This window comes from Hyla sarda, chromosome 3 (genome assembly GCF_029499605.1).
Source record: "Hyla sarda isolate aHylSar1 chromosome 3, aHylSar1.hap1, whole genome shotgun sequence".
In the NCBI taxonomy this organism is placed as follows: Eukaryota; Metazoa; Chordata; class Amphibia; order Anura; family Hylidae; genus Hyla; species Hyla sarda.
In genome coordinates this window covers 60,567,108-60,639,196 of record NC_079191.1, presented here as the reverse complement: position 1 = coordinate 60,639,196, position 72,089 = coordinate 60,567,108, and positions in this window count along the sequence as shown.

Here is a 72,089-nt window from a genome sequence, read left to right as displayed (position 1 = left end):
AAAGTTACCTGCCCCTTCCTGCCCTTGCCAGATCTTTGTGCCCTAGTGCCTCTGAGAAAGCTTTCCATATTGTGTGTATTGCCTTGCCTGTTGCCGAACCCGTTGCTACCGCCTACTCGCCTTTGAACCCTTGCCGCCTGCCCTGACCTCTGCTTCGTCCGACTACGCTCCTGCTGCCTGCTCCCTGTGTACCATGCCATATCAGCTGCCAGAGAGGTTGAGTTGCTACTGGAGGATACGACCTGGTGGTTACCGCCGCAGCAAGTCCATCCTGCCTTGCGGCGGGCTCTGGTGAAAACCAGTAACCACTTAAAACCGGTCCTCTGGTACAACCCGCGCCTTCCCCTCTCTGGTCAAGAGGATCCACTACCAGTCCTGCCGGTAAGATCCGGCCATGGATCCCGCTGATGTTCCTCTGCCAAACCTAACGGACCTCACCTCCATTGTGGCCCAGCAAGGTCAGCAGCTAGCCCAGCTAACCGCCATGCTGCAGCAGCTCCTGCCGTCTCAGCAACAGCCAGCTCCTCCGCTTGCATCTGCTGTATCTCCTCCGCCCGCAGTTGCCACCGGTTCCAGAGTCCGCCTATCCCTGCTGGACAAGTGTGACGGAGATCCCAAGCAGTGCCGAGGGTTTCTGTCACAGTGCTCTCTCCACCTCGAGATACTGTCTGACCAGTTTCCTTCCGAGTGAGCCAAGGTAGCCTTTATCCTCAGTCTGCTCTCCGGGAAGGCCCTGGCCTGGGCTACACCGCTATGGGACCGCGCTGATCCTGCCACCTCCTCCGTCCAGAGCTTCTACCAAGAGTTCCGGAATGTTTTCGAGGAACCTGCCCGGGTTACCTCCACAGAGACTGCCTTACTAAATTTGTCCCAGGGAGGCTCTACTGTGGGTGACTACGCCATTCAGTTTCGCACCCTAGCCTCAGAACTGAACTGGAACAATGATACCCTTTGTACCACATTTAAGAAGGGACTTAACAGTGAAGTAAAGGACGGCCTGGCTGCACGTGAACTACCTTCCACCCTTAGTGACCTCATCTTGTTGGCCACTAGAATCGACAAGCGTTTCGCCGATAGGAACTCCTTCTTGAAAAAGGAAACGCTCAACCAAGACGCTACCCTCCTCTGACTCCCGTTTTTCAGCGTCTACCTCAACCTCTCTCCGGGCCTCCAGCCGTGGAAGCCATGCAGGTGGATCGTTCACGCATGACTCCGCAAGAACGAAGCCATTGCAGATACGAGAACCTGTGTATGTACTGTGCCAGTACTGAGCACTTCCTGCGAGACTGTCCTCTTCGTCCACCGCGTTCCAGAAAAGCTTGCACCTAATAAACATGGGAGAGGCGTTGCTAGGTGTGGATTCCTCCTCTCCACATCTCATCATATCCGTGCAGTTGTTCCTCTTGGATTCCGGTTCAGCCGGCAACTTCATTCACGCCTCCTTGGTTGACAAGTACCGCATTCCGGTTGTCCGCCTAACTAAGCCTCTTTTTATTTCTACGGTTAACGGTGAGAGACTCTCTGTCACTGTGCAGTTCCGTACCCTGCCACTGCAGATGGATATTGGAATTTTTCATACAGAGACTCTAGAGTTCCTAGTCCTTCCCTTCTGCTCCTACGAACTCCTCCTGGGTCTGCCATGGCTACAACGTCACAGTCTTGTTCTGAACTGGTCATCCGGTGAAACCTGCATTGGGGCCCCTGCTGTTCGGACCGGTGTCTCAAGCCTGCTCCTGTCAAGCGACTTTCGCAAGTTTCTCCGCCTCCAGGACTGCCTAAACCATATCATTGCTTTGCGGATGTCTTCTGCAAAAAACAAGCCGAGGTCCTTCCTCCTCACAGACCCTATGATTGTCATATCGACCTTATGCCTGGTTCTACGCCATCCCGGGGTAGAATTTATCCTCGGTTCCCTCCTCCCTTGCATAGACTACAGAGGACTCAATAAAATCACAATTAAGAACCGTTACCCTCTGCCCCTAATCTCAGAGTTATTTGAGTTCGTATCCGGGAGGGCGACGAGTGGAAGACCGCCTTTAACACAAGAGACGGTCACTTTGAGTACCTGGTGATGCCCTTCGGCCTCTGTAATGCACCAGCCGTCTTCCAGGAATTTGTCAACGATATCTTCAGGGACTTACTCTACTCCTGTGTGGTCGTATACTTGGATGACATCCTTGTCTTCTCCTCCGACCTGGACCAACACCGGGTCCATGTGCGCCAAGTGCTTACCCGCCTGAGGAGAAATCGTCTATACGCCAAGATCGAAAAATGTCTTTTTGAGCAGTCCTCCTTGCCTTTTCTTGGGTTTCATTATTTATACTCAAGGACTTCAAATGGACCCCACCAAGCTCTCGGCGGTTTTGGATTGGCCACGCCCCTCTGGACTCCGAGCCATACAAAGGTTTTTGCGCTTCGCTAATTATTACAGACAATTCATCCCTCACTATTCCACTCTGGTGTCCCCAATTGTGGCCTTGACTAAAAAGGGCGCTAACCCTAAATCCTGGCCTTCCCAAGCTGAAGAAGCCTTCCAGTCCCTGAAGGTCACCTTTGCCTCAGCACCGGTTCTCTCTAGACCTGATTCCACCAAGCCCTTCTCTCCCGAAGTGGATGCCTCCTTGGTGGGAGCCGGAGCCGTGCTCACACAGAAATCTTCAAAGGGCAAGACCTTAACTTGTGGCTTCCTTTCTAAAACATTCTCTCCCGCGGAGAGAAATTATTCCATAGGGGACAGAGAACTGTTGGCTATTAAATTAGCACTGGAGAAATGGAGACATCTTCTTGAGGGAGCCACCCATCCTGTGAATATCTTTACGGACCACAAGAACCTGGCCTATCTTCAGTCTGGTCAAAGACTAAATCCTTGTCAGGCTCGCTGGTCTCTGTTCTTCGCCCGTTTTAATTTTGAGATCCATTTCCGTCCGGCTTCTAAGAACATTAGGGCAGACTCTCTGTCTCGCTCTTCTGATGTGGCGGGCGACGAGTTAACACCTCAACACATTATCCCACCAGAACGCCTGATTGCAGTCGCTCCTGCGGAACTGAGCCATCTTCCTCCTGGCAAATCCTACGTACTTCCACGTCACCGGGTGCAAATTCTCAAGTGGGGCCACGCTTCTTGCTACTGGAGGATACGACCTGGTGGTTACCGCCGCATTAAGTCCATCGCCTCTCTGGTCAAGAGGATCCACTACCAGTCCTGCCGGTACGTGACAACCTCTCATTCTTAACCACTTTTCCCCCAAGGTCACCGCTCCTTCTCCTGTCACTGGGTCCTCTGACGTCTTCTCGGTAAAAGAATGCCTCGCCTCCAAGGTCGTCAGAGGTAAAAAAAAAAAAATTGTTGACTGGGAGAATTGTGGCTCCGAAGAGAGGTCTTGGGAGCCTGATAACAATATCTTCAACAAAATAGGGAGAGACCTAAGGGGGGGGGTACTGTAACACCGAGCGCTCCGGGTCCCGCGGCTTCCCCGGAGCGCTCTCGGTGTTCGGCTTGTAGCAGCGCTCTGGTCACTGTCCCTGACCGGAAGCGCTGTCCCCCTGCCTGCGGCGGGGATGCGATCCGCTTGGTGGGCTGTCCTCGCCCGCAGGTCGCATCCCAAGTGACTTACCAGTCGGGTCCTGCTGTGTCTTCCTCTAATTGTGTCTTCCACTAATTGGTGCCTGGCCCAATTAAGTTAAATGCATAAATACTCACTTCCTTTTCCTCCCCTTCCCGGATCTTGTTACCTTGTGCCAGAGAAAGCGTTTCTTGTGTCCCTTTGCCTGTGTATCCAGACCCTTTGCCGTTGCCCCTGACTACGAAACGTTGCTGCCTGCCTTGACCTTCTGCTACGTCTGACCTCGCCTTGCCTTGTCCCTGTGTACAGCTGTCAGTGAGGTTGAGTCGCTATCGGGTGGAATGACCTGAGGGTTACCTGCCGCAGCGAGTCCATCCCGCTTTGCGGCGGGCTCTGGTGAAAACCAGTAACCTCTTAGATTCCGTTCCCCTGGTATGGCCCACGCCATCGCCTCACTGACACAGGGGATCCACTCCTGAGTCCTTCCTGCATACCAGTCCGGATCCTGACACCTGGCTACCCTGTGGGAAGCCCATAAATTTGTAGTCATTGCATTGCTCTGGGATCCTGCCTCAAGAAGGATGCTTTGGCTCTCTCCCGGGATCTTAAGGCAGAGATTCGTAGATTAGAGGCATTGTTACTGTCCTCGCCCTCCCTTTCAGTCTTGCGGAGGCTAGTGGCTGCCCAGGCTCATCTGTGGGCCTTAGCCCTCCATAAAGTGGAGCGTCTCATACTGAGCATCTTATACTAAGCAGTGGTTTTATGAATGTGGTAATAAGGTCCACAGTATGTTGGCTCGGCACCTCCATTATCGTGCTGCTGCCCAGTCTCCCTCGGCTCTCAGGAACTCTTCTGGCACTCTTCACGATCACCCGGATGATGTCTTCCTTCTCTCTATTCCCTCCCCTCTCAACTCCAGTCTGACCTGGTGCAGTGTGATCTCTCCTTTCTGTGGGCCTGTGACCTGCCATTCCTGTCAGCTACTGATGGAGCCTCCTTAAATGCTCCAATCACCTTGCAGGAGCTTCAGGAGGTGGTTCAGTCCCTTCCTTCAGGGCGCTCTCCTGGGCCAGACGGGTTCACTTATCTCTACTATCGGACGTTTGCTTCTCAACTTCTTCCTTGATGGGTGAGAGGTCCTGCAGTCGCTTTTATATTCCCTGATCACTCTCATTCCTAAACTGGACAAGGATTGTTCAAGCTATCGGACTATCGCTCTCCTTAATGCTGATTTAAAGGTGTTTGCCAAGGTTTTTGCTAACTGTCTGTGCTGTTTTCTTCCCTCCCTTATCCATAAGTAGTGTTGCTCGCGAATATTCGCAATTCGAATATTATTCACGAATATCGCATATTTGCGAATTCGCGAATTTCGCGAATATAGCGCTATATATTCGTAATTACGAATATTCGTTTATTTTTTTTTTTTCCTTCACAGTACACATCACAGTGATCATCCCTCTCTGCTTCCAGCTTGTGTGGTGTAAAGAAGGCTGTAATACTACTGTGTGAGACTAGCGTGCAAAAATTCGCATATGCGAAAATTAGCATATGTTAATATTCGCATATGCGAATATTAACATGCGCTAATCTTCGCATATGCGAATTTCGTATTTGCTAATTTTGTATATGCTAATATTCACATATGTTAATTTTTATGCATATGCGAAAATAAAACGAGGGTATACCGAATATGCGAATATTCGCGAATATATGACGAATATTCGTCCATATATTCGCGAATATTCGCGAATTCGAATATGGCCTATGCCGCTCAACACTATCCATAAGCACCAGGTGGGTTTCATCCCCAGTCGTCAGGGTGCGGACAACACTAGGAGAGTGGTGGGTCTAATAGACTTGGTCAATCGGCGCTCGGAGCAGGCTTTGGTGCGGAAAAGGCCTTAAATAGGCTAGGTTGCGCTGAGGGGCCTCTACTCCTGCCCTACTGCCACTATCAAACTTCCTCATGTCACTTCCTCTAGCTTTCCTCTTTATAATGGCACTCGACAGGGGTGTCCGCTGTCTCCCCTGATTTTTGCTCTTTGTATTGAGCTTCTGGCTGCTCTAATCCAGGAGACCTGGATATCTCGGATTTGTAGCTGCATGATTTCAAAAGCTCTCTTTTTGTGGATGATGCTCTTCTTACTCTGACCCATCCCCTGACATCCCTTCCTAATCTCTACAGGGTCCTGCAGTCCTATGGGGTGGTCTCGGGCTATAAGGTGAACCTATCTAAGACATGGGCGATGCCCTTTAATCTCAAGGTGTTTCTCTCCACTCTTCTACGGGCTGATTACTTCTTTAAGTGGTCTCCCTTTGCTGTTAAAGGGGTACTCCTGCTCAGTGTTTGGAACAAACTGTTCCAAACGCTGGAGCCGGTGTAGGGAGCTTGTGATGTCATAGCCCCACCCCTCATGACATCACGCTCCACCCCCTCAATCCAAGTCTATGGGAGGGGGTGTGACAGCCGTCTTGCCCCCTCCCATAGACTTGCATTGAGGGGGCGGGTCAAACGCTGAGCAGCGGAGGACCCAGCCAATTTTCACTGTAGGACCCGGCCACTTTATGAACATCTGATCACTTTCAATTTAACCATTAATAACTCTGGGATGCTTGTACCTTTCATTCTGATTCCGAGACAGTTTTTTCGTGACATATTCTACTTTATGTTAGTGGCAAAATTTTGTCGATGCTTGCATCGTTTCTTGGTGAAAAATTCAAAAATTTGTTTTTAACTTTGAAGCTGGACAGTCAGTGGCTGTCCAGAAATGCTGGGAGTTGTTGTTTTGCAACAGCTGGAGGCTCCATTTTGGAAACACTGATGTACAATAAGTTTTTCATTTTTATTGGGGGGGGGGGCAGTGTAAGGGGGTGTATATGTAGTGTTTTCCCTTTATTATGTGTTAGTGTATTGTAGTGTTTTTAGGGTATGTTCGCACTGGCAAAGGTTTACATTGAGCTTCCCGGGGACCGAAATTCCCATGGGCGTACGGGTACGCCCTGGGTCCTTAAGACCCAGGTACAGAAGGTGTATCCATACACCCTGGGTCCTGTACAGGTTAAGTATCTAAGTGTCCTCCTTACCCCTTGATAGTCTTCCTTTTATTCCACTAACTTCCCTCCTTTGTTCAGTGCCCTTAGGACGTTAATTATTTCGTTAATTAGGACGTTATATTTCATTTTTTGTCCGTATTGCAGCTGTTAAAATGATGGTCCTTCCCATGCTACTTTACATTTTTGAGACTTTATCGGTCTGGGTCCCGCTTGCTGCTCTCCGCTCGCTGTACTCAACCATTTTTAATATTATTTGGGATGTCAAGCGGGACCGTTTGCTTATGTCCTAGTTGTTTGCCAAGTTTTTGTTACAGTGGGTCGTAAAAAAAAAAAAATGTAATTCTGTTGTAACCCCTGATTTTTTATTTTTACAAGGGGTTAATGCAGAAAAAGCTCCATAAAATTTGCTACCTAATTTCTCTTGATTCTGGAAATACCCATATCTGGATGTAAGTCGCCTTTACACAGCCCCCATGGTGCCAGAACAGTGGAAACTCCCCACAAGTCACCCCAGTTTGGAAACTGCACCCCTGCAGTGAGCATTTACACTCCACTTGCATTTGACAGATTTTTGGAAGATTGCTTTGCGTCCACATATGGGGTATATCTGTACTTGGAAAAAGACTCCCAAAATTTGTAACACAATTTCTCTCAAGTACTGATATACCCCATATGTGGACGCAAAGCGTTCTGCGGGCACACAACAGGGCTCAGGAGTGAGAGAGCACCATGTTCATTTGAGGCCTAAATTAGTGATTTCCACATGGATCCTTGCAGAGGTTCTAAAATAAACGCAATAGAATAAACAACCACATGTGACCCCATTTTGGAAACCACACCCCTCAAGAAATGTAACAAGGGGTGCAGTGAGCATTTACACCACACTGGTGTTCAACAGATTTTTTGGAACAGTAGGCTGTGCATATGTAAATTACATTTTTGATACTACAGACCACTGTTCCAAAAATCTTTCAGACATCTGTGGGGTGTAAATGCTCACTTCACTCCTTGTAACATTCCATGAAGGGTTTAGTTTCCAAAATGGGGTCACATATGCTTTTTTTTTTATTTATTTATTTATTTTTTTTTTTTTTGCGCTTATGTCAGAAGCCACCCCTGAGCAAATCACCAATTTAGGCCTCAAATGTACATTTGCTGTCTCCTGAGCCATGTTGTGCACCCACACAGGGACGTGCACAGACATTTTGAAGGGCAGGGGCTCAAGTAAAAAAAAGAGGGCACTTTTCATAAATTAAAAAACGTCTGCCAGACTTAATGGGCAAACGTACTGCGGCCCAGGGACACAGTGGACTCCCGCCGGGCCTCCTCGACATTCCTATGCCCATAAAAGTTGGTGTTTTTGTAAAATCGAGTCAAGAACAGTTTCTATGAAGGTATGCCATGTGTATATACACTTTGGCTGTGCTGTCAGTCTTATTTACAGAAAACATGTGACAGCTGCCCTATAATATACTGTATTATAGAGGAGATTTATACAAAACCTGTGCAGAGAAAGAGCGGTGCAGTCGCCCATAGCAACCAATCAGATCGTTTTGCAGAGGGCTTTTCCTCTGCAAAGGTTTTAATAAATCTCCCCCTATATGCCCCCACCTGAGCTCTATATGACAGAACCCATCACCAATAACCCAGCACCCATCACCAATCACCCAGCACCAATCACTCAGCACCCATCACCCATCCCCAATCACTCAGCACCCATCAACCATCACCCAGCACCCATCACCAATCACCCAGCACCCATCACCCAGCACCAATCACCCAGCACCAATCATCCAGCACCCATCACCAATCACCCAGCACCCATCACCAATCACCCATCACCAATCACCCAGCACCCATCACCAATCACCCAGCACCAATCACCCAGCACCTATCACCAATCATCCAGCACCAATCACCCAGCACCCATCACCAATCACCCAGCACGCAGCACCAATCACCCAGCACCAATCACCCAGCACCCAGCACCAATCACCCAGCATCAATAACCCAGCACCAATCACCCAGCACCAATCACCCAGCACCCATCACCCAGCACCAATCACCCAGCACCAATCACCCAGCACCCATCACCCAGCACCCATCCCCAATCACCCAGCACCCATCTTATGCAGGAATCTTCTCACAGCCCTGGTTCTTACACTGAAGAGATGGACACCACACTAATATATACGTACAGTCTACAATATACTAGAGTTGGCAAAAAAAGAATTATAAATATACAAAGACGTCCATGCATAGCACAGCATACAGGATGGAGGCAGGAAACTCCGCCTCCATTGCGCACAAGACTGACTTCGCATACTAGCAATGTGGGGCAATACCTAGAAAATGGAAAGACCAATTTTTGTATACTGCACTGTAACCTAGTGCATTGGGTTTAGTGCGAATAAACAGCCTGTCAGTTTCCCTTTAATTATATACCTTACCCCCCTTAATGATCTATATACTGTGCCACCATTCATCTATTGATTCCCTATATACTGTGCCACCATTAATGAACTATATACTGTGCCACCATTAATGAACTATATACTGTGCCACCATTAATGAACTATATACTGTGCCACCATTCATCTATTGAATCCCTATATACTGTGCCACCATTAATGAACTATATACTGTGTCAGCATTAATGAACTATATATTGTGCCACCATTAATGAATTATATACTGTGCCACCATTCATCTATTAATTCCCTACATACTGTGCCACCATTAATGAACTATATACTGTGCCACCATTAATGAATTATATACTGTGCCACCATTCATCTATTAATTCCCTATATACTGTGCCACCATTAATTAACTATATACTGTGCCACGATTAATGAATTATATACTGTGCCACCATTCATCTATTAATTCCCTATATACTGTGCCACCATTAATGAACTATATACTGTGCCACCATTAATGAACTATATACTGTGCCAGCATTAATGAACTATATACTGTGCCACCATTAATTAACTATATACTGTGCCACCATTAATGAACTATATACTGTGCCACCATTAATGAACTATATACTGTGCCAGCATTAATGAACTATATACTGTGCCACCATTAATGAACTATATACTGTGCCACCATTAATGAACTATATACTGTGCCACCATTAATGAACTATATACTGTGCCACCATTAATGAACTATATACTGTGCCACCATTAATGAACTATATACTGTGCCACTATTATTTAACTATACTGTGCCACCACTAAGGGTGCGTTCACACGTGCATATTTTCTGCTGCAGATCTGCTGCAGATTTGCTTTAGCAGAATTCTCTACCCATTGTCAATGGGAAGCAAAATCTGCAGCAGATCTGCAGCAAAAATAGGCACGTTTGAACGCACCCTAAGGATCTATACACAGTGCCAGCATACACAAAAAATATAATGTTCCAATATAATGAAATATATACTGTGCTTCCATAAATTCCCTATATACTGTGCTTACATTCCTCCAATAATTCCTTAATAATGTGCTTCATACAATAAATACAAGCACATAACATAAAGGCACATACATTACATAGGTCATATACACACATACAGTACATAGGTAATATACACACATACAGTACATAGGTAATATACACACATACAGTACATAGGTAATATACACACATACAAAGAGACACTGACACATACATACAGGTACAAATATACATTAAGAAACATAAATACACAGACACACATATAACATGGAATATATACTAAAAGATAGAGCCGATAAGCACATCATACATACAGGTACACACATACAATCACTCACAGATATATACACACATACATACATACACACACACACACACATACATACACACATACAGATTCACTTGCTTATATACATACACACATACATAGATTCACTTGCTCATATATATACACACACACACATATACATACATACACACATACATAGATTCACTTGCTCATATATATATACACACACACATACATAGATAGATTCACTTGCTCACATATACACACACATATACATACCAGTGGCGTTGCGACCCGGGTGCGGGGGTTGCGGCCCTAACCTAATGGGGTGACACCAAGACGCTCCGCAGCACCCCCCTCCCCAGCTACACTGACACCCCCCTACTGTGCCCGACCGGCCTCCCATCCGTCAGCACCCCCCCCGCCTTCACCTGCGCTGTGTGTGTGCAGTGCGCCCGTCCATCAGCAACCCCCCCCTCTTTCAGTGCGCCCGTCCGTCATCACACCACCCCCCTCACCTTCACCAGCACTGTGCCCGGCCTCCGCTCCCATGTCTGCGCCGGCCTGACGTCACGCCGTATGGCCGCGCAGGGGGACGTCAGTTACGTCACTCGCAGGGCGCCCAGTGAGAAGGATCGATGCGCTGGATGGGTGAGTGTGTGTGTCTGTCTCTCTGTCTGTCTGTCTCTATCTATGTTTGTGTGTGTGACTCTGTGTGTGTGCCTGTCTGTGAGTGTGTGTGTCTCTGACTGTGTGTGTGTTTGTGTGTGTGTCTCTCTGTATTGTATGTGGTTTCTTTTTTGTGTGTGCGTGTGTGTGTGGGGGGGGGGGGGGGGGGGGGTTGAACCAGTGATCTAATGTGGGGAGACTTTGACCCATTGTGGGGAACCTGCAAGGGAACCTGCGGCCTAATGTGGGGAAACTACTACCTAATGTGGGGAGTCTATTCTACCTAATGTGGGGAGTCTATTCTACCTAATGTGGGGAATCCGTGCTACCGAATGTGGGGAATCTATGCTACCTAATGTGGGGAAACTGCTACCTAATGTGGGGAATCTGTGCTACCTAATGTGTGGAAATTGCTACCTAATGTGGGGTAACTGGTACCTACCTAATGTGGGGGAACTGGTACCAAATGTAGGTAATCTATGCTGCCTAATGTGGGGAAAAGATGCTACCTAATGTGGGGAAACTGCTACCTACCTAATGTGGGGGAACTGCTGCCTACCTAATGCTCCCCCCCTGGCAGTAGCACCCTCATCATCCACCAGCAACACCCCCCCCCCAGCAGCACCTCCATCAGCAGATCCTGTCAGGAGGATGATCCTGCCGATGGATGATGGGGGTAATACTGCCAGGGGGGATGGCCAGTAGCACCCTCATCATCCTCCAGCAACACCCCCCCCCCCCAGTAGTAGCACCCCCATCATCCACTAGCAACACCACCAATACCTCCCTCCCGTGGTAATAGCATCAGCTAACGGATGTTGAGGGGTGTTACTGCGGTTGTGGTATTATATTCAGAGGGTGCACTGTATGGCAACGTTATATTCAGAGGGCGCAGTTTGTGGTAGTATTATATTCAGAGGGCGCAGTTTGTGGTAGTATTATTAGAGATTAGAGCGAACGAACAGTAAATTCGATTCGTCACAAACTTCTCGGCTCGGCAGTTGATGACTTATCCTGCGTAAATTAGTTCAGCCTTCAGGTGCTCCGGTGGGCTGGAAAAGGTGGATACAGTCCTAGGAAAGAGTCTCCTAGGACTGTATCCACCTTTTCCAGCCCACCGAAGCACCTGAAAGCTGAACTAATTTATGCAGGAACTGCATCAACTGCCGAGCCGAGAAGTTTGTGACGAGTTGAATTTACTGTAGTTCGCTCATCTCTAAGTATTATATTCAGAGGGCGCAGGGGGTGGTAGTATTATATTCAGAGTGTACAGTATGTGTTGGTATTATATTCAGAGGGTACAGTATGTGGTAGTATTATATTCAGTGGGTACAGTGTGTGGCTGTATTATATTCAGGGGTACAGTATGTGGCAGATTTATGTTCAGAGTGTACAGTGTCTGTTGGCATTATATTCAGAATGTACAGTGTGTGGTAGTATTATATTCAGTGGGTATGGTGTATGGAAGGTTTATAATCAAAGAGTATAGTGTATAGTAGTATTATATTTAGAGGATACAGTGTCTGGCAGGTTTATAATAATAATTGTTTTCATATAGAGGATGAGAATGCGCTGACATAGTGAGGAGACGTCTGGGCGTCACATTCTACAGACAGAAGTTTTAGCTGGACCAGGCGGTATGTACCATCTGAATCAGATAAGGGAAGACTATAGAGAAGACGTCACCTGTAGTCACTGATATCATTGTTCATTCTCCTCTCTATGTCCTATAAGACCTGTAGTCTCTTGTCAGTTCTACAGTTAGGTCAGTGAAACTACAACTCCCAGCATAACCTCACCACTGCTCAAAGGGGTACTCTACTGGAAAACATTTTTTTTAATCAACTGGTGCTACAAAGTTAAACAGATTTGTAAATTACTTCTATTAAAAAATCTTAATCCTTCCAGTACTTATTAGCTGCTGTATAAGCGATTCACAGGAAGTTATTTTCTTTTTTAATTTATTTTCTGTCTGACCACAGTGCTCTGTGCTGACACCTCTGTCCATGTCAAGAACTGTCCATAGTAGGAGCAAATCCCCATAGCAAACCTCTGGACAGTTCCTGACATGGACAGAGGTGTCAGCAAATAGCACTGTGGTCAGACTGGAAATAACTATACAACTTCCTGTGGAGCATACACCAGCTTATAAGTACTGTAAGTATTAAGATTTTAAATAGAAGTAATTTAAAAATCTGTTTAACTTTCTGGCACCAGTTGATATAAAAGTAAATGTTTTCCAGTGGAGTACCCCTTTAAGTAATTCTGGGAGCAGTATATTTAAATGATGAAAACTTCTTTAACCCTTTCCCATTCTGTGGCAACTGGTATATCTGATTATTATACTGGAATTTCTCACAATGCGCTACAACAGTGGTGTCTGTCACAACAGGCTAAAAAGTTACTGGGGGGAGGAGGGAGGTATGGGAGTGACACCATTTTCTACCGCACCGGGTGACACCAACCCTAGCAACGCCACTGTATACATACATACATATACATAGATTCACTTGCTCATATATATATACACATATACATAGATTCACTTGCTCACATATATATATATATATATATATATATATATATACACACACACACACACACACACATACGCACACATACATAGATACACATATACATAGATTCACTTGCTCATATATATATACACATATACATAGATTCACTTGCTCACACACATATATATATATATATATATATATATATATATATATATGTACACATACACACACACACACACATACACACACATACATACATACACATATACATAGATTCACTTGCTCACATATATAGGCACATACATAGAGATAGACACACACACAAACACACATATATATGCACCTCACACTGACATACAGTCACTCACATATATACACAGTCACTTACACTAAGGCCCCAGCCATCCCTCTCTGCACAGGCGCATACATAGAGAAACACACAAACACATACACACAAATATATATACATACACACACACACTGACATACAATCACTCACATATACATACACACACACTTAGACACAATCACTCACATATATTTACAGTCACTTACAGTAAGGGCTGCATAGACTGAATTTTGTGTCTGGACATGCAGTGGGCGGGGCTTCTCTCTGCCTCCGCTGCTCCTGTCTCCTCTGTGTGGAGAGAAGCAGAGAAATGGCAGATAATGACAGGGAGAGTGGCGCCCCTTGCTGCAGGGAGGGCACAGCACCCTCCATTAAACCACATACAAATCTCCCCAGCAATGGATCCTTTTTACTTCACCTGTCACCCTGCAGCTCTTTTTGTGAGGGCACTAGAGGGGCAGGTGAGGAAAAGGGCAGGGGCTCCAGCCCCCCTTTCACTCCTATGTGTGCACGTCCCTGCACCCACACATTGCTTTGTGTCCACATATGGAGTCAGGGGTGGGCTGACAACACTTGGGGCCCCCAGACCAAAAAAAGGAAGGGCCCACTGCCTCCTCAGTCTTCTACCATGTCCCTTTTCCACCCAAATCTCCCACATAATAAACTAAAATGTGTTTATGTAAGAAACACTTTAACGTAGGCAAATTTCCATGACCAATAATACTGGTATACAAGGAGTAAATATATACCACTGATCTGCAGCGTCCTCTTTCCTTTTCTTCTCTGTCTGGATCAGACCACCATGTCAATCTCTTACCATCTGCAGGGCAAACATGTCAGACTCTACATTTTTTCAGTGTCCACCCATCTATAGGCCCACAAACTGTAATAATCCCCTTCAGGTAGATAGGTAGCCACGTAAATAAGTAACTAGGTAGGCGGATCAGGAATCCAGATATGTAGGTAGGTGACTAGCCAGGTAGGTAGGTAGGGGGCTAGCAAGGTAGTTAGGCAGCCATGTATGAAGGCCAGACATGTACATAGTTAGGTAGCCAGGTATGTAGGTAGTTAGATAGCCCGGTATGTAGGTAAGTATTTAGGCATACATATAAAGTTAGGTAGCCCCCCCCCTTCCCTGTTGGTATAGACAGCAGAATTACCCCCCCCCCCCTCTTCCTTGTAGGTATAGGCAGCAGAGTTAACCCCCCTTCCCTGTAGGCATAGGCGGTAGAGTTAACCCCCCTTCCCCATAGGTTTAGGCAGCAGAGTTAACCCTCCTCCCTGTAGGTATAGGAACAGAGTAGACCCCTCCCCCTTTCTCCATAGGTATAGGCAGCAGTTAACCCCCCCTTTCCTCATAGGTGAATAGTGATTTTTCTGTACGTACACACAGTCAGGTTTACAACAAGTTTTCCGCTACAAGTTTGATCCTCGGCAAATTTCTCACAACTCAAACTCGGAACGGGGAACTTACGGCACCGATCTCTTTTTTTTCCAGGCCATTGGGTCACCAGAGATCCGAATGGCCTGGAAATGTCATATGGAAGGTCACAGTTTAGAGACCACTGCACAGTGGTCACCAAACTGTGGCCCTCCAGATATTGCAAAACTACAACTTTCAGCATCCCCAGACAGCCAACCCCATGTTTCCTGCTGTGAGTTTGAAGAGGAGCAGGCTCTCTGTGCCAAATTTTTGGCAGCAAATTTCCGCTGATGAAAATCCACCTCAACCCCTATTTTATAATGCAGATCTGTCACAAATATGCAACAAAATGAGCATAATGAGCGGTTGTTCTGACTCGGATTTACCTAAGGTTCATTATTTTTCTCTAGGATACAGCATGGCGGCAGCAGCTACATCATAAGTATTTAAAATATTTTTAATGCTGCCGCCAAGGTTCCTGGTTGAAAATATAGCCCAGTGTGTCAGAAATGTGACAGACCCTATTTAACTCTTCCCATTTCATTTATTTTCTTTTTTTTTCTCCTTCCCTGCCTTCTAAGATAACTTTTTATTTTTCCACCAACAGAGTCGTATAATGGGGATTTTTTTTATTTATAGCACAACATTCTTTAATATTTTGTCTTGTAAAATGTTAGATATCACAATGGAAGCCTAACAGATCCCATTAAAAATAACACTATAAAATCATACAGTGGCCTTACCAGCTTTCTTTCTTAACCTTCCCTTATGACATCACACATGTGACATCAGTCTTTGGTTGATACCTTTACCAGCCACTAGTACAGTTCAGGCCTTAGGTATCAGAGGGAGCGCACACAAAGAGCAGATGAGGAAGAGGACAAGATGACACAGGAGAGGTACATCAATCCTAAATATTGATCAGAATACATCTAGAGTTCTAGACTTGCAAATAATGACTAGATCTTTTAAATATAATGTGTCACAATAATAGTGTTAATTGTATTAAATCTAGTTATTTAACTATACACTTTGCTGATGATCACAAATGACCAAGTATATACTGTTTATATTCAATTCTATTATACAAAGAGTTGGGGGGGGTGTATGTCCTGTATGGGTATATTAAGTCTATGGGGGAGAATCATCAAAACCTGTGTAGAGGAAGAGTGGAGCATCAGATCAGATCGCTTCTTTCAGTTTTTAGAGGCCTTTTTAAAATGAAAGAATCAATCTTATTGGTTTCTACGGGCAACTGGTCAACATTTCCTCTGCGCTGGTGTTGATAAATCTCCCCCTATATGTATAGTTTTCTATACTAAGAAAGTCAAAAGCACCTAAATGTCTAAAACACACCTACATGTATGTGACCTACTAATGGGGGTGACAGGGAAGTAATGTAAGAGATGTCTGACCTTTAACATGACCTCCTGTTATAACCTAAAACAAGAAATTAGGCTGAAATAACGTACATTTCACTATTATAATGCTGGATTTCTTGTATGACTATTAGTACTGAATCATAAAAAGAAATGCATACATTGAATTTTCTTTAACATGATTGTCCCACAGAGCAAATTTGGTAAAATCAGATGTGTGCCCCATACATATATGTAAAGGGGTACAAAAATAATTTATATCCCTGTAGAGTTCTTCTCCCTCATGGATCTGATCCCCTAGTATCCTCTCTGAGCTGGAACCCTACCGTTGCCAGGCAACTTTCCCCCAATCCCCCTTGCTTATAAGCACAGTGGAAACAAACTGCCATTACCTTCAGGACACTGCAGTTGAACTGAGCATGTGTTAGGGAGCATTCACACCACGTTTTAGCTATACAGGGACCTGATTTGGCTGGGGGCAGTGAAAACCAGGTGCTCCCTTATCCCAGCCGGACCTGGCCCCCTTCTCATTCATTTGAATGATCTGACCAGAGTCAAACTGCGGTTTTCAGTTGGTTCAGAAAAACGGATATGGGGCAAAAATGAGCCGACCGGAGACATTGTTTGACTCCGGTTGGCTCATTTAAATGAATGAGAAGGGGGCCGGGACCGGCTGGGATATGGGAGCGCCCGGTTTTCACTCCTCCCAGCTGGATCCGGTCCCCATATAGCTAAAACGTGGTGTGAACCCACCCTTACCCCGACTTAGTGGGTCGTAACCAACAGTTATCAATACAATGCAGGTACATGGAGAATTAGTAATCTTATATCTCTCAAACAATATTGTAATCCTGGTACATTGAAATATGTTAAATGTCACATAATGCATTAGTATAGAACTTTTGTTTGTTGGTATTTTTTTTTTTTAAATGAGACAACTTCTTTAACCCCTTAAGGACCCAGCCATTTTACACCTTAGGACCAGGCCATATTTTGCACATCTGACCACTGTCACTTTAAACATTAATAACTCTGGAATGCTTTTAGTTATCATTCTGATTCCGAGATTGTTTATTCGTGACATATTCTACTTTAACATAGTGGTAACATTTTGTGGTAACTTGCAACCTTTCTTGGGGAAAAATCCCAAAATTTGATGAAAAATTTGAAAATTTAGCATTTTTCTAACTTTGAAGCTCTCTGCTTGTAAGGAAAATGGATATTCCAAATATTTTTTTTATATTCACATATGCAATATGTCCACTTTATGTTTGCATCATAAAATTTACGTGTTTTCACTTTTGGAAGACACCAGAGGGCTTCAAAGTTCCAAACTCACTATTTTTCAGGGACCAGTTCAGGTTTGAAGTGGATTTGAAGGGTCTTCATCTTAGAAATACCCCACAAATGACCCCATTATAAAAACTGCACCCCCCAAAAGTATTCAAAATGACATTCAGTCAGCGTTTTAACCCTTTAGGTGTTTCACAGGAATTGCAGCAAAGGGAAGGAGAAAATTCACAATCTTCATTTTTTACACTCGCATGTTCTTGTAGACCCAATTTTTGAATTTTTACAAGGCTTAAAAGGAGAAAATGTATACTTATATTTGTAGCCCAATTTCTCTCGAGTAAGCACATACCTCATATGTCTATGTAAAGTGTTCGGCGAGCGCAGTAGAGGGCTCAGAAGCGAAGAAGGGGGTTTTGGAGAGTACGTTTTTCTGAAATGGTTTTTGGGGGGCATGTTGCATTTAGGAAGCCCCTATGGTGCCAGAACAGCAAAAAAAAAAAAAAAACACATACCATACCATTTTGGAAACTAGACCCCTTGAGGAGCGTAACAAGGAATTAAGTGAGCCTTAATACCCCACAGGCGTTTCACCACTTTTGCATATGTAAAAAAATAAATAAAAAATTCACTAAAATGTGTGTTTCCCCCCAAATTTCACATTTTTGCAAGGGTTAATAGCAGAAAATACCCCCCAAAATTTGTAACCCCATCTCTTCTGAGTATGGAGGTACCCCATAAGTTGACCTGAAGTGCACTACGGGTGAGAAGAGAAGGAGTCATATTTGGCTTTTTAAGAGCAAATTTAGCTCGGGGGGCATGTCGCATTTAGGAAGCCCCTATGGTGCCAGGACAGCAAAAGAAAAAACACATGGCATACCATTTTGGAAACTAGACCCCTTGAGGAATGTAACAAGGAATCAAGTGAGCCTTAATACCCCACAGGGGTTTCACGACTTTTGCAAACGTAAAAAAAAAAAAAATTCACTAAAATGTGTGTTTCCCCCCCAAAATTTCAAATTTTTGCAAGGGTTAACAGGGGAAGCCCCTATGGTGCAAGGACAGCAAAATAACCCCCACATAGCATACCATTTTGGAAACTAGACCCCTTGAGGAACATAACAAGGGGTACAGTGAGCATTTACCCCCCCCCCCCCCCCCACTGGTGTCTGTCAGATCTTTGGAACAGTGGGCTGTACAAAATGTTTTATTTGCACAGCCCACTGTTCCAAAGATCTGTCAGACACCAGTGGGGTGTAAATTCTCACCACACCCCTCATTACATTCCGTGAGGGGTGTAGTTTCCGAAATGGGGTCACATGTGGGGTTTTATTTTTTTTGCGTTTGTCAAAACCGCTGTAACAATCAGCCACCTCTGTGCAAATCACATCAAATGTACATGGTGCACTCTCCCTTCTGGGCCTTGTTGTGCGCCCCCATAACACTTTGCGCCCACATATGGGGTATCTCCGTAGTCGGGAGAAATTGCTTTACAAATTTTGGGGGGCTTTTTTCCCTTTTACCTCTTGTCAAAATGAAAAGTATAGGGCAACATCAGCATGTTAGTGTAAAAAATTTATTTTTTTAAACTAACATGCTGGTGTAGACCCCAGCTTCACCTTTTCATAAGGGGTGAAAGGAGAAAAAGCCCCCCAAAATTTGTTAGGCAATTTCTCCCGAGTACGGTGATACCCCATATGTGGCCCTAAACTGTTGCCTTGAAATACGACAGGGCTCCGAAGTGAGAGAGCGCCATGTGCATTTGAGGCCTGAATTAGGGATTCGCATAGGGGTGGACATAGGGGTATTCTACGCCAGTGATTCCCAAACAGGGTGCCTCCAGCTGTTGAAAAACTCCCAGCATGCTTGGACAGTCAACGGCTGTCTGGCAATACTGGGAGTTCTTGTTTTGCAACAGCTGGAGGCTCCATTTTGGAAACAGTGGCGCACCAGACGTTTTTCATTTTTATTGGGGAGGGGAGGTGGGGCTGTGTAGGGGTATGTGTATATGTAGTGTTTTTTTCTTTTTCTTTTATTTTGTGATAGTATAGTGTAGTGTAGTGTTTTTAGGGTACAGTCACATGGGCGAGGGATTACAGCGAGTTTCCCGCTGCGAGTTTGAGCTGCCGCGCAAAATTTGCTGCATCGCAAACTTGCAGCCTGATACTCACTGTAAGCCCCCTGCCCATGTGAATGTACCCTGTACATTCACAGGGGGGCCTCCAGCTGTTGCAAAACTACAACTCCCAGCATGCACTGTCTATCAGTGCATGCTGGTAGGTATAGTTTTGCAACAGCTGGAGGCACACGGGTTGGGAAACACTGAGTTAGGAAACAGACAATGTTTCCCAACCAGTGTGCCTCCAGTTGTTGCAAAACCACTACCCCCAAACATTCTCAGGCATGCTGGAAGTAGATGTTCTGCAACATCTTGAGAGCCAGATGTTGCCGAACTACAACTCCCAGAATGCTTGGAGTTGTAGTTTTGCAACATCTGGAGGACTACAGTTTGTAGACCACTAATACAGTGGTTCCCAATCTGTGCCCTTCCAAATGTTGCAAAACTACAACTCCCAGTATGCCAAAACTGTCCAGGCATGCTGGGAGTTGTAGTTCTGCAACATCTGAAGGGCCAGATGTTACAGAACTACAACTCCCAGCATGCCTGGACAGTAATGGCATGCTGAGGATGTGTAGTTTTGCAACATCTGGAAGGGCACAGTGGTCTCCAAACTGTGGACCTCCAGCTGTTGCAAAACTGCAACTCCCAGCATGCCCAGGGCATTTGCCCTGGATGCCTGCTGAAGCATTTCAGCAGGCATCCGCTTCTGATCTCAGCCCGGCGCGCGGCAGGGACCGGAAAACGCCAGGACGTACGGGGACGTCCTGGGTCCTTAAAGCCCAGGGTGCTGGGACGTCCCCGTACGTCCTGGGTCCTTAAGGGGCTAAAGGTGTACTCCGCCCATAGACATCTTATCCCCTATCCAAAACATTGTGGATGAGATGTCTGATCCTGGAGTGGGTCTGGCCACTGGGACCCCCCACGATATCTAGGCCGACTTTGCGGAATCTGTGGCAATCCATATCGCCAAACCACACCCCCTCTATTAATGTCTATGGGAGGGGGCGTGACGGCACAGAGATCGCGGGGGTTCCCAGTGGCAAGACACCTGCCATCAGACATCTTATTCCCTATCCTTTCTATAGCGGATAAGATGTTCAGGGGCAGAGTACCACTTTAAAGGGAATTTATCAACTCTATTTGCTCCAAAGAACTTCAGACCCTATTGTACCTTTTTTTTTTTTTAGCTGATAATAGTTGCCTAATTTGTAAAATCAGTGTTCAATTTTTCAGCCAAGTTCCAAAGAGGTGGGGTTAATCTGCTGAAGTGCCGAAGCTTGGCACACCTCCTCGGTTGCTCCCACCTCCCAGGCCCTCCTTGATTGATGTTCTGAGCCCGGTTTTTCAATCAAGAAGGAGCTGGAGGGGAGAGCAAGTAAGTGGATGTGCCGGGATGAGACACTTGAGCAGCTTAGATCAGCCTCCTTGCACCCTACATTTGTGTATTACACCTGAATATTAGACAATACTGGATTAAACTATGTGGAATGTTGATTTAGGGATCTATCCAATTGCTAGCAGGCCATGGACACAAGATTACATATAAGATAAGGTTATATGCCGACCAGGTATTATATTGTAGTTCCCAGCGATTTGAATCTAACTTTGAAGGGGAAGTGCCTTTAGGCACTTCCCCCTTCAAAGTTAGCGGGTCATGTAGAAATTTTTCTGTACCATGTCTATGACAATCATGGGTGCTTTTTGCCTTCCTTAGGTTGTAGGGCTATTGTTACCATTAAAATTGTCAGAACCCTAAAATAAACCCTAACAGACCCAACTAAACTAAGGAATACATGTTCATAGTTATTAAAAAGAGGAAACACACCCCTCAAGGAACATAACAAGGGGTACAGTGAGCCTTAACACACCACAGGTGTTTGATGACTTTTTGTAAAATTTGGATGAGTAAATAAAAAAAATAGGAGGAAATACGAGAAAATGCCCCTCAAAATTTGTAACCCCATTTCTTCTGGGTTTGGAAGTATCCCATGTATGGATGTAAAGTGCTCTGCGAGCAAACTACAATGATCAGAAGAGAAGAAGCGCCATTGGGCTTTTGGAGAGAGAATTCGTCTGGAATTCAAGTCAGGGGACATGTGCGTTTACAAAGCCCCCATGGTGCCAGAACAGTGGACCCCCCACATGTGACTCTATTTCGGAAACAACACCCCTCACAGAATGTAACAATGGGTGCAGTGAGCATTTACATACCACTGACGTTTGACAGACTTTTGGAACAGTGGGCTGTGCAAATAAAAACTTAAATTTTTCATTTTCATGGACCCCTGTTCCAAAAATCTGTCAGACACCAGTAGGGCATAAATGCTCACTGCACCCCTTATTACATTCCATGAGGGGTGTAGTTTCCAAAATGGGGTCACATGTTGGGGGGGGGTTCCGCTGTTCTGGCACCATGGGGGCTTTGTAAACGCACATGGCCTTCAATTCCAGCCAAATTCTCTCTCCAAAAGTCCAATGGCGCTCCTTCTCTTCTGAGCCCTGTAGTGAGCCAGCAGAGCACTTTATGTCCACACATGGAGTTATTTAAATATTCAGAAGAAATGGTGATACAAATTATGGGGGGCTTTTTCTCAATTACCCCTTGTGAAAATGAAAAATTTGGGATAACATTAGAAATTAGAAATATTAGCAATAAATTCATCATAAAATATACTTACTGTTAAATACTTTAACTCAATATAAAATTAAAATAAAAACAATAAAAATTAATAAAATGTAAAAAATATATATAAAAAATATGTATATAAAAATCTAAAATCACTAACTAAAAAATAAAATACACAAAATACATAAAAAATACAAATAATAACATAAATATAACAAAAATAAAATATAGGTAAAGTGCGAGCTGATCAGCTACCACCGGACCATCCTCCCAAAACCAACGCACGGCAGGTGTATGGCAGCACCGAATGCAGAAACAAGGAAGAAATGCCAGCGAGGTAAAGCGGATCCCAGATTTATTAAATGGATAAAAACAGGAACGGTAAATACAGGGTTACGCGTTTCAGGCGTGTAACAGGACGCCCTTAGTCATACTAAAATATAAAATATAGCACCAATCACTAATAATAAATAGATTAAGATTATACAAGCAAGAACTTTCTGAATAAGATAACGTTTTTTCACTTCCATCTACTGTATATATATATGGGTATATATATATATATATATATATATATATATATATATATATATATATGTATAATTCCCTCTGCTTCCCTTCTCCCTTCCTTATTCCCCCCCCCCCGCCCCTCCCTTGCAACTTACATGCTACTCAAGAAATCCATATCTTAGGACATCATATATCCCAGACTACCATAGCTTGTTACATAACAAACAGAATAAATAGCAGTCTATACCGATTCACAGAATATAAATAAATAAAATATTTTTTTCTCCTATAAAATTGCATGAGTTACAAGATCATTTACATGAGAATATAATTACTCATGTTAATATCACACTTTTACATACTCCATGGTCTGCACTATGGATAATTTGGAACATACCCTACACAGTCTTAGTCCCATAACATGTACAGTAGTACTCTAGAAGTGAAATACAGACAAAGTCCGAAGTCATGCGCACAGGTCCAGCAATATGTAGATATCGCGAGAAGTGAATCATCCATCATGAGGCTTGCGCATTGATTACCAATGTGTGGACATGCGTACCTACTGTGACATCACATGTAAACAAAGGTGGTGATAGGCGCAGAAAATAAACACATGCCAGACCATAACAAACTGTATGATTGGTTGCGATTTTTCGCAGGATTGGTACACAACAATAGCGGGACACAAGATTGTGATGTGCGGCCATCTGATTGGCGATAGCACGGCACAGGAAATGAACGCAATGTGAGATTATATAAAGCCTACCTTGCGTCCGGGGCACCATTAGCCTCAAAGCCCTTGACCAAGCTGGTTTATTCAGCGAAACGTCGAAGAGGCTAGCCATGTTTTAATACAGCGTGTGTTCACTGTTAGTAATGTTAATGCAGCATGCATACTCACCTACTAGTGCACAGATCATAGTGCACAATATATATTAATTGTTGAGCACTAACAGAAACTTAGTAGGTAGGAGAGGTTTTCCATTTCCATAAAAACTTCAGTGACACCGCCGATAATTTTAAACCGTGTGTTTCATAAGGGTAGCTTTTTAGTTTGTGAATTGAATAAAGTTTAAAAGTTTTAGGGGGGCTTCTAGTAAGGGTTTTCCCCAGAAGGGGTAGCCCCTTAAAGGTTGATATTGCACTATTACCCTGGAACCTTCAGGGATCCTTTTTTGTTTAATTCACTGACCATTGAAGGAAAGTAAACATTGCTGGTTAGCTCAATGGTGCTGATCGGGACCTCCGCGATAAAATCGTGGCGTCCCGAACAGCTTGCAGGACGCGAGGAGGATCCCTACCTGCCTCCTCGCTGTCCGATCGCCAAATGACTGCTCCATGCCTGAGATCCAGGCAGGAGCAGTTGAGTGGCAATAACACTGATCAATGCCATGCTAAAAGAAACAAAAAATAACACATACCCCAAACATTGCAAACACAAAACCCCCAAAAACCTGTCAATAGTCTCTGTCAACATGATCCTGGGAGGGAAAATACACTGCACTACAACAGAAATAAAAATCCCTATCATCTATATCTCAATGGGTTCCATCTTTTCTTTTGTTCTTTTTTCTAATGCGGTTTTATAATCCCTGAGACAAGTAGTTCTGGCCCTAGAGTGTTATATATATTAGCGTCTGTAGCATGTATAAGGGACATGTTATCATACCTGTGTCTTTTATAGGTGATTGATGCCCGGTGAGAAGGTGAAAGTGACCTATACCCCCGTCAGCTGCAGGAAAGGAACCAAGAGACAGGTAATTAATATTTATATTAATTACTGATAACAATCAGGCTAGATATAACATCTAGACCTGCAGAGATGTCATAGTCTCTACCTTATACATGAAGATATATGTGATTTTAATAAGTATATCGTCTATAGACAGCTTCTTATATAACAAAACTGTGTCTCAGGTACAGAGATTGGGAACATTTATGATTTCTAATATCTGTTTTTTATTTGTAGTAATCCCTTTTTCAATAGACAGACCGCAGATTTAAGACATAACTGTACTGTAAAGAAAAATCTATAAGTTAATGTAATAAATCACATACTATAACTGATTATTGCCATTTAAAACTATGAAAAATACATTATGTTGATTATAAAACAGAAATACAGAATGGAGACAACCGTCTGTGGCTCAAGCTCGACTGCCCCTTTCTTTGAGTGGCCCCTCAATGTTGTGGAAACGGGTGGAGGACATTGTCTCCATTAGAATGGGTCCCCCTACAATGCTTCGGCTGTTGATCTGAAGTGCATTCTGTGCTTTGGAACCTCGGGGGCAAACTGTATTTCTGTTATTAATTTTTAGTTTAGCAATTCCCACCGCAACATGGTTAACCTCTATCCGAAATTTCTGAACAAAATTGATAACAGACATTCCAAGAAATATTTTGCCAAATAAAAATATATAAAATATTGATGAAGTTGATGAATAATAATAACAACAAAAATAACAGTTTTTTATTAAAAAACAAATAAACAATAATAATTTATCAAATATTTTGCTCCTGCCCCCTTCCCCAAAAATAAAAAAAACATATTTTACCCTTAAAATTTATGAATAAAGAAACAAAAAATAACACATACCCCAAACATTGCAAATACAAAACCCCCAAAAACCTAACAATAGTGTCTGTCAACATCATCCTGGGAGGGATAATACACTGCACTACAATAGAAATAAAAATCCCTATCATCTATATCTCAATGGGTTCCATCTTTTCTTTTGTTCTTTTTTCTAATGCGGTTTTATAATCCCTGAGACAAGTAGTTCTGGCCCTAGAGTGTTATATATATTAGCGTCTGTAGCATGTATAAGGGACATGTCATCATACCTGTGTCTTTTTATAGGTGATTAATGCCTGGTGAGAGGGTGAAAGGGACCTATACCCCCGTCAGCTGCAGGAAAGGAACAAAGAGACAGGTAATTAATATTTATATTATTACTGATAACAATCAGGCTAGATATAACATCTAGACCTGCAGAGATGTCATAGTCTCTACCTTATACATGAAGATATATGTGTTTTTAATAAGTATATCGTCTATAGACAGCTTCTTATATAACACAACTGTTTCTCAGGTACAGAGATTGGGAACATTTATGATTTCTAATATCTGTTTTTTATTTGTAGTAATCCCTTTTTCAATAGACTGACCGCAGATTTAAGACATAACTGTACTGTAAAGAAAAATCTATAAGTTAATGTAATAAATCACATACTATAACTGATTATTGCCATTTAAAACTATGAAAAATACATTATGTTGATTATAAAACAGAAATACAGAATGGAAACAACCGTCTGTGGCTCAAGCTCGACTGCCCCTTTCTTTGAGTGGCCCCTCAATGTTGTGGAAACGGGTGGAGGACATTGTCTCTATTAGAATGGGTCCCCCTACGATGCTTCGGCTGTTGATCTGAAGTGCATTCTGTGCTTTGGAACCTCGGGGGCAAACTGTATTTCTGTTATTAATTTTTAGTTTAGCAATTCCCACCGCAACATGGTTAACCTCTATCCTAAATTTCTGCACAAAATTGATAACAGACATTCCAAGAAATATTTTACCAAATAAAAATATATAAAATATTGATGAAACTGATGAATAATAATAACAACAAAAATAACAGTTTTTGATTAAAAAACAAAAAAACTAAAATAATTTATAAAATATTTTGCTCCTGCCCCCTTCCCCCAAAAATAAAAAAACATATATTACCCTTAAAATTTATGAATAAAGAAACAAAAAATAACACATACCCCAAACATTACAAACACAAAACCCCCAAAAACCTAACAATAGTCTCTGTCAGTATCATCCTGGGAGGGATAATACACTGCACTGCAATAGAAATATAAATCCCTATCATCTATATCTCAATGGGTTCCATCTTTTCTTTTGTTCTTTTTTCTAATGCGGTTTTATAATCCCTGAGACAAGTAGTTCTGGCCCTAGAGTGTTAGATATATTAGCGTCTGTAGCATGTATAAGGGACATGTTATCATACCTGTGTCTTTTTATAGGTGATTGATGCCCGGTGAGAGGATGAAAGGGACCTATACCTCCGTCAGCTGCAGGAAAGGAACAAAGAGACAGGTAATTAATATTTATATTAATTACTGATAACAATCAGGCTAGATACAACATCTAAACCTGCAAAGATGTCACAGTCTCTACCTTATACATGAAGATATATGTGTTTTTAATAAGTATATCGTCTATAGACAGCTTCTTATATAACACATCCATGTCTCAGGTACAGAGATTAGGAACATTTATGATTTCTAATATCTGTTTTTTATTTGTAGTAATCCCTTTTTCAATAGACTGACCGCAAATTTAAGACATAACTGTACTGTAAAGAAAAATCTATAAGTTAATGTAATAAATCACATACTATAACTGATTATTGCCATTTAAAACTATGAAAAATACATTATGTTGATTATAAAACAGAAATACAGAATGGAGACAACCGTCTGTGGCTCAAGCTCGACTGCCCATTTCTTTGAGTGGCCCCTCAATGTTCTGGAAACGGGTGGAGGACATTGTCTCCATTAGAATGGGTCCCCCTAAGATGCTTCGGCTGTTGATCTGAAGTGCATTCTGTGCTTTGGAATCTCGGGGGCAAACTGTATTTCTGTTATTAATTTTTAGTTTAGCAATTCCCACCGCAACATGGTTAACCTCTATCCTAAATTTCTGCACAAAATTGATAAAAGACATTCCAAGAAATATTTTGCCAAATAAAAATATATAAAATATTGATGAAGTTGATGAATAATAATAACAACAAAAATAACAGTTTTTTATTAAAAAACAAATAAACAATAATAATTTATCAAATATTTTGCTCCTGCCCCCTTCCCCAAAAATAAAAAAACATATATTACCCTTAAAATTTATAAATAAAGAAACAAAAAATAACACATACCCCAAACATTGCAAACACAAAACCCCCAAAAACCTAACAATAGTGTCTGTCAACATCATCCTGGGAGGGATAATACACTGCACTACAATAGAAATAAAAATCCCTATCATCTATATCTCAATGGGTTCCATCTTTTCTTTTGTTCTTTTTTCTAATGCGGTTTTATAATCCCTGAGACAAGTAGTTCTGGCCCTAGAGTGTTAGATATATTAGCGTCTGTAGCATGTATAAGGGACAAGTTATCATACCTGTGTCTTTTTATAGGTGATTGATGCCCGGTGAGAGGGTGAAAGGGACCTATACCCCCGTCAGCTGCAGGAAAGGAACAAAGAGACAGGTAATTAATATTTATATTAATTACTGATAACAATCAGGCTAGATACAACATCTAAACCTGCAAAGATGTCATAGTCTCTACATTATACATGAAGATATGTGTTTTTAATAAGTATATCGTCTATAGACAGCTTCTTATATAACACCACCATGTCTCAGGTACAGAGATTAGGAACATTTATGATTTCTAATATCTGTTTTTTATTTGTAGTAATCCCTTTTTCAATAGACCTACCGTAGATTTAAGACATAACTGTACTGTAAAGAAAAATCTATAAGTTAATGTAATAAATCACATACTATAACTGATTATTGCCATTTAAAACTATGAAAAATACATTATGTTGATTATAAAACAGAAATACAGAATGGAGACAACCGTCTGTGGCTCAAGCTCGACTGCCCATTTCTTTGAGTGGCCCCTCAATGTTCTGGAAACGGGTGGAGGACATTGTCTCCATTAGAATGGGTCCCCCTAAGATGCTTCGGCTGTTGATCTGAAGTGCATTCTGTGCTTTGGAATCTCGGGGGCAAACTGTATTTCTGTTATTAATTTTTAGTTTAGCAATTCCCACCGCAACATGGTTAACCTCTATCCTAAATTTCTGCACAAAATTGATAAAAGACATTCCAAGAAATATTTTGCCAAATAAAAATATATAAAATATTGATGAAGTTGATGAATAATAATAACAACAAAAATAACAGTTTTTTATTAAAAAACAAATAAACAATAATAATTTATCAAATATTTTGCTCCTGCCCCCTTCCCCAAAAATAAAAAAACATATATTACCCTTAAAATTTATAAATAAAGAAACAAAAAATAACACATACCCCAAACATTGCAAACACAAAACCCCCAAAAACCTAACAATAGTGTCTGTCAACATCATCCTGGGAGGGATAATACACTGCACTACAATAGAAATAAAAATCCCTATCATCTATATCTCAATGGGTTCCATCTTTTCTTTTGTTCTTTTTTCTAATGCGGTTTTATAATCCCTGAGACAAGTAGTTCTGGCCCTAGAGTGTTATATATATTAGCGTCTGTAGCATGTATAAGGGACATGTTATCATACCTGTGTCTTTTTATAGGTGATTAATGCCCGGTGAGAGGGTGAAAGGGACCTATACCCCCGTCAGCTGCAGGAAAGGAACAAAGAGACAGGTAATTAATATTTATATTAATTACTGATAACAATCAGGTTAGATATAACATCTAGACCTGCAAAGATGTCATAGTCTCTACCTTATACATGAAGATATATGTGTTTTTAATAAGTATATCGTCTATAGACAGCTTCTTATATAACACAACTGTGTCTTAGGTACAGAGATTGGGAACATTTATGATTTCTAATATCTGTTTTTTATTTGTAGTAATCCCTTTTTCAATAGACTGACCGCAGATTTAAGACATAACTGTACTGTAAAGAAAAATCTATAAGTTAATGTAATAAATCACATACTATAACTGATTATTGCCATTTAAAACTATGAAAAATACATTATGTTGATTATAAAACAGAAATACAGAATGGAAACAACCGTCTGTGGCTCAAGCTCGACTGCCCCTTTCTTTGAGTGGCCCCTCAATGTTGTGGAAACGGGTGGAGGACATTGTCTCCATTAGAATGGGTCCCCCTACGATGCTTCGGCTGTTGATCTGAAGTGCATTCTGTGCTTTGGAACCTCGGGGGCAAACTCTATTTCTGTTATTAATTTTTAGTTTAGCAATTCCCACTGCAACATGGTTAACCTCTATCCGAAATTTCTGCACAAAATTGATAACAGACATTCCAAGAAATATTTTTCCAAATAAAAATATATAAAATATTGATGAAATTGATGAATAATAATAACAACAAAAATAACAGTTTTTGATTAAAAAACAAAAAAACTAAAATAATTTATAAAATATTTTGCTCCTGCCCCCTTCCCCCAAAAATAAAAAAACATATATTACCCTTAAAATTTATGAATAAAGAAACAAAAAATAACACATACCCCAAACATTACAAACACAAACCCCCCAAAAACCTAACAATAGTCTCTGTCAGTATTATCCTGGGAGGGATAATACACTGCACTGCAATAGAAATAAAAATCCCTATCATCTATATCTCAATGGGTTCCATCTTTTCTTTTGTTCTTTTTTCTAATGCGGTTTTATAATCCCTGAGACAAGTAGTTCTGGCCCTAGAGTGTTAGATATATTAGCGTCTGTAGCATGTATAAGGGACATGTTATCATACCTGTGTCTTTTTATAGGTGATTGAGGCCCGGTGAGAGGGTGAAAGGGACCTATACCCCCGTCAGCTGCAGGAAAGGAACAAAGAGACAGGTAATTAATATTTATATTAATTACTGATAACAATCAGGCTAGATACAACATCTAAACCTGCAAAGATGTCATAGTCTCTACCTTATACATGAAGATATATGTGTTTTTAATAAGTAAATCGTCTATAGACAGCTTCTTATATAACACAACCATGTCTCAGGTACAGAGATCAGGAACATTTATGATTTCTAATATCTGTTTTTTATTTGTAGTAATCCCTTTTTCAATAGACCTACCGTAGATTTAAGACATAACTGTACTGTAAAGAAAAATCTATAAGTTAATGTAATAAATCCCATACTATAACTGATTATTGCCATTTAAAACTATGAAAAATACATTATGTTGATTATAAAACAGAAATACAGAATGGAGACAACCGTCTGTGGCTCAAGCTCGACTGCCCATTTCTTTGAGTGGCCCCTCAATGTTCTGGAAACGGGTGGAGGACATTGTCTCCATTAGAATGGGTCCCCCTAAGATGCTTCGGCTGTTGATCTGAAGTGCATTCTGTGCTTTGGAATCTCGGGGGCAAACTGTATTTCTGTTATTAATTTTTAGTTTAGCAATTCCCACCGCAACATGGTTAACCTCTATCCTAAATTTCTGCACAAAATTGATAAAAGACATTCCAAGAAATATTTTGCCAAATAAAAATATATAAAATATTGATGAAGTTGATGAATAATAATAACAACAAAAATAACAGTTTTTTTTATTAAAAAACAAATAAACAATAATAATTTATCAAATATTTTGCTCATGCCCCCTTCCCCAAAAATAAAAAAACATATCTTACCCTTAAAATTTATAAATAAAGAAACAAAAAATAACACATACCCCAAACATTGCAAACACAAAACCCCCAAAAACCTAACAATAGTGTCTGTCAACATCATCCTGGGAGGGATAATACACTGCACTACAATAGAAATAAAAATCCCTATCATCTATATCTCAATGGGTTCCATCTTTTCTTTTGTTCTTTTTTCTAATGCGGTTTTATAATCCCTGAGACAAGTAGTTCTGGCCCTAGAGTGTTATATATATTAGCGTCTGTAGCATGTATAAGGGACATGTTATCATACCTGTGTCTTTTTATAGGTGATTAATGCCCGGTGAGAGGGTGAAAGGGACCTATACCCCCGTCAGCTGCAGGAAAGGAACAAAGAGACAGGTAATTAATATTTATATTAATTACTGATAACAATCAGGCTAGATATAACATCTAGACCTGCAGAGATGTCATAGTCTCTACCTTATACATGAAGATATATGTGTTTTAATAAGTATATCGTCTATAGACAGCTTCTTATATAACACAACTGTTTCTCAGGTACAGAGATTGGGAACATTTATGATTTCTAATATCTGTTTTTTATTTGTAGTAATCCCTTTTTCAATAGACTGACCGCAGATTTAAGACATAACTGTACTGTAAAGAAAAATCTATAAGTTAATGTAATAAATCACATACTATAACTGATTATTGCCATTTAAAACTATGAAAAATACATTATGTTGATTATAAAACAGAAATACAGAATGGAGACAACCGTCTGTGGCTCAAGCTCGACTGCCCATTTCTTTGAGTGGCCCCTCAATGTTCTGGAAACGGGTGGAGGACATTGTCTCCATTAGAATGGGTCCCCCTAAGATGCTTCGGCTGTTGATCTGAAGTGCATTCTGTGCTTTGGAATCTCGGGGGCAAACTGTATTTCTGTTATTAATTTTTAGTTTAGCAATTCCCACCGCAACATTTTTAACCTCTATCCTAAATTTCTGCACAAAATTGATAAAAGACATTCCAAAAAATATTTTGCCAAATAAAAATATATAAAATATTGATGAAGTTGATGAATAATAATAACAACAAAAATAACAGTTTTTGATTAAAAAACAAATAAAAAATTATACTTTATCAAATATTTTGCTCCTGCCCCCTTCCCCAAAAATAAAAAAACATATATTACCCTTAAAATTTATGAATAAAGAAACAAAAAATAACACATACCCCAAACATTGCAAACACAAAACCCCCAAAAACCTAACAATAGTGTCTGTCAACATCATCCTGGGAGAGATAATACACTGCACTACAATAGAAATAAAAATCCCTATCATCTATATCTCAATGGGTTCCATCTTTTCTTTTGTTCTTTTTTCTAATGCAGTTTTATAATCCCTGAGACAAGTAGTTCTGGCCCTAGAGTGTTATATATATTAGCGTCTGTAGCATGTATAAGGGACATGTTATCATACCTGTGTCTTTTTATAGGTGATTAATGCCCGGTGAGAGGGTGAAAGGGACCTATACCCCCGTCAGCTGCAGGAAAGGAACAAAGAGACAGGTAATTAATATTTATATTAATTACTGATAACAATCAGGCTAGATATAACATCTAGACCTGCAGAGATGTCATAGTCTCTACCTTATACATGAAGATATATGTGTTTTAATAAGTATATCGTCTATAGACAGCTTCTTATATAACACAACTGTTTCTCAGGTACAGAGATTGGGAACATTTATGATTTCTAATATCTGTTTTTTATTTGTAGTAATCCCTTTTTCAATAGACTGACCGCAGATTTAAGACATAACTGTACTGTAAAGAAAAATCTATAAGTTAATGTAATAAATCACATACTATAACTGATTATTGCCATTTAAAACTATGAAAAATACATTATGTTGATTATAAAACAGAAATACAGAATGGAAACAACCGTCTGTGGCTCAAGCTCGACTGCCCCTTTCTTTGAGTGGCCCCTCAATGTTGTGGAAACGGGTGGAGGACATTGTCTCCATTAGAATGGGTCCCCCTACGATGCTTTGGCTGTTGATCTGAAGTGCATTCTGTGCTTTGGAACCTCGGGGGCAAACTGTATTTCTGTTATTAATTTTTAGTTTAGCAATTCCCACCGCAACATGGTTAACCTCTATCCTAAATTTCTGCACAAAATTGATAACAGACATTCCAAGAAATATTTTGCCAAATAAAAATATATAAAATATTGATGAAATTGATGAATAATAATAACAGCAAAAATAACAGTTTTTGATTAAAAAACTAAAATAATTTATAAAATATTTTGCTCCTTCCCCCTTCCCCCAAAAATAAAAAAAACATATATTACCCTTAAAATTTATGAATAAAGAAACAAAAAATAACACATACCCCAAACATTACAAACACAAAACCCCCAAAAACCTAACAATAGTGTCTGTCAACATCATCCTGGGAGGGATAATACACTGCACTGCAATAGAAATATAAATCCCTATCATCTATATCTCAATGGGTTCCATCTTTTCTTTTGTTCTTTTTTCTAATGCGGTTTTATAATCCCTGAGACAAGTAGTTCTGGCCCTAGAGTGTTAGATATATTAGCGTCTGTAGCATGTATAAGGGACATGTTATCATACTTGTGTCTTTTTATAGGTGATTGATTCCCGGTGAGAGGGTGAAAGGGACCTATACCCCCGTCAGCTGCAGGAAAGGAACAAAGAGACAGGTAATTAATATTTATATTAATTACTGATAACAATCAGGCTAGATATAACATCTATACCTGCAGAGATGTCATAGTCTCTACCTTATACATTAAGATATATGTGTTTTTAATAAGTATATCGTCTATAGACAGCTTCTTATATAACACAACTGTGTCTCAGGTACAGAGATTAGGAACATTTATGTTTTCTAATATCTGTTTTTTATTTGTAGTCATCCCTTTTTCAATAGACTGACCGCAGATTTAAGACATAACTGTACTGTAAAGAAAAATCTATAAGTTAATGTAATAAATCACATACTATAACTGATTATTGCCATTTAAAACTATGAAAAATACATTATGTTGATTATAAAACAGAAATACAGAATGGAAACAACCGTCTGTGGCTCAAGCTCGACTGCCCCTTTTTTTGAGTGGCCCCTCAATGTTGTGGAAACGGGTGGAGGACATTGTCTCCATTAGAATGGGTCCCCTTACGATGCTTCGGCTGTTGATCTGAAGTGCATTCTGTGCTTTGGAACCTCGGGGGCAAACTGTATTTCTGTTATTAATTTTTAGTTTAGCAATTCCCGGCGCAACATGGTTAACCTCTATCCGAAATTTCTGCACAAAATTGATAACAGACATTCCAAGAAATATTTTGCCAAATAAAAATATATAAAATATTGATGAAATTGATGAATAATAATAATAACAACAAAAATAACAGTTTTTGATTAAAAAACAAAAAAACTAAAATAATTTATAAAATATTTTGCTCCTGCCCCCTTCCCCCAAAAATAAAAAAACATATATTACCCTTAAAATTTATGAATAAAGAAACAAAAAATAACACAAACCCCAAACATTGCAAACACAAAACCCCCAAAAACCTAACAATAGTCTCTGTCAACATCATCCTGGGAGGGATAATACACTGCACTGCAATAGAAATAAAAATCCCTATCATCTATATCTCAATGGGTTCCATCTTTTCTTTTGTTCTTTTTTCTAATGCGGTTTTATAATCCCTGAGACAAGTAGTTCTGGCCCTAGAGTGTTATATATATTAGCGTCTGTAGCATGTATAAGGGACATGTTATCATACCTGTGTCTTTTTATAGGTGATTAATGCCCGGTGAGAGGGTGAAAGGGACCTATACCCCCGTCAGCTGCAGGAAAGGAACAAAGAGACAGGTAATTAATATTTATATTAATTACTGATAACAATCAGGCTAGATACAACATCTAAATCTGCAAAGATGTCATAGTCTCTACCTTATACATGAAGATATATGTGTTTTTAATAAGTATATCGTCTATAGACAGCTTCTTATATAACACAACTGTGTCTCAGGTACAGAGATTAGGAACATTTATGTTTTCTAATATCTGTTTTTTATTTGTAGTAATCCCTTTTTCAATAGACTGACCGCAGATTTAAGACATAACTGTACTGTAAAGAAAAATCTATAAGTTAATGTAATAAATCACATACTATAACTGATTATTGCCATTTAAAACTATGAAAAATACATTATGTTGATTATAAAACAGAAATATAGAATGGAAACAACCGTCTGTGGCTCAAGCTCGACTGCCCCTTTCTTTGAGTGGCCCCTCAATGTTGTGGAAACGGGTGGAGGACATTGTCTCCATTAGAATGGGTCCCCCTACGATGCTTCGGCTGTTGATCTGAAGTGCATTCTGTGCTTTGGAACCTCGGGGGCAAACTGTATTTCTGTTATTAATTTTTAGTTTAGCAATTCCCGACGCAACATGGTTAACCTCTATCCGAAATTTCTGCACAAAATTGATAACAGACATTCCAAGAAATATTTTGCCATATAAAAATATATAAAATATTGATGAAATTGATGAATAATAATAATAACAACAAAAATAACAGTTTTTGATTAAAAAACAAAAAAACTAAAATAATTTATAAAATATTTTGCTCCTGCCCCCTTCCCCCAAAAATAAAAAAACATATATTACCCTTAAAATTTATGAATAAAGAAACAAAAAATAACACATACCCCAAACATTGCAAACACAAAACCCCCAAAAACCTAACAATAGTCTCTGTCAACATCATCCTGGGAGGGATAATACACTGCACTGCAATAGAAATAAAAATCCCTATCATCTATATCTCAATGGGTTCCATCTTTTCTTTTGTTCTTTTTTCTAATGCGGTTTTATAATCCCTGAGACAAGTAGTTCTGGCCCTAGAGTGTTATATATATTAGCGTCTGTAGCATGTATAAGGGACATGTTATCATACCTGTGTCTTTTTATAGGTGATTGATGCCCGGTGAGAGGGTGAAAGGGACCTATACCCCCGTCAGCTGCAGGAAAGGAACAAAGAGACAGGTAATTAATATTTATATTAATTACTGATAACAATCAGGCTAGATACAACATCTAAACCTGCAAAGATGTCATAGTCTCTAACAAAAAATAACACATACCCCAAACATTGCAAACACAAAACGCCCAAAAACCTAACAATAGTATTTGTCAACACAGGGGCGGACACAGACAGCAGAGGGCCCCTGTGCAAAGAATGTGCCTGCCCCCCCCCCCCCACCACCACCAGCACTGTGCCCCCTCATGTACCTAGACCCCACCGGAGTGCCTCCACTTACCCCGCCCGTGTAGTGTCGCCACTTGCCTTGTCCACCACAGGTGGATGGAACGGCTCCTGAGGTGGGCTCCGGGTGGCCCCTGTCCCTCTCAGTGTGCGGACCAGGCCCCATGAGTACTCCCCTGAGTCAGCCTGACCCTTATCTAGCTGGCAGGCAGAGGGCAGTGCTCCCCTTTACACTCGCACCCCTTGACTTAGTACGACACCCCTTGGCACCCCCTGGTTCCTTGGCTCCTTAGTAATAGAAGTGACTTACAGGCAGGGCCAGACTGGGACCAAAAATGGGCCCAGGCATTTTAAAATAAACAACCCATTTTTATAGTGGGGGTCTGACTCATGGGACCCCCACCAATCACCTTGGTTCAAGTGGCTGCCCAGATGTTGGAAAGCTGCAACTCCCATCATGTCTGAAGTGACTACAGCTGATGGGACAGTCAGGAGACTACACAATGATATCAGTGACTACATCTCTGATGGGACAGTTAGGAAAATACACAATGATATCACTGACCTGAGTGACGTCTTTTCTGTTGTCTTTATTTTTTTTCTTCATCTGGTCCAGACACCAGGATTTCTTCCATCTTCTCTGCAGAGTCTGACACCTGGACATCATTGGTTCCTTAATTTGTCAGTAGATCCTCATCCTCTGTATGATGACAATAATCATTATAACCTTGCCAAATACTGTACCACCTGAATATAATACTGCCAACCACTGTACCCCCTGAATAATGCCAACCACTGTACCCCTGAATATAATACTGCTAACCACTGTACCCCTGAATATAATACTGCCAAATACTGTACCCCTGAATATAATACTGCCAACCACTGTACTCTATTAATATAATACTGCCAACCACTGTACTCCATTAATATAATACTGCCAACCACAGTACTCCATGAATATAATACTGACAAATACTGTACCAACCACTGAATCATCCCATACACCCCACGCACTCCATCCTCAGTCTCCTCATCACCCCATATACCCCACACACCCCATCCTCAGTCTCCTCATCACCCCATACACCCCACACACCCCATCCTCAGTCTCCTCATCACCCCATGCACTCCATCCTCAGTCTCCTCATCACCCCACGCACCCCATCCTCAGTCTCATCATCACCACATGCACTCCATCCTCAGTCTCCTCATCACCCCATACACCCCATGCACTCCATCCTCAGTCTCCTCATCACCCCATGCACTCCATCCTCAGTCTCCTCATCACCCCATGCACTCCATCCTCAGTCTCCTCATCACCCCATACACCCCATGCACTCCATCCTCAGTCTCCTCATCACCCCATGCACTCCATCCTCAGTCTCCTCATCACCCCCATACACCCCACGCACTCCATCCTCAGTCTCCTCATCACCCCATATACCTTAAGCACCTCATCATTATTACACAGCTGACACACCCACATCAGGGCTGCTGTCAGAAATGTTGGGGCCCCTTACACAGGTCAAGGCCTCCTTCAACCCCTCCCCGCCCCCAAGTAATTTTTAGATTGCATATACTTATCAATGCTGTGCCATAGCACAGAATTGATCAGTGTTATTGGCGCTACCTTACTACAGGCTGTTGAAGCTTTCTGCACTAAAAGATGCACAGATCAGAGGAGCCGGAGGCAGATAGGTACCCTCCGCTGAGTTGATCGGGACACCACAATTTTGCTGTGGTCCTGATCAGCTCCTCTGGGCTATCTGGCAACCTATTTTCATACTTTTAGATGCTGCAATGAACTTTGATTGTGGCATCTAATGTGGTTAATGCTGGACATCACCCTGATTGGTGAACTCTGGCATTAGCCACATGTCCCAGCTCTAACCAACCGGTTATGAAGCACAGAGCTGGAGGGGGGCAGGACGTACATTTACACCCTGCAACCTTAAGGAAATACACATATACAGCCTCATATGCGTACACAGCCTCTATATACTCATACACAGCGCCAATACACACATATAGTCATGGCCGTAAATGTTGGCACCCCTGAAATTTTTCTATAAAATTCTCACAGAACAGGATTGCAGTAACACATGTTTTGCTATACACATGTTTATTCCCTTTGTGTGTATTGGAACTAACCCCCAAAAAAGGGAGGAAAAAAGCAAATTGGACATAATGTCATACTTTAATGTCACAAATTATTGGAACCCTTTCAAAATTGTGGATAAATAAGATTGTTTCAAGCATGTGATGTTCCTTTAAACTCACCTGGGGCAAGTAACAGGTGTGGGCAATATCAAAATCACACCTGAAAGCAGATAAAAAGGAGAGAAGTTCACTTAGTCTTTGCATTGTGTGTCTGTGTGTGCCACACTAAGCATGGACAACAGAAAGAGGAGAAGAACTGTCTGAGGACTTGAGAACCAAAATCGTGGAAAAATATCAACAATCTAAAGGTTACAAATCCATCTCCAGAGATCTAGATTTTCCTTTGTCCACAGTGCGCAACATTATCAAGAAGTTTACAACCCATGGCACTGTAGATAATCTCCCTGGGCATGGATGGAAGAGAAAAATTAATTAAAGGTGTAAACGCAGGATAGTCCGGATGGTGGATAAGCAGACCCAAACAAGTTCCAAAGATATTCAAGCTGTCCTGCAGGCTCAGGGAGCATCAGAGTCAGCGCGAACTATCAGTCGACATTTAAATGAAATGAAACGCTATGGAGGGGACCCAGGAGGACCCCACTGCTGACACTGAGACATAAAAAAGCAAGACTACATTTTGCCAAAATGAACTTGATTAACCAAAATCCTTCTGGGAAAACGTCTTGTGGACAGATGAGACCAAGATAGAGCTTTTTGGTTAAGCACATCATTCTACTGTTTACCGAAAACGGAATGAGGCCTACAAAGAAAAGAGCACAGTACCTACAGTGACATATGGTGGAGGTCAATGATGTTTTGGGGTTGTTTTGCTGCCTCTGGCACTGGGGGCCTTGAATGTGTACAAGACATCATGAAATCTGAGGATTACCAACAGATTTTGGGTCGCACTGTACAGCCCAGTGTCAGAAAGCTGGGTCTGCGTCCGAGATCTTGGGTCTTCCAGCAGGACAATGACCCCAAACATACGTCAAAAAGCCCCCAGAAATTGATGGCAACAAAGCGCTGGAGAGTTCTGAAGTGGCCAGCAATGAGTCCAGATCTAAATATCATTGAACACCTGTGGAGAGATCCTTAAATTACTGTTGGGAAAAGGCGCCTCTTCCAATAAGAGACCTGGAGCAGTTTGCAAAGGAAGAGTGGTCCAACACTCCGGCTGTGAGGTGTAAGAAGCTTATTGATGGTTATAGGAAGACACTGATTTCAGTTATTTTTTCCAAAGGGTGTGCGACCAAATATTAAGTTAAGGGTGCCAATAATTTTGTCCAGACCATTTTTGGAGTTTGGTGTGACATTATGTCCAATTTGCTTTTTTTCCTCCCTTTTTTGGTTTAGTTCTAATACACACAAAGGGAATAAACATGTGTATAGCAAAACATGTGTTACTGCAATCCTTTTCTGTGAGAAATACTTATTTTTCTTGAAAAATTTCAGGGGTGCCAACATTTACCATTATGACTGTATATGGCACTGAATACATAATCTGAGACTTTAAAACCTCACTTTTAATACTTCTTCTAAAAACCATATATCAAAAAAGAAAGTGAATAGAACTGTATTTATACATATCTGCATCTATTTCCGGCCACCATCTTAGTAGCCATATTAATACTTGCCGCCTGTTCACACCGACCATATATGCACACTTGCCTGAGTGAACTTCCAATTTTCAACATCAATGTGTTAGTCTTATATACAATCATGTGTTCCATGCCCATCGCAGGAATCCTTGTCAGTTATTTTATGTATTTGCATGTATTCAGAATTAGTAGTGTTAGTTTTGTAGTCACACTCATTATTAGTATATTATTGAGAGTTTTAGCACACTCCAAAACATCAATGCATAAATCCTCTCTCTGGCAGACTACATTCTCAGTCTCTTACTGCATGCTATCAAATGAATGGCATTTAACCCATAGAGTGCATACAACATAACTGTTCTGATGGCGGCCATAACACATACACACACACTACCCCTATATACACACACACATGGCCATCATACACAGCTTCTATATGCACATACACTGCCTCTATATACACACATGCATCATAAATATATACACTGCCTCTATATACACACACAGCCATCATACACACATACACAGCTGCTATATGCACACACTGCCCCTTTATACACACATGGCCATCATACACATACACAGCTTCTATATGCATATACACTGCCACTATATAGACACACACTGCCATCATACACACATATCAGCCACTATACACAAACACTGCCACTATATAGACACACACGGCCATCATACACACATATACAGCCACTATATACACATACACTGCCACTATATATACACACACTGCCATCATACACACATATACAGCCACTATACACATACACTGCCACTATATAGACACACACTGCCATCATACACACATATACAGCCACTATCTACACATACACTGCCACTATATAGACACACACTGCCCCTTTATACATACATGGCCATCATACACAAACACAGCTTCTATATGCATATACACTGCCACTATATAGACACACACTGCCATCATACACACATGGCCATAAATAAATACACTGCCTCTATATACACACACTGCCCCTGTATACACACATGGCCATCATACACATACACAGCTTCTATATACACATACACAGCTTCTATATAAACATACACAGCTTCTATATACACGTATACAGCTTCTATATACACACACTGCCCAATTATACGCACACATGGCCATCATACACATACACAGCTTCTATATATACATAGACAGCTTCTATATACACATACACAGCTTCTATATAAACATACACAGCTTCTATATACACATAGACAGCCATCATACACACACACTTTGTCCCCATATACACACACACACACACACACACACACACATACACAGCCATCATACACTGCCCCCATACAAGTAAGTACCTGTGTGCAGTGTAGTCTGCTGCTCCGCTCCTCTATTGCAGGCAGTGGGCAGGAAGAGGAGGAACACGTGATCTGACGTCACTGGCCAGCTGCTACTACAGGCCCTGCTGGTAACTGAGAGCCGCGCACAGGCATGTCTCATACCAACTGCAGCCCCTGACATTATAAAGTGACAGAGTGCTGCCCTCCGGACGGCGCTCCCTCTCGCTCCAGCCTCGCTGGCCAGTCTGGGCAACAGACAGGGCAGGGCTGGAACATAAGAAAAAAGAATATGATGTAGTCAGTCAGTGTACAGTAAGACTCCCCCCCCCCCAGCCGTCAGTGAGTGACAGTCACTCACTGACTCGCAAGAAAGAGTGTTGGGGCCAGTTGGGCCTCCCTGAGGGTCCGGGCCCCTTACTGGGGTACCGGTTGTACCCCCCTGATGACGGCACCTGGCCTGTCCGTCTCGCCCGGCCGGTTTAAAGGTAAATTACTGCTGTCAGCGGCAGGTCCGGGACCTGTTGCTGCAGCATTTAGTATGAAGTACTGGCAGGGGGCCCTGCAGGGGCCCAGACTGTGACCTGGGCCACTAGGTGGGCCCCCTAACACGCTGGGCCCCTGTGCAGCCGAACCGGCTGAACAAGTGATATGTCCGCCCCTGTGTCAACATCATCCTGGGAGGGATAATACACTGCACTACAATAGAAATAAAAATCCCTATCATCTATATCTCAATGGGTTCCATCTTTTCTTTTGTTCTTTTTTCTAATGCGGTTTTATAATCCCTGAGACAAGTAGTTCTGGCCCTAGAGTGTTATATATTAGCGTCTGTAGCATGTATAAGGGACATGTTATCATACCTGTGTCTTTTTATAGGTGAATAATGCCCGGTGAGAGGGTGAAAGGGACCTATACCCCCGTCAGCTGCAGGAAAGGAACAAAGAGACAGGTAATTAATATTTATATTAATTACTGATAAAAATCAGGCTAGATACAACATCTAAACCTGCAAAGATGTCATAGTCTCTACCTTATACATGAAGATATATGTGTTTTTAATAAGTACATCGTCTACAGACAGCTTTTTATATAACACAACCATGTCTCAGGTACAGAGATTAGGAACATTTATGATTTCTAATATCTGTTTTTATTTGTAGTAATCCCTTTTTCAATAGACTGACCGCAGATTTAAGACATAACTGTACTGTAAAGAAAAATCTATAAGTTAATGTAATAAATCACATACTATAACTGATTATTGCCATTTAAAACTATGAAAAATACATTATGTTGATTATAAAACAGAAATACAGAATGGAGACAACCATCTGTGGCTCAAGCTCGACTGCCCATTTCTTTGAGTGGCCCCTCAATGTTCTGGAAACGGGTGGAGGACATTGTCTCCATTAGAATGGGTCCCCCTAAGATGCTTCGGCTGTTGATCTGAAGTGCATTCTGTGCTTTGGAATCTCGGGGGCAAACTGTATTTCTGTTATTAATTTTTAGTTTAGCAATTCCCACCGCAACATGGTTAACCTCTATCCTAAATTTCTGCACAAAATTGATAAAAGACATTCCAAGAAATATTTTGCCAAATAAAAATATATAAAATATTGATGATGTTGATGAATAATAATAACAACAAAAATAACAGTTTTTGATTAAAAAACAAATAAACAATAATAATTAATAAAATATTTTGCTCCTGCCCCCTTCCCCAAAAATAAAAAAACATATATTACCCTTAAAATTTATGAATAAAGAAACAAAAAATAACACTTACCCCAAACATTGCAAACACAAAACCCCAAAAAACCTAACAATAGTGTCTGTCAACATCATCCTGGGAGGGATAATACACTGCACGACAATAGAAATAAAAATCCCTATCATCTATATCTCAATGGGTTCCATCTTTTCTTTTGTTCTTTTTTCTAATGCGGTTTTATAATCCCTGAGACAAGTAGTTCTGGCCCTAGAGTGTTATATATATTAGCGTCTGTAGCATGTATAAGGGACATGTTATCATACCTGTGTCTTTTTATAGGTGATTGATGCCCGGTGAGAGGGTGAAAGGGACCTATACCCCCGTCAGCTGCAGGAAAGGAACAAAGAGACAGGTAATTAATATTTATATTAATTACTGATAACAATCAGGCTAGATACAACATCTAGACCTGCAGAGATGTCATAGTCTCTACCTTATACATGAAGATATATGTGTTTTTAATAAGTATATCGTCTATAGACAGCTTCTTATATAACACAACCATGTCTCAGGTACAGAGATTAGGAACATTTATGATTTCTAATATCTGTTTTTTATTTGTAGTAATCCCTTTTTCAATAGACCTACCGTAGATTTAAGACATAACTGTACTGTAAAGAAAAATCTATAAGTTAATGTAATAAATCACATACTATAACTGATTATTGCCATTTAAAACTATGAAAAATACATTATGTTGATTATAAAACAGAAATACAGAATGGAGACAACCGTCTGTGGCTCAAGCTCGACTGCCCATTTCTTTGAGTGGCCCCTCAATGTTCTGGAAACGGGTGGAGGACATTGTCTCCATTAGAATGGGTCCCCCTAAGATGCTTCGGCTGTTGATCTGAAGTGCATTCTGTGCTTTGGAATCTCGGGGGCAAACTGTATTTCTGTTATTAATTTTTAGTTTAGCAATTCCCACCGCAACATGGTTAACCTCTATCCTAAATTTCTGCACAAAATTGATAAAAGACATTCCAAGAAATATTTTGCCAAATAAAAATATATAAAATATTGATGAAGTTGATGAATAATAATAACAACAAAAATAACAGTTTTTTATTAAAAAACAAATAAACAATAATAATTTATCAAATATTTTGCTCCTGCCCCCTTCCCCAAAAATAAAAAAACATATATTACCCTTAAAATTTATAAATAAAGAAACAAAAAATAACACATACCCCAAACATTGCAAACACAAAACCCCCAAAAACCTAACAATAGTGTCTGTCAACATCATCCTGGGAGGGATAATACACTGCACTACAATAGAAATAAAAATCCCTATCATCTAATACTCAATGGGTTCCATCTTTTCTTTTGTTCTTTTTTCTAATGCGGTTTTATAATCCCTGAGACAAGTAGTTCTGGCCCTAGAGTGTTATATATATTAGCGTCTGTAGCATGTATAAGGGACATGTCATCATACCTGTGTCTTTTTATAGGTGATTAATGCCCGGTGAGAGGGTGAAAGGGACCTATACCCCCGTCAGCTGCAGGAAAGGAACAAAGAGACAGGTAATTAATATTTATATTAATTACTGATAACAATCAGGCTAGATATAACATCTAGACCTGCAGAGATGTCATAGTCTCTACCTTATACATGAAGATATATGTGTTTTTAATAAGTATATCATCTATAGACAGCTTCTTATATAACACAACAATGTTTCAGGTACAGAGATTAGGAACATTTATGATTTCTAATATCTGTTTTTTATTTGTAGTAATCCCTTTTTCAATAGACTGACCACAGATTTAAGACATAACTGTCCTGTAAAGAAAAATCTATAAGTTAATGTAATAAATCACATACTATAACTGATTATTGCCATTTAAAACTATGAAAAATACATTATGTTGATTATAAAACAGAAATACAGAATGGAGACAACCGTCTGTGGCTCAAGCTCGACTGCCCATTTCTTTGAGTGGCCCCTCAATGTTCTGGAAACGGGTGGAGGACATTGTCTCCATTAGAATGGGTCCCCCTATGATGCTTCGGCTGTTGATCTGAAGTGCATTCTGTGCTTTGGAATCTCGGGGGCAAACTGTATTTCTGTTATTAATTTTTAGTTTAGCAATTCCCACTGCAAGATGGTTAACCTCTATCCTAAATTTCTGCACAAAATTGATAAAAGACATTCCAAGAAATATTTTGCCAAATAAAAATATATAAAATATTGATGAAATTGATGAATAATGATAACAACAAAAATAACAGTTTTTGAATAAAAAACAAAAAAACTAAAATAATTTATAAAATATTTTGCTCCTGCCCCCTTCCCCCAAAAATAAAAAAACATATATTACCCTTAAAAGTTATGAATAAAGAAACAAAAAATAACACATACCCCAAACATTGCAAACACAAAACCCCCAAAAACCTAACAATAGTGTCTGTCAACATCCTCCTGGGAGGGATAATACACTGCACTGCAATAGAAATAAAAATCCCTATCATCTATATCTCAATGGGTTCCATCTTTTCTTTTGTTCTTTTTTCTAATGCGGTTTTATAATCCCTGAGACAAGTAGTTCTGGCCCTAGAGTGTTATATATATTAGCGTCTGTAGCATGTATAAGGGACATGTCATCATACCTGTGTCTTTTTATAGGTGATTAATGCCCGGTGAGAGGGTGAAAGGGACCTATACCCCGTCAGCTGCAGGAAAGGAACAAAGAGACAGGTAATTAATATTTATATTAATTACTGATAACAATCAGGCTAGATATAACATCTAGACCTGCAGAGATGTCATAGTCTCTAACTTATACATGAAGATATATGTGTTTTTAATAAGTATATCGTCTATAGACAGCTTCTTATATAACACAACTGTTTCTCAGGTACAGAGATTGGGAACATTTATGATTTCTAATATCTGTTTTTTATTTGTAGTAATCCCTTTTTCAATAGACTGACCGCAGATTTAAGACATAACTGTACTGTAAAGAAAAATCTATAAGTTAATGTAATAAATCACATACTATAACTGATTATTGCCATTTAAAACTATGAAAAATACATTATGTTGATTATAAAACAGAAATACAGAATGGAAACAACCGTCTGTGGCTCAAGCTCGACTGCCCCTTTCTTTGAGTGGCCCCTCAATGTTGTGGAAACGGGTGGAGGACATTGTCTCCATTAGAATGGGTCCCCCTACGATGCTTCGGCTGTTGATCTGAAGTGCATTCTGTGCTTTGGAACCTCGGGGGCAAACTGTATTTCTGTTATTAATTTTTAGTTTAGCAATTCCCACCGCAACATGGTTAACCTCTATCCTAAATTTCTGCACAAAATTGATAACAGACATTCCAAGAAATATTTTACCAAATAAAAATATATAAAATATTGATGAAACTGATGAATAATAATAACAACAAAAATAACAGTTTTTGATTAAAAAACAAAAAAACTAAAATAATTTATAAAATATTTTGCTCCTGCCCCCTTCCCCCAAAAATAAAAAAACATATATTACCCTTAAAATTTATGAATAAAGAAACAAAAAATAACACATACCCCAAACATTACAAACACAAAACCCCCAAAAACCTAACAATAGTCTCTGTCAACATCATCCTGGGAGGGATAATACACTGCACTGCAATAGAAATAAAAATCCCTATCATCTATATCTCAATGGGTTCCATCTTTTCTTTTGTTCTTTTTTCTAATGCGGTTTTATAATCCCTGAGACAAGTAGTTCTGGCCCTAGAGTGTTAGATATATTAGCGTCTGTAGCATGTATAAGGGACATGTTATCATACCTGTGTCTTTTTATAGGTGATTGATGCCCAGTGAGAGGGTGAAAGGGACCTATACCCCCGTCAGCTGCAGGAAAGGAACAAAGAGACAGGTAATTAATATTTATATTAATTACTGATAACAATCAGGCTAGATACAACATCTAAACCTGCAAAGATGTCATAGTCTCTACCTTATACATGAAGATATATGTGTTTTTAATAAGTATATCGTCTATAGACAGCTTCTTATATAACACAACCATGTCTCAGGTACAGAGATTAGGAACATTTATGATTTCTAATATCTGTTTTTTATTTGTAGTAATCCCTTTTTCAATAGACTGACCGCAAATTTAAGACATAACTGTACTGTAAAGAAAAATCCATAAGTTAATGTAATAAATCCCATACTATAACTGATTATTGCCATTTAAAACTATGAAAAATACATTATGTTGATTATAAAACAGAAATACAGAATGGAGACAACCGTCTGTGGCTCAAGCTCGACTGCCCATTTCTTTGAGTGGCCCCTCAATGTTCTGGAAACGGGTGGAGGACATTGTCTCCATTAGAATGGGTCCCCCTAAGATGCTTCGGCTGTTGATCTGAAGTGCATTCTGTGCTTTGGAATCTCGGGGGCAAACTGTATTTCTGTTATTAATTTTTAGTTTAGCAATTCCCACCGCAACATGGTTAACCTCTATCCTAAATTTCTGCACAAAATTGATAAAAGACATTCCAAGAAATATTTTGCCAAATAAAAATATATAAAATATTGATGAAGTTGATGAATAATAATAACAACAAAAATAACAGTTTTTTATTAAAAAACAAATAAACAATAATAATTTATCAAATATTTTGCTCCTGACCCCTTCCCCAAAAATAAAAAAACATATATTACCCTTAAAATTTATAAATAAAGAAACAAAAAATAACACATACCCCAAACATTGCAAATACAAAACCCCCAAAAACCTAACAATAGTGTCTGTCAACATCATCCTGGGAGGGATAATACACTGCACTACAATAGAAATAAAAATCCCTATCATCTATTTCTCAATGGGTTCCATCTTTTCTTTTGTTCTTTTTTCTAATGCGGTTTTATAATCCCTGAGACAAGTAGTTCTGGCCCTAGAGTGTTAGATATATTAGCGTCTGTAGCATGTATAAGGGACATGTTATCATACCTGTGTCTTTTTATAGGTGATTGATGCCCGGTGAAAGGGTGAAAGGGACCTATACCCCCGTCAGCTGCAGGAAAGGAACAAAGAGACAGGTAATTAATATTTATATTAATTACTGATAACAATCAGGCTAGATACAACATCTAAACCTGCAAAGATGTCATAGTCTCTACCTTATACATGAAGATATATGTGTTTTTAATAAGTATATCGTCTATAGACAGCTTCTTATATAACACAACCATGTCTCAAGTACAGAGATTAGGAACATTTATGATTTCTAATATCTGTTTTTTATTTGTAGTAATCCCTTTTTTAATAGACTGACCGCAAATTTAAGACATAACTGTACTGTAAAGAAAAATCTATAAGTTAATGTAATAAATCCCATACTATAACTGATTATTGCCATTTAAAACTATGAAAAATACATTATGTTGATTATAAAACAGAAATACAGAATGGAGACAACCGTCTGTGGCTCAAGCTCGACTGCCCATTTCTTTGAGTGGCCCCTCAATGTTCTGGAAACGGGTGGAGGACATTGTCTCCATTAGAATGGGTCCCCCTAAGATGCTTCGGCTGTTGATCTGAAGTGCATTCTGTGCTTTGGAATCTCGGGGGCAAACTGCATTTCTGTTATTAATTTTTAGTTTAGCAATTCCCACCGCAACATGGTTAACCTCTATCCTAAATTTCTGCACAAAATTGATAAAAGACATTCCAAGAAATATTTTGCCAAATAAAAATATATAAAATATTGATGAAGTTGATGAATAATAACAACAAAAATAACAGTTTTTTATTAAAAAACAAATAAACAATAATAATTTATCAAATATTTTGCTCCTGCCCCCTTCCCCAAAAATAAAAAAACATATATTACCCTTAAAATTTATAAATAAAGAAACAAAAAATAACACATACCCCAAACATTGCAAACACAAAACCCCCAAAAACCTAACAATAGTGTCTGTCAACATCATCCTGGGAGGGATAATACACTGCACTACAATAGAAATAAAAATCCCTATCATCTATATCTCAATGGGTTCCATCTTTTCTTTTGTTCTTTTTTCTAATGCGGTTTTATAATCCCTGAGACAAGTAGTTCTGGCCCTAGAGTGTTAGATATATTAGTGTCTGTAGCATGTATAAGGGACATGTTATCATACCTGTGTCTTTTTATAGGTGATTGATGCCCGGTGAGAGGGTGAAAGGGACCTATACCCCCGTCAGCTGCAGGAAAGGAACAAAGAGACAGGTAATTAATATTTATATTAATTACTGATAACAATCAGGCTAGATACAACATCTAAACCTGCAAAGATGTCATAGTCTCTACCTTATACATGAAGATATATGTGTTTTTAATAAGTATATCGTCTATAGACAGCTTCTTATATAACACAACCATGTCTCAGGTACAGAGATTAGGAACATTTATGATTTCTAATATCTGTTTTTTATTTGTAGTAATCCCTTTTTCAATAGACCTACCGTAGATTTAAGACATAACTGTACTGTAAAGAAAAATCTATAAGTTAATGTAATAAATCACATACTATAACTGATTATTGCCATTTAAAACTATGAAAAATACATTATGTTGATTATAAAACAGAAATACAGAATGGAGACAACCGTCTGTGGCTCAAGCTCGACTGCCCATTTCTTTGAGTGGCCCCTCAATGTTCTGGAAACGGGTGGAGGACATTGTCTCCATTAGAATGGGTCCCCCTAAGATGCTTCGGCTGTTGATCTGAAGTGCATTCTGTGCTTTGGAATCTCGGGGGCAAACTGTATTTCTGTTATTAATTTTTAGTTTAGCAATTTCCACCGCAACATGGTTAACCTCTATCCTAAATTTCTGCACAAAATTGATAAAAGACATTCCAAGAAATATTTTGCCAAATAAAAATATATAAAATATTGATGAAGTTGATGAATAATAATAACAACAAAAATAACAGTTTTTTATTAAAAAACAAATAAACAATAATAATTTATCAAATATTTTGCTCCTGCCCCCTTCCCCAAAAATAAAAAAACATATATTACCCTTAAAATTTATAAATAAAGAAACAAAAAATAACACATACCCCAAACATTGCAAATACAAAACCCCCAAAAACCTAACAATAGTGTCTGTCAACATCATCCTGGGAGGGATAATACACTGCACTACAATAGAAATAAAAATCCCTATCATCTATATCTCAATGGGTTCCATCTTTTCTTTTGTTCTTTTTTCTAATGCGGTTTTATAATCCCTGAGACAAGTAGTTCTGGCCCTAGAGTGTTATATATATTAGCGTCTGTAGCATGTATAAGGGACATGTCATCATACCTGTGTCTTTTTATAGGTGATTAATGCCTGGTGAGAGGGTGAAAGGGACCTATACCCCCGTCAGCTGCAGGAAAGGAACAAAGAGACAGGTAATTAATATTTATATTAATTACTGATAACAATCAGGCTAGATATAACATCTAGACCTGCAGAGATGTCATAGTCTCTACCTTATACATGAAGATATATGTGTTTTTAATAAGTATATCGTCTATAGACAGCTTCTTATATAACACAACTGTTACGCCGAGCGCTCCGGGTCCCCGCTCCTCCCCGGAGCGCTCGCTTCACTCTCTCCGCTGCAGCGCTCCGGTCACGTCCTCTGACCCGGGGCGCTGCGATCCCGCTGCCAGCCGGGATGCGATTCGCGATGCGGGTAGCGCCCGCTCGCGATGCGCACCCCGGCTCCCCTACCTGACTCGCTCCCCGTCTGTTCTGTCCCGGCGCGCGCGGCCCCGCTCCCTAGGGCGCGCGCGCGCCGGGTCTCTGCGATTTAAAGGGCCACTGCGCCGCTGATTGGCGCAGTGGTTCCAATTAGGGTAATCACCTGTGCACTTCCCTATATTACCTCACTTCCCTTGCACTCCCTTGCCGGATCTTGTTGCCTTAGTGCCAGTGAAAGCGTTCCTTGTGTGTTCCTTGCCTGTGTTTCCAGACCTTCTGCCGTTGCCCCTGACTACGATCCTTGCTGCCTGCCCCGACCTTCTGCTACGTCCGACCTTGCTTCTGCCTACTCCCTTGTACCGCGCCTATCTTCAGCAGCCAGAGAGGTGAGCCGTTGCTAGTGGATACGACCTGGTCACTACCGCCGCAGCAAGACCATCCCGCTTTGCGGCGGGCTCTGGTGAAAACCAGTAGTGGCTTAGAACCGGTCCACTAGCACGGTCCACGCCAATCCCTCTCTGGCACAGAGGATCCACTACCTGCCAGCCGGCATCGTGACAGTAGATCCGGCCATGGATCCCGCTGAAGTTCCTCTGCCAGTTGTCGCTGACCTCACCACGGTGGTCGCCCAGCAGTCACAACAGATAGCGCAACAAGGCCAACAGCTGTCTCAACTGACCGTTATGCTACAACAGTTACTACCACAGCTTCAGCAGTCATCTCCTCCGCCAGCTCCTGCACCTCCTCCGCAGCGAGTGGCCGCTCCTGGGATACGCTTATCCTTGCCGGATAAATTTGATGGGGACTCTAAGTTTTGCCGTGGCTTTCTTTCCCAATGTTCCCTGCATCTGGAGATGATGTCGGACCTGTTTCCCACTGAAAGGTCTAAGGTGGCTTTCGTAGTCAGTCTTCTGTCCGGAAAAGCCCTGTCATGGGCCACACCGCTCTGGGACCGCAATGACCCCGTCACTGCCTCTGTACACTCCTTCTTCTCGGAAATCCGAAGTGTCTTTGAGGAACCTGCCCGAGCCTCTTCTGCTGAGACTGCCCTGTTGAACCTGGTCCAGGGTAATTCTTCCGTTGGCGAGTATGCCGTACAATTCCGTACACTTGCTTCAGAATTGTCCTGGAATAATGAGGCCCTCTGCGCGACCTTCAAAAAAGGCCTATCCAGCAACATTAAAGATGTTCTGGCCGCACGAGAAATCCCTGCTAATCTACATGAACTCATTCACCTAGCCACTCGCATTGACATGCGTTTTTCTGAAAGGCGCCAGGAACTCCGCCAAGATATGGACTCTGTTCGCACGAGGCGTTTCGTCTCCTCGGCTCCTCTCTCCTCTGGTCCCCTGCAATCTGTTCCTGTGCCTCCCGCCATGGAGGCTATGCAGGTCGACCGGACTCGCCTGACATCTCAAGAGAGGACACGACGCCGTATGGAGAACCTCTGCCTGTACTGTGCTAGTACCGAACACTTCCTGAGGGATTGTCCTATCCGTCCTCCCCGCCTGGAAAGACGTACGCTGACTCCGCACAAAGGTGAGACAGTCCTTGATGTCTACTCTGCTTCTCCACGTCTTACTGTGCCTGTGCGGATGTCTGCCTCTGCCTTCTCCTTCCCTGCTGTGGCCTTCTTGGACTCTGGATCTGCAGGAAATTTTATTTTGGCCTCGCTCGTCAACAGGTTCAACATCCCGGTGACCAGTCTCGCCAGACCCCTCTACATCAATTGTGTAAATAATGAAAGATTGGACTGTACCATACGTTTCCGCACGGAGCCCCTTCTTATGAGCATCGGATCTCATCATGAGAGGATTGAACTTTTGGTCCTCCCCAATTGCACCTCGGAAATTCTCCTTGGACTTCCCTGGCTTCAACTTCATTCCCCTACCCTGGATTGGTCCACTGGGGAGATCAAGAGTTGGGGGTCCTCTTGTTCCAAGAACTGTCTAAAACCAGTTCCCAGTAACCCTTGCCGTAACTCTGTGGTTCCTCCAGTAACCGGTCTCCCTAAGGCCTATATGGACTTCGCGGATGTTTTCTGCAAAAAACAAGCTGAGACACTACCTCCTCACAGGCCTTATGATTGCCCTATCGACCTCCTCCCGGGTACTACTCCACCCCGGGGCAGAATTTATCCTCTCTCTGCCCCAGAGACTCTTGCCATGTCCGAATACGTCCAGGAGAATCTAAAGAAGGGCTTTATCCGTAAATCCTCCTCTCCTGCCGGAGCCGGATTTTTCTTTGTGTCCAAAAAAGATGGCTCCCTACGTCCTTGCATTGACTACCGCGGTCTTAATAAAATCACGGTTAAGAACCGCTACCCCTTACCCCTCATCTCTGAACTCTTTGATCGTCTCCAAGGTGCCCACATCTTCACTAAATTGGACTTAAGAGGCGCCTATAACCTCATCCGCATCAGAGAGGGGGACGAGTGGAAAACGGCATTTAACACCAGAGATGGACACTTTGAGTATCTGGTCATGCCCTTTGGACTGTGCAACGCCCCTGCCGTCTTCCAAGACTTTGTCAATGAAATTTTTCGTGATCTGTTATACTCCTGTGTTGTTGTATATCTGGACGATATCCTAATTTTTTCTGCCAATCTAGAAGAACACCGCCAGCATGTCCGTATGGTTCTTCAGAGACTTCGTGACAACCAACTCTATGCCAAAATTGAGAAATGTCTGTTTGAATGCCAATCTCTTCCTTTTCTAGGATATTTGGTCTCTGGCCAGGGACTACAGATGGATCCAGACAAACTCTCTGCCGTCTTAGATTGGCCATGCCCCTCCGGACTCCGTGCTATCCAACGCTTTTTGGGGTTCGCCAATTATTACAGGCAATTTATTCCACATTTTTCTACCATTGTGGCTCCTATCGTGGCTTTAACCAAAAAAAGTGCTGATCCCAAGTCCTGGCCTCCTCAAGCAGAAGACGCCTTTAAACGACTCAAGTCTGCCTTTTCTTCGGCTCCCGTCCTCTCCAGACCTGACCCTTCCAAACCCTTCCTATTGGAGGTTGATGCCTCCTCAGTGGGAGCTGGAGCTGTTCTTCTACAAAAAAATTCTTCCGGGCATGCTGTCACTTGTGGTTTTTTCTCTAGGACCTTCTCTCCAGCGGAGAGGAACTACTCCATCGGGGATCGAGAGCTTCTAGCCATTAAATTAGCACTTGAGGAATGGAGGCATCTGCTGGAGGGATCAAGTTCTCCTGTTATTATCTACACCGACCACAAGAACCTCTCCTACCTCCAGTCTGCCCAACGGCTGAATCCTCGCCAGGCCCGGTGGTCTCTGTTCTTTGCCCGATTTAATTTTGAGATTCACTTTCGTCCTGCCGATAAGAACATTAGGGCCGATGCTCTCTCTCGTTCCTCGGATGCCTCAGAAGTTGATCTCCCTCCGCAACACATCATTCCACCTGACTGCCTGATCTCCACTTCTCCTGCCTCCATCAGGCAGACTCCTCCAGGGAAGACCTTTGTTTCTCCACGCCAACGCCTCGGAATCCTCAAATGGGGTCACTCCTCCCATCTCGCAGGTCATGCGGGCATCAAGAAATCTGTGCAACTCATCTCCCGCTTCTATTGGTGGCCGACTCTGGAGACGGATGTTGGGGACTTTGTGCGAGCCTGCACTATCTGTGCCCGGGATAAGACTCCTCGCCAGAAGCCCGCTGGTTTTCTTCATCCTCTGCCTGTCCCCGAACAGCCTTGGTCTCTGATTGGTATGGATTTTATTACTGATTTACCCCCTTCCCGTGGCAACACTGTTATTTGGGTGGTCGTTGATCGATTCTCCAAAATGGCACATTTCATCCCTCTTCCTGGTCTTCCTTCTGCGCCTCAGTTGGCTAAACAATTTTTTGTACACATTTTTCGTCTTCACGGGTTGCCTACGCAGATTGTCTCGGATAGAGGTGTCCAATTCGTGTCTAAATTCTGGAGGGCTCTCTGTAAACAACTCAAGATTAAATTAAATTTTTCCTCTGCATATCATCCCCAGTCCAATGGACAAGTAGAAAGAATTAACCAGATCTTGGGTGATTATTTGCGACATTTTGTTTCCTCCCGCCAGGATGACTGGGCAGATCTCCTTCCATGGGCCGAATTCTCGTATAACTTCAGGGTCTCTGAATCTTCCTCCAAATCCCCATTTTTCGTGGTGTACGGCCGTCACCCTCTTCCCCCCCTCCCTACCCCCTTGCCCTCTGGTCTGCCCGCTGTGGATGAAATTTCTCGTGACCTTTCCATTATATGGAGAGAGACCCAAAATTCTCTCTTACAGGCTTCTTCACGCATGAAGAGGTTCGCGGATAAGAAAAGAAGAGCTCCCCCCGTTTTTTCCCCTGGAGACAAGGTATGGCTCTCCGCTAAATATGTCCGCTTCCGTGTCCCTAGCTACAAGTTGGGACCACGCTATCTTGGTCCTTTCAAAATTTTGTGTCAAATTAATCCTGTCTCTTATAAACTTCTTCTTCCTCCTTCTCTTCGTATCCCTAATGCCTTTCACGTCTCTCTTCTCAAACCACTCATCCTCAACCGTTTTTCTCCCAAATCTGTTCCTCCCACTCCTGTTTCCGGCTCCTCGGACGTCTTCTCGGTCAAGGAAATTTTGGCTGCCAAAAAGGTCAGAGGGAAAAATTTTTTTTTAGTAGACTGGGAGGGTTGTGGTCCTGAAGAGAGATCCTGGGAACCTGAGGACAACATCCTTGACAAAAGTCTGCTCCTCAGGTTCTCAGGCTCCAAGAAGAGGGGGAGACCCAAGGGGGGGGGTACTGTTACGCCGAGCGCTCCGGGTCCCCGCTCCTCCCCGGAGCGCTCGCTTCACTCTCTCCGCTGCAGCGCTCCGGTCACGTCCTCTGACCCGGGGCGCTACGATCCCGCTGCCAGCCGGGATGCGATTCGCGATGCGGGTAGCGCCCGCTCGCGATGCGCACCCCGGCTCCCCTACCTGACTCGCTCCCCGTCTGTTCTGTCCCGGCGCGCGCGGCCCCGCTCCCTAGGGCGCGCGCGCGCCGGGTCTCTGCGATTTAAAGGGCCACTGCGCCGCTGATTGGCGCAGTGGTTCCAATTAGGGTAATCACCTGTGCACTTCCCTATATTACCTCACTTCCCTTGCACTCCCTTGCCGGATCTTGTTGCCTTAGTGCCAGTGAAAGCGTTCCTTGTGTGTTCCTTGCCTGTGTTTCCAGACCTTCTGCCGTTGCCCCTGACTACGATCCTTGCTGCCTGCCCCGACCTTCTGCTACGTCCGACCTTGCTTCTGCCTACTCCCTTGTACCGCGCCTATCTTCAGCAGCCAGAGAGGTGAGCCGTTGCTAGTGGATACGACCTGGTCACTACCGCCGCAGCAAGACCATCCCGCTTTGCGGCGGGCTCTGGTGAAAACCAGTAGTGGCTTAGAACCGGTCCACTAGCACGGTCCACGCCAATCCCTCTCTGGCACAGAGGATCCACTACCTGCCAGCCGGCATCGTGACAACAACTGTTTCTCAGGTACAGAGATTGGGAACATTTATGATTTCTAATATCTGTTTTTTATTTGTAGTAATCCCTTTTTCAATAGACTGACCGCAGATTTAAGACATAACTGTACTGTAAAGAAAAATCTATAAGTTAATGTAATAAATCACATACTATAACTGATTATTGCCATTTAAAACTATGAAAAATACATTATGTTGATTATAAAACAGAAATACAGAATGGAAACAACCGTCTGTGGCTCAAGCTCGACTGCCCCTTTCTTTGAGTGGCCCCTCAATGTTGTGGAAACGGGTGGAGGACATTGTCTCCATTAGAATGGGTCCCCCTACGATGCTTCGGCTGTTGATCTGAAGTGCATTCTGTGCTTTGGAACCTCGGGGGCAAACTGTATTTCTGTTATTAATTTTTAGTTTAGCAATTCCCACCGCAACATGGTTAACCTCTATCCTAAATTTCTGCACAAAATTGATAACAGACATTCCAAGAAATATTTTACCAAATAAAAATATATAAAATATTGATGAAACTGATGAATAATAATAACAACAAAAATAACAGTTTTTGATTAAAAAACAAAAAAACTAAAATAATTTATAAAATATTTTGCTCCTGCCCCCTTCCCCCAAAAATAAAAAAACATATATTACCCTTAAAATTTATGAATAAAGAAACAAAAAATAACACATACCCCAAACATTACAAACACAAAACCCCCAAAAACCTAACAATAGTCTCTGTCAACATCATCCTGGGAGGGATAATACACTGCACTGCAATAGAAATATAAATCCCTATCATCTATATCTCAATGGGTTCCATCTTTTCTTTTGTTCTTTTTTCTAATGCGGTTTTATAATCCCTGAGACAAGTAGTTCTGGCCCTAGAGTGTTAGATATATTAGCGTCTGTAGCATGTATAAGGGACATGTTATCATACCTGTGTCTTTTTATAGGTGATTGATGCCCGGTGAGAGGGTGAAAGGGACCTATACCCCCGTCAGCTGCAGGAAAGGAACAAAGAGACAGGTAATTAATATTTATATTAATTACTGATAACAATCAGGCTAGATACAACATCTAAACCTGCAAAGATGTCACAGTCTCTACCTTATACATGAAGATATATGTGTTTTTAATAAGTATATCGTCTATAGACAGCTTCTTATATAACACATCCATGTCTCAGGTACAGAGATTAGGAACATTTATGATTTCTAATATCTGTTTTTTATTTGTAGTAATCCCTTTTTCAATAGACTGACCGCAAATTTAAGACATAACTGTACTGTAAAGAAAAATCTATAAGTTAATGTAATAAATCACATACTATAACTGATTATTGCCATTTAAAACTATGAAAAATACATTATGTTGATTATAAAACAGAAATACAGAATGGAGACAACCGTCTGTGGCTCAAGCTCGACTGCCCATTTCTTTGAGTGGCCCCTCAATGTTCTGGAAACGGGTGGAGGACATTGTCTCCATTAGAATGGGTCCCCCTAAGATGCTTCGGCTGTTGATCTGAAGTGCATTCTGTGCTTTGGAATCTCGGGGGCAAACTGTATTTCTGTTATTAATTTTTAGTTTAGCAATTCCCACCGCAACATGGTTAACCTCTATCCTAAATTTCTGCACAAAATTGATAAAAGACATTCCAAGAAATATTTTGCCAAATAAAAATATATAAAATATTGATGAAGTTGATGAATAATAATAACAACAAAAATAACAGTTTTTTATTAAAAAACAAATAAACAATAATAATTTATCAAATATTTTGCTCCTGCCCCCTTCCCCAAAAATAAAAAAACATATATTACCCTTAAAATTTATAAATAAAGAAACAAAAAATAACACATACCCCAAACATTGCAAACACAAAACCCTCAAAAACCTAACAATAGTGTCTGTCAACATCATCCTGGGAGGGATAATACACTGCACTACAATAGAAATAAAAATCCCTATCATCTATATCTCAATGGGTTCCATCTTTTCTTTTGTTCTTTTTTCTAATGCGGTTTTATAATCCCTGAGACAAGTAGTTCTGGCCCTAGAGTGTTAGATATATTAGCGTCTGTAGCATGTATAAGGGACAAGTTATCATACCTGTGTCTTTTTATAGGTGATTGATGCCCGGTGAGAGGGTGAAAGGGACCTATACCCCCGTCAGCTGCAGGAAAGGAACAAAGAGACAGGTAATTAATATTTATATTAATTACTGATAACAATCAGGCTAGATACAACATCTAAACCTGCAAAGATGTCATAGTCTCTACCTTATACATGAAGATATATGTGTTTTTAATAAGTATATCGTCTATAGACAGCTTCTTATATAACACCACCATGTCTCAGGTACAGAGATTAGGAACATTTATGATTTCTAATATCTGTTTTTTATTTGTAGTAATCCCTTTTTCAATAGACCTACCGTAGATTTAAGACATAACTGTACTGTAAAGAAAAATCTATAAGTTAATGTAATAAATCACATACTATAACTGATTATTGCCATTTAAAACTATGAAAAATACATTATGTTGATTATAAAACAGAAATACAGAATGGAGACAACCGTCTGTGGCTCAAGCTCGACTGCCCATTTCTTTGAGTGGCCCCTCAATGTTCTGGAAACGGGTGGAGGACATTGTCTCCATTAGAATGGGTCCCCCTAAGATGCTTCGGCTGTTGATCTGAAGTGCATTCTGTGCTTTGGAATCTCGGGGGCAAACTGTATTTCTGTTATTAATTTTTAGTTTAGCAATTCCCACCGCAACATGGTTAACCTCTATCCTAAATTTCTGCACAAAATTGATAAAAGACATTCCAAGAAATATTTTGCCAAATAAAAATATATAAAATATTGATGATGTTGATGAATAATAATAACAACAAAAATAACAGTTTTTGATTAAAAAACAAATAAACAATAATAATTAATAAAATATTTTGCTCCTGCCCCCTTCCCCAAAAATAAAAAAACATATATTACCCTTAAAATTTATGAATAAAGAAACAAAAAATAACACTTACCCCAAACATTGCAAACACAAAACCCCAAAAAACCTAACAATAGTGTCTGTCAACATCATCCTGGGAGGGATAATACACTGCACGACAATAGAAATAAAAATCCCTATCATCTATATCTCAATGGGTTCCATCTTTTCTTTTGTTCTTTTTTCTAATGCGGTTTTATAATCCCTGAGACAAGTAGTTCTGGCCCTAGAGTGTTATATATATTAGCGTCTGTAGCATGTATAAGGGACAAGTTATCATACCTGTGTCTTTTTATAGGTGATTGATGCCCGGTGAGAGGGTGAAAGGGACCTATACCCCCGTCAGCTGCAGGAAAGGAACAAAGAGACAGGTAATTAATATTTATATTAATTACTGATAACAATCAGGCTAGATACAACATCTAAACCTGCAAAGATGTCATAGTCTCTACCTTATACATGAAGATATATGTGTTTTTAATAAGTATATCGTCTATAGACAGCTTCTTATATAACACCACCATGTCTCAGGTACAGAGATTAGGAACATTTATGATTTCTAATATCTGTTTTTTATTTGTAGTAATCCCTTTTTCAATAGACCTACCGTAGATTTAAGACATAACTGTACTGTAAAGAAAAATCTATAAGTTAATGTAATAAATCACATACTATAACTGATTATTGCCATTTAAAACTATGAAAAATACATTATGTTGATTATAAAACAGAAATACAGAATGGAGACAACCGTCTGTGGCTCAAGCTCGACTGCCCATTTCTTTGAGTGGCCCCTCAATGTTCTGGAAACGGGTGGAGGACATTGTCTCCATTAGAATGGGTCCCCCTAAGATGCTTCGGCTGTTGATCTGAAGTGCATTCTGTGCTTTGGAATCTCGGGGGCAAACTGTATTTCTGTTATTAATTTTTAGTTTAGCAATTCCCACCGCAACATGGTTAACCTCTATCCTAAATTTCTGCACAAAATTGATAAAAGACATTCCAAGAAATATTTTGCCAAATAAAAATATATAAAATATTGATGAAGCTGATGAATAATAATAACAACAAAAATAACAGTTTTTTATTAAAAAACAAATAAACAATAATAATTTATCAAATATTTTGCTCCTGCCCCCTTCCCCAAAAATTAAAAAACATATATTACCCTTAAAATTTATAAATAAAGAAACAAAAAATAACACATACCCCAAACATTGCAAACACAAAACCCCCAAAAACCTAACAATAGTGTCTGTCAACATCATCCTGGGAGGGATAATACACTGCACTACAATAGAAATAAAAATCCCTATCATTTATATCTCAATGGGTTCCATCTTTTCTTTTGTTCTTTTTTCTAATGCGGTTTTATAATCCCTGAGACAAGTAGTTCTGGCCCTAGAGTGTTATATATATTAGCGTCTGTAGCATGTATAAGGGACATGTTATCATACCTGTGTCTCTTTATAGGTGATTAATGCCCGGTGAGAGGGTGAAAGGGACCTATACCCCCGTCAGCAGCAGGAAAGGAACAAAGAGACAGGTAATTAATATTTATATTAATTACTGATAACAATCAGGCTAGATATAACATCTAGACCTGCAAAGATGTCATAGTCTCTACCTTATACATGAAGATATATGTGTTTTTAATAAGTATATCGTCTATAGACAGCTTCTTATATAACACAACTGTGTCTTAGGTACAGAGATTGGGAACATTTATGATTTCTAATATCTGTTTTTTATTTGTAGTAATCCCTTTTTCATTAGACTGACCGCAGATTTAAGACATAACTGTACTGTAAAGAAAAATCTATAAGTTAATGTAATAAATCACATACTATAACTGATTATTGCCATTTAAAACTATGAAAAATACATTATGTTGATTATAAAACAGAAATACAGAATGGAAACAACCGTCTGTGGCTCAAGCTCGACTGCCCCTTTCTTTGAGTGGCCCCTCAATGTTGTGGAAACGGGTGGAGGACATTGTCTCCATTAGAATGGGTCCCCCTACGATGCTTCGGCTGTTGATCTGAAGTGCATTCTGTGCTTTGGAACCTCGGGGGCAAACTCTATTTCTGTTATAAATTTTTAGTTTAGCAATTCCCACCGCAACATGGTTAACCTCTATCCGAAATTTCTGCACAAAATTGATAACAGACATTCCAAGAAATATTTTGCCAAATACAAATATATAAAATATTGATGAAATTGATGAATAATAATAACAACAAAAATAACAGTTTTTGATTAAAAAACAAAAAAACTAAAATAATTTATAAAATATTTTGCTCCTGCCCCCTTCCCCCAAAAATAAAAAAACATATATTACCCTTAAAATTTATGAATAAAGAAACAAAAAATAACACATACCCCAAACATTACAAACACAAACCCCCCAAAAACCTAACAATAGTCTCTGTCAGTATTATCCTGGGAGGGATAATACACTGCACTGCAATAGAAATAAAAATCCCTATCATCTATATCTCAATGGGTTCCATCTTTTCTTTTGTTCTTTTTTCTAATGCGGTTTTATAATCCCTGAGACAAGTAGTTCTGGCCCTAGAGTGTTAGATATATTAGCGTCTGTAGCATGTATAAGGGACATGTTATCATACCTGTGTCTTTTTATAGGTGATTGAGGCCCGGTGAGAGGGTGAAAGGGACCTATACCCCCTTCAGCTGCAGGAAAGGAACAAAGAGACAGGTAATTAATATTTATATTAATTACTGATAACAATCAGGCTAGATACAACATCTAAACCTGCAAAGATGTCATAGTCTCTACCTTATACATGAAGATATATGTGTTTTTAATAAGTATATCGTCTATAGACAGCTTCTTATATAACACAACCATGTCTCAGGTACAGAGATCAGGAACATTTATGATTTCTAATATCTGTTTTTTATTTGTAGTAATCCCTTTTTCAATAGACCTACCGTAGATTTAAGACATAACTGTACTGTAAAGAAAAATCTATAAGTTAATGTAATAAATCCCATACTATAACTGATTATTGCCATTTAAAACTATGAAAAATACATTATGTTGATTATAAAACAGAAATACAGAATGGAGACAACCGTCTGTGGCTCAAGCTCGACTGCCCATTTCTTTGAGTGGCCCCTCAATGTTCTGGAAACGGGTGGAGGACATTGTCTCCATTAGAATGGGTCCCCCTAAGATGCTTCGGCTGTTGATCTGAAGTGCATTCTGTGCTTTGGAATCTCGGGGGCAAACTGTATTTCTGTTATTAATTTTTAGTTTAGCAATTCCCACCGCAACATGGTTAACCTCTATCCTAAATTTCTGCACAAAATTGATAAAAGACATTCCAAGAAATATTTTGCCAAATAAAAATATATAAAATATTGATGAAGTTGATGAATAATAATAACAACAAAAATAACAGTTTTTTATTAAAAAACAAATAAACAATAATAATTTATCAAATATTTTGCTCCTGACCCCTTCCCCAAAAATAAAAAAACATATATTACCCTTAAAATTTATAAATAAAGAAACAAAAAATAACACATACCCCAAACATTGCAAATACAAAACCTCCAAAAACCTAACAATAGTGTCTGTCAACATCATCCTGGGAGGGATAATACACTGCACTACAATAGAAATAAAAATCCCTATCATCTATTTCTCAATGGGTTCCATCTTTTCTTTTGTTCTTTTTTCTAATGCGGTTTTATAATCCCTGAGACAAGTAGTTCTGGCCCTAGAGTGTTAGATATATTAGCGTCTGTAGCATGTATAAGGGACATGTTATCATACCTGTGTCTTTTTATAGGTGATTGATGCCCGGTGAAAGGGTGAAAGGGACCTATACCCCCGTCAGCTGCAGGAAAGGAACAAAGAGACAGGTAATTAATATTTATATTAATTACTGATAACAATCAGGCTAGATACAACATCTAAACCTGCAAAGATGTCATAGTCTCTACCTTATACATGAAGATATATGTGTTTTTAATAAGTATATCGTCTATAGACAGCTTCTTATATAACACAACCATGTCTCAAGTACAGAGATTAGGAACATTTATGATTTCTAATATCTGTTTTTTATTTGTAGTAATCCCTTTTTTAATAGACTGACCGCAAATTTAAGACATAACTGTACTGTAAAGAAAAATCTATAAGTTAATGTAATAAATCCCATACTATAACTGATTATTGCCATTTAAAACTATGAAAAATACATTATGTTGATTATAAAACAGAAATACAGAATGGAGACAACCGTCTGTGGCTCAAGCTCGACTGCCCATTTCTTTGAGTGGCCCCTCAATGTTCTGGAAACGGGTGGAGGACATTGTCTCCATTTGAATGGGTCCCCCTAAGATGCTTCGGCTGTTGATCTGAAGTGCATTCTGTGCTTTGGAATCTCGGGGGCAAACTGCATTTCTGTTATTAATTTTTAGTTTAGCAATTCCCACCGCAACATGGTTAACCTCTATCCTAAATTTCTGCACAAAATTGATAAAAGACATTCCAAGAAATATTTTGCCAAATAAAAATATATAAAATATTGATGAAGTTGATGAATAATAATAACAACAAAAATAACAGTTTTTTATTAAAAAACAAATAAACAATAATAATTTATCAAATATTTTGCTCCTGCCCCCTTCCCCAAAAATAAAAAAACATATATTACCCTTAAAATTTATAAATAAAGAAACAAAAAATAACACATACCCCAAACATTGCAAACACAAAACCCCCAAAAACCTAACAATAGTGTCTGTCAACATCATCCTGGGAGGGATAATACACTGCACTACAATAGAAATAAAAATCCCTATCATCTATATCTCAATGGGTTCCATCTTTTCTTTTGTTCTTTTTTCTAATGCGGTTTTATAATCCCTGAGACAAGTAGTTCTGGCCCTAGAGTGTTAGATATATTAGTGTCTGTAGCATGTATAAGGGACATGTTATCATACCTGTGTCTTTTTATAGGTGATTGATGCCCGGTGAGAGGGTGAAAGGGACCTATACCCCCGTCAGCTGCAGGAAAGGAACAAAGAGACAGGTAATTAATATTTATATTAATTACTGATAACAATCAGGCTAGATACAACATCTAAACCTGCAAAGATGTCATAGTCTCTACCTTATACATGAAGATATATGTGTTTTTAATAAGTATATCGTCTATAGACAGCTTCTTATATAACACAACCATGTCTCAGGTACAGAGATTAGGAACATTTATGATTTCTAATATCTGTTTTTTATTTGTAGTAATCCCTTTTTCAATAGACCTACCGTAGATTTAAGACATAACTGTACTGTAAAGAAAAATCTATAAGTTAATGTAATAAATCACATACTATAACTGATTATTGCCATTTAAAACTATGAAAAATACATTATGTTGATTATAAAACAGAAATACAGAATGGAGACAACCGTCTGTGGCTCAAGCTCGACTGCCCATTTCTTTGAGTGGCCCCTCAATGTTCTGGAAACGGGTGGAGGACATTGTCTCCATTAGAATGGGTCCCCCTAAGATGCTTCGGCTGTTGATCTGAAGTGCATTCTGTGCTTTGGAATCTCGGGGGCAAACTGTATTTCTGTTATTAATTTTTAGTTTAGCAATTCCCACCGCAACATGGTTAACCTCTATCCTAAATTTCTGCACAAAATTGATAAAAGACATTCCAAGAAATATTTTGCCAAATAAAAATATATAAAATATTGATGAAGTTGATGAATAATAATAACAACAAAAATAACAGTTTTTTATTAAAAAACAAATAAACAATAATAATTTATCAAATATTTTGCTCCTGCCCCCTTCCCCAAAAATAAAAAAACATATATTACCCTTAAAATTTATAAATAAAGAAACAAAAAATAACACATACCCCAAACATTGCAAATACAAAACCCCCAAAAACCTAACAATAGTGTCTGTCAACATCATCCTGGGAGGGATAATACACTGCACTACAATAGAAATAAAAATCCCTATCATCTATATCTCAATGGGTTCCATCTTTTCTTTTGTTCTTTTTTCTAATGCGGTTTTATAATCCCTGAGACAAGTAGTTCTGGCCCTAGAGTGTTATATATATTAGCGTCTGTAGCATGTATAAGGGACATGTCATCATACCTGTGTCTTTTTATAGGTGATTAATGCCTGGTGAGAGGGTGAAAGGGACCTATACCCCCGTCAGCTGCAGGAAAGGAACAAAGAGACAGGTAATTAATATTTATATTAATTACTGATAACAATCAGGCTAGATATAACATCTAGACCTGCAGAGATGTCATAGTCTCTACCTTATACATGAAGATATATGTGTTTTTAATAAGTATATCGTCTATAGACAGCTTCTTATATAACACAACTGTTTCTCAGGTACAGAGATTGGGAACATTTATGATTTCTAATATCTGTTTTTTATTTGTAGTAATCCCTTTTTCAATAGACTGACCGCAGATTTAAGACATAACTGTACTGTAAAGAAAAATCTATAAGTTAATGTAATAAATCACATACTATAACTGATTATTGCCATTTAAAACTATGAAAAATACATTATGTTGATTATAAAACAGAAATACAGAATGGAAACAACCGTCTGTGGCTCAAGCTCGACTGCCCCTTTCTTTGAGTGGCCCCTCAATGTTGTGGAAACGGGTGGAGGACATTGTCTCCATTAGAATGGGTCCCCCTACGATGCTTCGGCTGTTGATCTGAAGTGCATTCTGTGCTTTGGAACCTCGGGGGCAAACTGTATTTCTGTTATTAATTTTTAGTTTAGCAATTCCCACCGCAACATGGTTAACCTCTATCCTAAATTTCTGCACAAAATTGATAACAGACATTCCAAGAAATATTTTACCAAATAAAAATATATAAAATATTGATGAAACTGATGAATAATAATAACAACAAAAATAACAGTTTTTGATTAAAAAACAAAAAAACTAAAATAATTTATAAAATATTTTGCTCCTGCCCCCTTCCCCCAAAAATAAAAAAACATATATTACCCTTAAAATTTATGAATAAAGAAACAAAAAATAACACATACCCCAAACATTACAAACACAAAACCCCCAAAAACCTAACAATAGTCTCTGTCAACATCATCCTGGGAGGGATAATACACTGCACTGCAATAGAAATATAAATCCCTATCATCTATATCTCAATGGGTTCCATCTTTTCTTTTGTTCTTTTTTCTAATGCGGTTTTATAATTCCTGAGACAAGTAGTTCTGGCCCTAGAGTGTTAGATATATTAGCGTCTGTAGCATGTATAAGGGACATGTTATCATACCTGTGTCTTTTTATAGGTGATTGATGCCCGGTGAGAGGGTGAAAGGGACCTATACCCCCGTCAGCTGCAGGAAAGGAACAAAGAGACAGGTAATTAATATTTATATTAATTACTGATAACAATCAGGCTAGATACAACATCTAAACCTGCAAAGATGTCACAGTCTCTACCTTATACATGAAGATATATGTGTTTTTAATAAGTATATCGTCTATAGACAGCTTCTTATATAACACATCCATGTCTCAGGTACAGAGATTAGGAACATTTATGATTTCTAATATCTGTTTTTTATTTGTAGTAATCCCTTTTTCAATAGACTGACCGCAAATTTAAGACATAACTGTACTGTAAAGAAAAATCTATAAGTTAATGTAATAAATCACATACTATAACTGATTATTGCCATTTAAAACTATGAAAAATACATTATGTTGATTATAAAACAGAAATACAGAATGGAGACAACCGTCTGTGGCTCAAGCTCGACTGCCCATTTCTTTGAGTGGCCCCTCAATGTTCTGGAAACGGGTGGAGGACATTGTCTCCATTAGAATGGGTCCCCCTAAGATGCTTCGGCTGTTGATCTGAAGTGCATTCTGTGCTTTGGAATCTCGGGGGCAAACTGTATTTCTGTTATTAATTTTTAGTTTAGCAATTCCCACCGCAACATGGTTAACCTCTATCCTAAATTTCTGCACAAAATTGATAAAAGACATTCCAAGAAATATTTTGCCAAATAAAAATATATAAAATATTGATGAAGTTGATGAATAATAATAACAACAAAAATAACAGTTTTTTATTAAAAAACAAATAAACAATAATAATTTATCAAATATTTTGCTCCTGACCCCTTCCCCAAAAATAAAAAAACATATATTACCCTTAAAATTTATAAATAAAGAAACAAAAAATAACACATACCCCAAACATTGCAAATACAAAACCCCCAAAAACCTAACAATAGTGTCTGTCAACATCATCCTGGGAGGGATAATACACTGCACTACAATAGAAATAAAAATCCCTATCATCTATTTCTCAATGGGTTCCATCTTTTCTTTTGTTCTTTTTTCTAATGCGGTTTTATAATCCCTGAGACAAGTAGTTCTGGCCCTAGAGTGTTAGATATATTAGCGTCTGTAGCATGTATAAGGGACATGTTATCATACCTGTGTCTTTTTATAGGTGATTGATGCCCGGTGAAAGGGTGAAAGGGACCTATACCCTCGTCAGCTGCAGGAAAGGAACAAAGAGACAGGTAATTAATATTTATATTAATTACTGATAACAATCAGGCTAGATACAACATCTAAACCTGCAAAGATGTCATAGTCTCTACCTTATACATGAAGATATATGTGTTTTTAATAAGTATATCGTCTATAGACAGCTTCTTATATAACACAACCATGTCTCAAGTACAGAGATTAGGAACATTTATGATTTCTAATATCTGTTTTTTATTTGTAGTAATCCCTTTTTTAATAGACTGACCGCAAATTTAAGACATAACTGTACTGTAAAGAAAAATCTATAAGTTAATGTAATAAATCCCATACTATAACTGATTATTGCCATTTAAAACTATGAAAAATACATTATGTTGATTATAAAACAGAAATACAGAATGGAGACAACCGTCTGTGGCTCAAGCTCGACTGCCCATTTCTTTGAGTGGCCCCTCAATGTTCTGGAAACGGGTGGAGGACATTGTCTCCATTAGAATGGGTCCCCCTAAGATGCTTCGGCTGTTGATCTGAAGTGCATTCTGTGCTTTGGAATCTCGGGGGCAAACTGCATTTCTGTTATTAATTTTTAGTTTAGCAATTCCCACCGCAACATGGTTAACCTCTATCCTAAATTTCTGCACAAAATTGATAAAAGACATTCCAAGAAATATTTTGCCAAATAAAAATATATAAAATATTGATGAAGTTGATGAATAATAATAACAACAAAAATAACAGTTTTTTATTAAAAAACAAATAAACAATAATAATTTATCAAATATTTTGCTCCTGCCCCCTTCCCCAAAAATAAAAAAACATATATTACCCTTAAAATTTATAAATAAAGAAACAAAAAATAACACATACCCCAAACATTGCAAACACAAAACCCCCAAAAACCTAACAATAGTGTCTGTCAACATCATCCTGGGAGGGATAATACACTGCACTACAATAGAAATAAAAATCCCTATCATCTATATCTCAATGGGTTCCATCTTTTCTTTTGTTCTTTTTTCTAATGCGGTTTTATAATCCCTGAGACAAGTAGTTCTGGCCCTAGAGTGTTAGATATATTAGTGTCTGTAGCATGTATAAGGGACATGTTATCATAGCTGTGTCTTTTTATAGGTGATTGATGCCCGGTGAGAGGGTGAAAGGGACCTATACCCCCGTCAGCTGCAGGAAAGGAACAAAGAGACAGGTAATTAATATTTATATTAATTACTGATAACAATCAGGCTAGATACAACATCTAAACCTGCAAAGATGTCATAGTCTCTACCTTATACATGAAGATATATGTGTTTTTAATAAGTATATCGTCTATAGACAGCTTCTTATATAACACAACCATGTCTCAGGTACAGAGATTAGGAACATTTATGATTTCTAATATCTGTTTTTTATTTGTAGTAATCCCTTTTTCAATAGACCTACCGTAGATTTAAGACATAACTGTACTGTAAAGAAAAATCTATAAGTTAATGTAATAAATCACATACTATAACTGATTATTGCCATTTAAAACTATGAAAAATACATTATGTTGATTATAAAACAGAAATACAGAATGGAGACAACCGTCTGTGGCTCAAGCTCGACTGCCCATTTCTTTGAGTGGCCCCTCAATGTTCTGGAAACGGGTGGAGGACATTGTCTCCATTAGAATGGGTCCCCCTAAGATGCTTCGGCTGTTGATCTGAAGTGCATTCTGTGCTTTGGAATCTCGGGGGCAAACTGTATTTCTGTTATTAATTTTTAGTTTAGCAATTCCCACCGCAACATGGTTAACCTCTATCCTAAATTTCTGCACAAAATTGATAAAAGACATTCCAAGAAATATTTTGCCAAATAAAAATATATAAAATATTGATGAAGTTGATGAATAATAATAACAACAAAAATAACAGTTTTTTATTAAAAAACAAATAAACAATAATAATTTATCAAATATTTTGCTCCTGCCCCCTTCCCCAAAAATAAAAAAACATATATTACCCTTAAAATTTATAAATAAAGAAACAAAAAATAACACATACCCCAAACATTGCAAATACAAAACCCCCAAAAACCTAACAATAGTGTCTGTCAACATCATCCTGGGAGGGATAATACACTGCACTACAATAGAAATAAAAATCCCTATCATCTATATCTCAATGGGTTCCATCTTTTCTTTTGTTCTTTTTTCTAATGCGGTTTTATAATCCCTGAGACAAGTAGTTCTGGCCCTAGAGTGTTATATATATTAGCGTCTGTAGCATGTATAAGGGACATGTCATCATACCTGTGTCTTTTTATAGGTGATTAATGCCTGGTGAGAGGGTGAAAGGGACCTATACCCCCGTCAGCTGCAGGAAAGGAACAAAGAGACAGGTAATTAATATTTATATTAATTACTGATAACAATCAGGCTAGATATAACATCTAGACCTGCAGAGATGTCATAGTCTCTACCTTATACATGAAGATATATGTGTTTTTAATAAGTATATCGTCTATAGACAGCTTCTTATATAACACAACTGTTTCTCAGGTACAGAGATTGGGAACATTTATGATTTCTAATATCTGTTTTTTATTTGTAGTAATCCCTTTTTCAATAGACTGACCGCAGATTTAAGACATAACTGTACTGTAAAGAAAAATCTATAAGTTAATGTAATAAATCACATACTATAACTGATTATTGCCATTTAAAACTATGAAAAATACATTATGTTGATTATAAAACAGAAATACAGAATGGAAACAACCGTCTGTGGCTCAAGCTCGACTGCCCCTTTCTTTGAGTGGCCCCTCAATGTTGTGGAAACGGGTGGAGGACATTGTCTCCATTAGAATGGGTCCCCCTACGATGCTTCGGCTGTTGATCTGAAGTGCATTCTGTGCTTTGGAACCTCGGGGGCAAACTGTATTTCTGTTATTAATTTTTAGTTTAGCAATTCCCACCGCAACATGGTTAACCTCTATCCTAAATTTCTGCACAAAATTGATAACAGACATTCCAAGAAATATTTTACCAAATAAAAATATATAAAATATTGATGAAACTGATGAATAATAATAACAACAAAAATAACAGTTTTTGATTAAAAAACAAAAAAACTAAAATAATTTATAAAATATTTTGCTCCTGCCCCCTTCCCGCAAAAATAAAAAAACATATATTACCCTTAAAATTTATGAATAAAGAAACAAAAAATAACACATACCCCAAACATTACAAACACAAAACCCCCAAAAACCTAACAATAGTCTCTGTCAACATCATCCTGGGAGGGATAATACACTGCACTGCAATAGAAATATAAATCCCTATCATCTATATCTCAATGGGTTCCATCTTTTCTTTTGTTCTTTTTTCTAATGCGGTTTTATAATCCCTGAGACAAGTAGTTCTGGCCCTAGAGTGTTAGATATATTAGCGTCTGTAGCATGTATAAGGGACATGTTATCATACCTGTGTC